Here is a 72,089-nt window from a genome sequence, read left to right as displayed (position 1 = left end):
AGAGTCCATGTCAGAGGGAGTCCCTATTCCCCAAATTGTGGGACCCACAAACAGGCTGTGCTGCCTATCTAGCACATCCCAGCAGAGGGTTTAAGTTGATATCATACACAGTCCTTGGTTGGTGCATCAGTCTCTGTATTGTAGTGTGGTTATCCTGTATTATGTGGCTAATATACGCTTATGAGTGAGTATATGCCATGCATGTCTTTCTTGGTATGGCTTACCACCTCAGGATGAACTTTTCTAGTTCCATCCATTTGCCTGCAAATTTCAAGATTTCCTTGTTTTGATAGCTGAGTAGTATTCCATAGTGTAAATGTACTACAGTTTCTTTATCCGTTCTTCAGCTGAGGGACATCTAGGTTGTTTCCAGAGTCTAGCTATTATAAATAAAGCTGCTATGAATATAGTTGAACAAATGTCCTTTTTGTATGATAGAGCCTCTTTCAGATATATGCCCAGGAGTGTTATGGCTGGGTCTTGAGGAAGAATTATTCCCAATTTTCTGAGAAAGCACCTGATTGATTTCCAAAATGGTTGTACAAGTTTACTCTCCCACCAGCAATGGAGGAGTGTCCCCCTTTCCCTACACCGTCACCAGCGTATGATACCACTTAAGTTTTTGATCTTAGCCATTCTGACAGTTGTAAGATGGAATCTCAGAGTCATTTTGATTTGGATTTCCCTAGTTATCAGGCAAATGTTGAGTATTTTTTAAGTGTTTCTCAGCCATTTAATAGTCCTTTGTTGAAAATTCTGCTTAATTCTATACCCCATTTTTAATTAGATTATTTGGTTTGGTGGCATTTAATTTTGGATATTAGCCCTCAGTCAGATGTCAGATTGGTGAAGATAAAAATCGATTTGAGGACACAAGAGGACTTAGCAAGCTAGGAAAGACATTAAATTAAACCTCTGAAAAATAACTTTTTTAAAAATTAATTTATTCTTGTTACATCTCAATGTTTATCCCATCCCTTGTATCCTCCCATTCCTCCCTCCCCCCCCCCATTTTCCCATTATTCCCCTCCCCTATGACTGTTCCTGAGGGGGATTACCTCCCCCTGTATATTCTCATAGGGTATCAAGTCTCTTCTTGGCTAACTGCTGTCCTTCCTCTGAGTGCCACCAGGTCTCCCCCTCCAAGGGACATGGTCAAATGTGAGGCACCAGAGTACGTGAGAAAGTCATATCACACTCTCCACTCAACTGTGGAGAATATTCTGACCATTGGCTAGATCTGGGAAGGGGTTTAAAGTTTACCTCCTGTAATGTCCTTGGCTGGTGCCTTAGTTTGAGCGGGACCCCTGGGCCCAAATCTGCCTATCATATTGTTCTACTTGTAGATTTCTAGGACCCTCTGTATCCTTTTATTTTGCTATTCTCCCATGCGTCTCTCATTTAGAGTCCCAATAGGATGCCCTCCCCTCTGTCCCAGTTTCCTGGTAAGTGAAGGCTTTCGTGGGACATGCCCCTTGGGCTAGTATGCAGATATAAGTGAGTATATACCATTTGATTCTTTTTGCTTCTGGGTTAACTCACTCATTATGATCATTTCTAGCTCAATCCATTTATCCACAAATTTCGGAAATTTTTTGTTTTTAATAGCTGAGTAGTATTCCACACACATATGGTCACTTGAATTTTGACAAAGAAGCCAAATCCATTCAATGGAAAAAGGATAGCATCTTCAACAAATGGTGCTGGTCTAACTGGAGGTCTATGTGTAAAAAAATGAAACTGGACCCATATTTGTCACCTTGCACAAAACTCAAATCCAAGTGGATTAAAGACCTCAACATAAAACCAGAGACACTAAGCCACTTAGAGGAAAAAGTGGGAAAGAGCCTGGAACATATTGGCACAGGAGACAACTTCCTAAACAGAATACCAACGGCCCAGGCCTTAATGTCAACCATTAATAAATGGGACCTCATGAGGCTGAGAAGCTTCTGTGAGGCAGGAGACACTGTCAAGAGAACAAAGCGACAGCCTACAGACTGGGAAAAAATCTTCACCAACCCTACATCTGACAAAGGTCTAATATCCAAAATATATAAAGAACTCAAGAAATTAAACACCACCAAACCGAATAACCCAATTGAGAAATGGAGCTTGGAACTAAACAAAGAATTCTCAACAGAGGAGTATCAAATGGCTGAGAAACACTTAAAGAAATGCTCAACCTCCTTAGTCATCAGGGAAATGCAAATCAAAACAACTCTGAGATTCCATCTTACACCCATCAGAATGGCTAAGATCAAAAATTCAAGCGACACCCCATGCGGGCGAGGATGTGGAGAGAGAGGAACACTCCTTCATTGCTGGTGGGAATGCAAACTAGTACAGCCACTTTGGAAATCTATCTGGTGCTATCTCAGAAAAATGGGAATAGGGCTTCCTCAAGACCCAGCTATTCCACTCCTTGGAATATACCCAGAAGATGCTCCAGCACACAACAAGAAAATTTGCTCAACCATGTTCATAGCAGCCTTATTCATAATAGCCAGAACATGGAAACAGCCTAAGTGTCCCTCAGTAGAAGAGTGGATAAAGAAACTGTGGTACATATACACTATGGAAAAATAACTTTTAAAAAGACACCTAAAATTGACTAACATTCAATTTTAGGAAATTTAGGTAAATTATGTAAAACATGAAGTTAAAAATTAAAAAACAAAACTTAGAAAACACTCAAGCCTGTCCATGTTGGCATATGTCTTTAATCCCACCACTCAGGAGGGAGAGGCAGAGGCAGACCAATCTCTGAGTTTGAGGCAAGCCTAATTTACAGAGTGAGTTCCAGGGCAGCCAAAGATATATAGAGAAAGCTTGGCTCAAAAAAAAATTCAATGAAAGTGACTTTACACATAAAAAATGGTTCAAAATCATGTAGATATAATAAATACATTCATTATTGGTCCAGGAATCTATGTCTAGACAGGTCATAAGCCAGAGGGAGGACCTACTACTGGTATTCTACTGATGACCATAGTATTAAATTGACTTCTAGTTGCTCATCATTGTCTCCGATGGATAATAGATCAATATATTTCTCATTGCTCATCTGAGAAATTTCTCTTTGCAGTGTATATGGTGATTAACACAGAGACCCACAATTGGCCAAGGTGCAGAGAATAAGAGACTGGAGGATGCTCAGACTTAAATGCAATAAACATATTGCATATATTTGCTATATATATATATTGCAATATATAATATGTATATATGTATGTGTTTGTGTGTGCGTGTACATGTGTGTGTGATATATATAATTTACATACCACATTTATATCATATATGTCACATATGACATATCATATTATTTTGGAAAAGGGATCAAAAAGTTTAAGAGCCAGATGACTACAAACAGGCAGTGCATTTGGAAACAGCAGAGCAGTACTTATAGGAACTCAGCAGTTGTATACATCAAGGTCAGCCAGGACTACATAGTGAGACTATCTCAAGCAAAGTGAAAATAAATATGAAACTCTCAAAGAACTGATGAAATATTTTATAAAGATAAACATTCAGTTACATTGCGGTTTAACTTTTAATCTGTCACTATTTTAATCTAACAATAATCCAAGCTTGAGAAACTGTAAAAATTGAATTTAAATCAAAATAAATGTTAAAGATTTTGGAAGAGTGACTTCAAGAGGGACACAGAAATATACTATAATGGAGTTACAAAAGTTATAGCACCATAGTTATAGCACAGAAGGCAGCATGTCACTGACACCAAGGGCAGCTCAGGCTCCATTACAAAAGACAGAAAAAGAAATCTGAGCCCAAGTAGCAGAAGTGGAGGCCTCTCTTTTCTTGCCTCATCCTGAGGATGAAGGGAAGCTTCACTTTAAAAGCCTACAGCTAGGCTCTTGTATATTTCAGGCAAGAGACAAAAAACAAACAAACAAAAAGCCCACAGCAACAACAAAAAGACAAATGACAAAACAAAACAAAACAAACAAAAAACCCCAAGATGTGTGGCGGCAACTCACTTTGCCAGGTTAGCTAGGGACTCACAGACAATATCTTAGTGTGGTACTTGTCAGTACCTGAGAGAGAAAAGACTGTTTCAAATATTGAACAGCAGCTGGATTCTAGCATCACAGTCTTACAAAATGAACATTAATGTATATAATATTTTGAACATAGCCAACTAGAGCAAAGACTTGTTTCAAGTGACATCAGCACATATATTTTAACTCTAGATCTTTATTGAAATGTACAAATGAATACCAGATTTAATTCTACAGTCTAATTTTAAGTATGCATATTATTATATTTTAAATTTTTTATGTTATAGAACAATGTTATAAATGATTGGGTTGCCACTGTTAGTTACCAAAATTCTCTATTTGACAAAAGTCATATAAACATAAAATCAGAACTTGGACACTAAAAACATAAATCATCCAACTAAATGAACAGAGAGAGAAGGAGAAGTAGAGGGTGTCATGTGGCAGCATAGTATCAGGGCATCAGTTTTTCATTCTGGAAATTAAAAAGGAAAGAATAAAGCACTTTCAAGGTACTAAAATGGAAAATAATTATTTACAGCTAATAAAACAAATAGTGATAGACTACACAAATGACCACTGTGCTAATTAAATAATTGAGTCATGCATAAATTGTCAAAGGATAACATCACTGGGCCAAAGTGGGGGATTACAATGGAGGTATTAGGCTGTCAGCATTGAATGCTTTTATCAATCTTAGCACCACTAAAATTAGAAATCAGGCATTAAATGTCTTCTGGGGTATAATCCAACATGAAGCACACAGCACCATGATCTATTTTTGCCAAACCAAACAAAAACAAAATGAACTTGGACTTGATCTAACCAAGCCTCTACAGAAACACAAAGGAAAGTGAAGGAAGTTAAAATAAGTCACAAGGAAGCAAAGAAACAAATCACAGTGTATACAGTGTTCTGTAAAACAGCAGGTCTGGTGCACAGAACAGTGTCAGGGAGAACAAGGGAACCCACAGGAGGTGACCACGCAGACAGTTTATAGGCAATTGAAGTCATTATTCCAGCTGGCTGGGACTACACTCAGGTTTTGGCAACACAAGTGTAGCTCCAAAAGTTTGGGTAAGGGATTTTGTTTTGTTTTGCTTTTTCAAGACAGGGTTTCTCTGTTTAGCCTTGGCTGTCCTGGACTCTCTTTGTAGACCAGGCTGGCCTCGAACTCACAGCGATCCGCCTGCCTCTGCCTCCTGAGTGCTGGGATTAAAGGCGTGCGCCACCACGCCCAGCAGGGATTTTTTTTTAAGGCGAAACAAAATCAAATAAAAAACAAACAGCAAACCAAAGCCCACATCCTTGTATCTCACTCAGCTGCTGCAGAGGGAGATTTTGCAAAAGCAAACAGTTTAACATAAGCTAGGATAAACCGTTAGCTAGAGGAGGAAGTTTGCACAAGCAGGCAGTTTAACAGAAGCTAGTAAAAGTTGGCTGGAGTAGAGTCTGGTAATTTTCCACAAGATTCTTCATTAAGGAGATCAAATCCCAGTTAAATCTAAACGGCCTCTGCACTGCCTCGCCTGTCACAGCGCTGGGAGGAGATTTGTATTGATTAATACAGATGGCCACAATAACTGAATAGATTGAACAAACCTTAATCTAAATTTTATTACAGTTAAAAATTTTTATTTATTGGCAAGGAATATCTTATCAGACAGTATGAACAAATTTTAAATTAAAAAAGCGAACAGTGACTGCCACCTTGTTTAAAAAAAAAAAAGATAGGAAGCCGGGCGTGGTGGCGCACACCTTTAATCCCAACACTCAGGAGGCAGAGGTAGGGGGATCTCTGTGAGTTTGAGGCCAGCCTGGTGTACAAAGTGAGTCTAGGACAGCCAAATCTACACAGAGAAACCCTGTCTCCAAAACAGAACAAGATAGGGTTTCGAGAGTATGGTTCAGTTAGTCAGGTGCTTGTTCAGTGTGCACCATGTCCTCAGTTTAGTCCTCAGCATCATGTAAGACTAGGTTAGTAGAATATGCCTATCATCACAGCATCTCAGGAAGTGTAGGCAGGAAGGTCAGAAAATGAAGGTTATCTTCCGGCCACCTAGCAAATATGAAGCCAGGCTGGACTACAAGAGGCTCTGCCTCAAAATATATATACATAAACAATACTCATGAATATAAAAACTGTAAGTTGCCCATGTGGATATGATTGGGTCAACAAGAAAGACTGACCATAGTATTATTGTAGGTTTAGATTTTTTCAAACCTACTTTATTTAGAATTCTTTTTTTTTTTTTTTTTTACATTCCTACACAAAACTTTAATGTTCACAATAGTATTCCTAAGAGCTCTGGAATAGAAACAGCACAGATTCCCACTGAACAATGAATGGATAAACAAAATGTGGAATGCCCATATAATGGAATATTATTTGGCAATTTACAGAAATGTAACACTGATGCATGCTGCAGTGTAGTTAAACCTTGGAAACATTAGGCTAAAGTAAAGGAAAAAGTTTCAATGTACTGAAAATTATGAAGTTTATTTGAAGTTTCCAGCTAAAGAAATTTATAAATGCAGTAAGTATAATAATAATAATTTCCTGGAGTTGGTGGAGGGGCTTGTGACTTCAACCTTACTTCTAACCCACCAACAAGAGGAAGGGGAGAAAGAATGTTGTTGGGAGAAGGGGTGGTGGACCTGTTTAGATGTAGTTCCTTGGGCCAACTCCACTCTGAATTGTCAGGATCCCAGCAGACCAGTCCAGTAGTGAACACCAAACAGCCCATGAATTCATAGAGGTGGCCTCGTGCAGCAGAAAGTGCAAGGCCCTGCAAATCAGCCAGAGTTTGTGGAAATGGCCAGAATCAGCAGCAGTACCACAAGAAGTTCTCTGGAACATTTCCCCCTGAGAAGCGAAGACCAGCAACAACCAATAAAGACCAGGGAAGTGTTGCAGAGCAATGTTGCCCAGCTATCCAAATTTGAATAAATAAGCTGCACAGATATTTTTGTGATAATTGGAATAATTCTATCATAGTCTGGGCATAATAGTTTGACATCTGTTAGGTATGATAATCAAAGTGATTAATATTCTTGTATTTTGTAGAAGTGTTCTCACACTTTAAGAACAGGAGCATGCAAGAGAAAAAGTCTATAATTTTCCTAAATATCTCTTGTGCATATGTGTGTGCATGTGTGTGTGTATCCGTGTGTGTGTTTCCTCACATAGGACACAGAAGGACATTTTCTTCTATTACTCTTGATCTTATTGTTTTACTAAACTGGAAGTTCACCATTTCTTCTGGGCTGCCTGGACAACAAGCTTTCTGAATTCTCCTGTCTCTGCCCTTCACCCGGTACCAAGTGTGAGCAGCCATACACACTTTTCATCTGTGAGCTAGAGATTCATACACAGGCCCTCATGCCTACAGAGCAAGTCTTGTGCTCCCTGAGTGGTCACCCCAGCCCTCCTAAAAGCACTGTAACAAAAGCAAAGAAAGAGAATACAGAAATAAATGTGCAGGAAACTTGGTCACTTTGTTATCCGAGAGAATGGCGTGTTGGGTGACAGCCTCATGTCATAAGCACCTGAGTCAGGCTGTGCTGAACAACAGCACCTAGCCATAAGGAATTTTTTGGCACCAATCTGATCCTTCCAGCTCCACTTGCAATATCAATATTCCCAGGTATGAGAAACAACCCATCTTGCTCCCAGTAAAACCACAAAAAGGTGTAATTTTTTGTAGCTACTTATGTCCCTCAGCCCCTCTAAATTCCCCCAACCTCTACTCTACAGAAATATTAGGGCCCCCCACTATTCGCATCAAGCAGTTTCAACCTGTTGAGATCAAATCTGTTTGGTTCTACGCCTCATTTTTCTTACACAGGCCTCATTTTTATTTTTAATCTTGTGCTTGTTTAAAATATTTTATAATAAGCTAAGGTGGCTTAAAGCCTGTATATATTAATAAAATACAAATTACAAACTATTGAAATGAGTAGTAAAGGAAATGAATATATAAATATAGGGAATTCTGAAAAATATCCCCAAGAAAATCTGTAGACTTGAAGGTATATATCTGAAAAAACTAAATACTCAAATACAAAGAATTCATCAGTGCTGAATAGACACACATATTTAACCTGATTTCAACATTATGCATTGTATATATTTATTGAATGGTACCCCACAAATAAATCTATTTTCTTTTTTTATGTAACAGTTAAAATAATATTTGCCACACAAATTTAGGCTACTTTGGTAAATTTATTTTCAACAAAATTAAATACTTGTCTGCTTAGCATATCAGTAAGAAAATGAGTCAAGATGGGGATTTAAATCAGTGGTGGAATGCCCTTGTGAGGATTGCTGTTGGCTGTGACCATGACAGGTGTAAAATCCCTCTTCTGGTATAACTATCAGGGACTGCATAGATTGGGTTACCCTCTGGGCATGTGTTCTTATTTCATTCCACTGCTGGGACAAATACCATGACCTAAAGCAACAAAGAAAGAAAAAGTTACATCTTACAGGTTACAGCCAACACTGAGATATCAAGCAAGAACCATAGAGTAATGATGCTTGTTGGCTTCATTTGAAGATTCATGCTTACCTAGCTTTCTTCCAGGGTTCAGAACCACCTGCTGACAGTGCTGCACACCATGAGCTGGCCACTACTACCTCGATTAACTATCAAAATGGTCCCCCACAAAACAAGCCAATGTGATCTGGGCAGTCCTTCAGTTGATATTTCCTTCTCAAGTGACTCTACACTATATCAAGTTGGTACTCTTAAAGCTAACTAGGGCAGCATACCTGTGAGGGATTGTCTTATTTAGGTTAACTGAGGAGGGAATACCCACCCTACTGTGTAATATCATTCCCAGGGTTTGAATCCTGAACTACACAAAAAACGGGCATTTCTAATACCTATCACTCTCTTCTGGAGTTAGTTGCCTCAAGATCCACGTAGATGGCAAATCTGGGTCCCCAAATGTGAGCCAAACAAATCTTTACTAGTTTTTGTCAGTGTATTTTCCCATATTGACAAGAAAAGTAAAACTGTCTGAGTAGTATTCCCAAGGCCTTGGGACCAATCTGCAGACCTACATTAAATAAAATAAAATTTAACTTAGTTTTAAAAACATTTACAGTGTTAGTCACTTCTGCTCCATTTGTGAGCTATTCATTTATCAATGTGAATATGACTACTTTACAACCCTTTGCTGTTGCTTCTGATTGATTTCATGCAGAAGTTTATTGAAGTTGCCTCAAAGGACCAGGTAAATAGAAAGGAATTTTTCTTTCTCTAAATAATTCTTTCACTGTTTATTAATGGGGAATGCATGACTTTGTTTCTGCAAGATGGTGATGAGACTCCTTGTGTTAACTGTCTTTGGATACCACAGCCTAGTAGAGAGGAGAGATGTGCTGTTCATCTCTCAATGGTAGTTGAGAAGTTAGTGCTTTGTTCATACGTCTAGTGATGGGCATAGTAGTCAGTAGGGAAAGAAATGGGTGTGGAGTAGGGCATCTACTGCCCAGAAGTGTCCCATTCTGCTCAGCTCCCCTTTTCTGGCCCTATGCCGAGAAAGAACAGTCTTTTCTAAAGGATTTCTTACTTTTGTTTTTATGGCTATTTCTTGATTCTGGGATTTTTATGGCTATTTCTTGATTCTGGGATTCTGGGCTATGAACATGCATAGCCACATGAACCATATATGAATGAGGAAGAAATGTGACAAAATATGATTACTCTATCTTATCTGGAACTAAAATTCACAAACCATAGATTTTCGTCATTAAAGATTAGAAAGATGAGGTTATCATCAACCTCAATGGCCCGCAAGGACAGTGGACAAATATTCATTGGTTAAGCATTTGTGAGTGTAAAATACTCAAAGAAGTATCAATATTGACTAGGTAATTATAAAAGGTTAACATTTAGGAAAGATATTTGAACTGGTGATGTTTGAGTACAGAATGTCATTGCAGCTGTGATATTGAGAGGATAAATGTTGATGGGAGAAATAAAAGAACAAAGGAAGTTGAGAAGCAGAAAGCAGTAGGATGGGAGTGAAGCTGAAAGTCTATAATGTCACAAAAAAGCAAAGAAATTGGTTTCAAGCAAAAAGAAGCTATTATCTGTGTGTTATAGTGCTAACCAATGATGATATTTGTTAGCTGAATATAGAATAAAATTTCAAAATGTAGAATGAGAAAAACCTAAGGACAAAATATTTCAGCTGAGACTTTCAGAGGTGCCTGTTCATGAGAGAACATGTCAGAGTGAAGCAGTTCACTGCTACAGCTGTCAGCAAGCAGAAAGGCTGTGTACAGGAAGGGATCAGAGCAAGATCCAGCTCCCAAACACCTGCTTTCATGCCTTTTTCCAACAAGGACCCCCCCTCCCATAGGTCCCAACATTTCTGTTTTTCTTCTAGTCTCTCATAGAGCACATCCCAACTGCTGTTTCTCCTCTCTCCACTCCTCCCAGTGCTCCCCTCTGCCCCAGATCCACTTCTCCTCCATTTCCCTTCAAAAAAGAGCAGGCCTCTCACGGATATCAACCTAATAGGGCATAACAAGATGCAATAAGACTAAGCACAAACCCTCGTATTGAGGCTGGGCAAAGCACCTCAGTGTGAGGAAAAGAGTCCCAAGAGCAAGTGAAAAGAGTCAAAGACACCCCTCTTCCATTAGGAGTCCACAAAAATATCAAGCTAACAACCATAACGTATGTAGAGGACCTAGTGCAGACCTTTTAAGGCTCACAGAGACTGCCACTTCAATCTCTGTGATCCCATCCCCTATGAGCCCTGCTGAGTTGATTTCACTGGCCATGCTCTCCAGGTACCCTTGATCCCTCTGACTTCCACGATTCCTTTTTTCTCTCTCCCACAGGGCTCCCAAGCTCCAAGAGGCAGGTCCCACTATTTCCGGCTTTTCACAACCTCCAATGACAAGATTTAAGGATCCACTAAGGGATTAACCTATGGATTAGGTCAATAGACTTTTGTTGCCAAGAGGAGAGAATAAATATGGAAGTAGTTGGCAGAAGAAAGGTGAAGTTGCTTTTATTTAGTTAGATTTAGATGAAGGAAATGACAACACACATGATCCGAGAAATGATTTGATAATAGATTTTTAAATGATGGTGCTGTGAAGAGTAAAGAGAAATCTCACGTGATTCCTAGAGTAGATGATTGCTATGGATTGAGTGTCAATGTCTCTAGGATGTTTGTTGTGGAGTTTAAGACCAATCCACTAGTATTGAGAGGAGGATTCTTAAGAAGGTGAAACGTGTTGAGATGGGGTGCTCATGAATGGATTATAGCCTTTATTAAATTGACTGAGGTAGCTTGTTAGCCTCAATATATGTCCTATAAGGAAACAGAAAGAAGGCACCACGTGTGAGGAACAGGCAGTCATCCCACAGTAAACTTGCAAGTGCCTTGATCTTGGATTTCACAGCCTCCAAAGCTGGAGAAAATAAGTTGACTAAGTCAAGGTACTGTACTATCACAGCCTCAAGGGACTAACTACAAAAGATGGAGATGCTTGTGATGTGGTAGTTAGTCCATTCATTCTCTTCACTCCTTTATTAAATACAAGGCAGGTTGTCTTTGTGTATGGTGTTCAAAGATTGAGACAGAAAATGAAGGTTGAAGATGGTTAGGAGAACTGGACAGGGAATAGATTGTGCTTATGCATTAAGGCCAAAGAGAGTCTGTCGTATGAAAAATAATTCCAATTAAGCAAGTTGTATGTACTAGGGTAATATGTTGGCAAAAAGCAGTGAATCCAGCTCAAATCTCTAATTGCTTTCAAGTTTCTCTTTGATCTAGTTTTATACTACCTTTCATTTTTCTATTGTTCTAGAAGATATGTTTAAACAAAAGAACAGAAAGTGGGGTAAGGAAGGAGACACAAGACTGAGGTTGAAAGCATGTACACTATGAGAAGCAAACAGTTCCATCTGCTGGACATTACATGGATTGTTCCCTTGGAAACCTTTCCATTTGCAACCAAATACTGGTACATTTTAACCTTTGCTGAACACTGAAGAAGAATCAGTCCATCTTTGTTAATAAGAAAATTAAGTTCAAAAACTTTAACCTACTTCCTAGAAATAGTATTCATAGCTGACATTAGCAGATGCTGTCAGAGGGTTAACTTTATATTTACTATAATTCAATAGTATCATAATCGATGCTCTGTTATTTCTACATTTGGCTACACTCTGATGGCATTCTGTTATCTCTGGTTGCACTTTAGAAGACCCTAACTACCACCTCACTTACCTTACTTGGGACCAGTCAGCTTAAAGGTTAACTGATAATACTTTGTCTAGTTAGCCAAAAATATAATATTGCTTTGATAGTTAGCCAAACTGTTACTGCCATGCCTGTGCCTTTTACATTTGATTTTTCTATATAAAAAAAAGTTGCTCTAAAAGCAGGTTGATGTCACAGTTTGGCTCCAGAGTGCACTGTGTTGCAGACCATGGCCAGTGTTGGGGTGTTGTGTTCAGAAAACAATCCATATCTAACTGGACTCTGAGTGGTTTCTGTGACTATTCTTGGACTACAAGATTTGGAGATTCCACAGAGACAGTCTTATCATAGATACCAGTGTGTTGAAATAAAGCTAGGTTTAATGTATGCCTGTGTCCATCTCCCAGTATATGTGTGTGTGTGTGTGTGTGTGTGTGTGTGTGTGTGTGTCTGTATTTCTGTCTCCTCCCCCGCTTCTCATGTGTATGTGTGTTGTAGGACACTATCCCCTTCGCCAAACTGTCATTCTTTTTATGGACTCAATGGTGCCTACTGTCAAGAGTCCATCAGGCCTGTGTACTGTTGACTTTTCATAGGGAGGGCATTAAACTATTAGTAAACTGGCACCTCTCAGACTTCTGTATGAATTCTATGGTAATTAAATGTGCCCCTCAGAGTCTCATAAAGGTGTAAGAGTACATAGACTTAGGGATGACTTGGGAAAGAGGGCTCCATCTATGTGGCTATGGGGTAATAGGTGAAGATTTTCTAGTGTGAGTCCAGGGATTAAGGGGCTATCTATGTATTTATGTGACTGACATTTATTTCCTATACAATTAGGCCTCCTTGGTGTAATAATAGATTCCAGAGATTCATCTGCTTACCGTGAACACATCCCTGTGCAGACACCAGCATCAAGTACAGAATGTAAGTCACAATGTGAAAACCCCCTATGGTTAGTGGAACTGAGGGAACTTGAGTGATGGAGAGCAAACAAGTGGGAAAGCTGTATTGGAAGTGGGCTGTGGATGAGGCCTTCACACATTAAATGTGTGAATTATAAACTGAGAAACACAAAAGTATATAAGCTAATCAGACCACTTGAATGAATATATATTTACTATAACTAATGGTATAGAGGTGTCTTAGTTTCCTTTCCTGTTGTGTTGACAACAGCAATTTAAGGAAAGGGGGATTTGTCTCACAATTCCAGGTGATAGTCCAGTGCTGTTAGGAAATCAAGTTGGCAGAAATTTGAAGCTTCTGATCATATCACATCCACAGTCAAGACAGAGGAACACATGCATGATCATGCCCCTCTTTTTATTCAGTCTAGGACCTAGCCCTATGGAATGGCGCCACCCAGTGTGAGCTGAGTTTTCCATATCAATTAATGTGATCAAGACAGTCCCATAGGCCAACCTCATTTAGAAAATTCCCCACTGATATATTTCACCTGGTGATTCTAGACTGTGTAATGATGATAAGGTCACCAGAATTTTCTTTTATAGAGTACAAACGTGTCCGTAGAACAAATAACAAAGGTATCTGTGGGTAACATTACCTTCTACATATATTCTAATTTATTGGCTTGAACCTTATCACATCTAATTCTGGAAGTCTTCAGAGTTAGCAAAAGTGCCAGAATTTTCTAAATTGTCAAGGACAGCAACAAAAACAGGAACAAATAACTTTTGTGTTTCAACACAGTCCAAGAACAGAGTTGTGTGGGAAGATTTCTGAGTGCTTAGGGGAAAACTAAAAGAAAACAAAAGACTTGGAACCTCGGTTCTTTCAAAACACTGGATTGTTCTTGGATCATGCTTTTGTCCCCTTCCCAGGTGTAGTTGATAAGGGTGAGTTTACTGCAGATTGCTTGTTACAACGAACTATTGTTATTTATTTATATGCCTCTATATATTCATTATGTGCCCCTTGTCTGCCAGCTGTGGCTTGTGATTGTACACTTTACTCATGTGCTTCTTAACCCTTAGGGTACAATTGTCCGATGGTCTGAATAAAGTTGGCTATTGGTGGGGGGGTGGCTTTCAATGCGTCAGTGACTAGGGATTACCATATCTGAGTTGCAAAGAAGGTCAGAGACTACCGATCTGGTGAGTAACCTAGTGGCTGACTCCAAAACACCTACGTAGGTGTATCCCAGACCCAGGCACACATGGTATATAGTCACTTAGAAATGGATTTTAGTTACATAGTACAGGATAAGCACACTATAGTGCACAGACCCAAAGAAGATAACAAGGAGAATACAGAGGACGGTACTTAAATCTCACTCAGAAGAGGAAACAGAATAGACAGAGGTAGTGGTTGCAGAGAGGGAACAAAGTAGAAGAGGGAGCACTAAGAAAGATGAGGGTATGGATCAGACCTGGGGAGAGTGGCAGCAAAAGGACAGAAGGCCTTTAGAAAAACATGAAACTGTGAGTGGGGCATCTCTGTAACAAGCTGAGACCTAAGTCAGGGTAGGCTCTTGGGAGGATGTGAGGGAGACTCTAGCAGAGACTCCTAGTAGTAGGGGCCCATAAAGACTGAAGAGAACTCCCCTAACTAGAGAAGACTCCTAGTACAGAGAGAGAAACACCAACCAACCCACAAAAACTTGGACACAAAATTTACCCTGCCTGTAAGATGTGCAGGAAAAAAGATAGAGCAGACAAAGCAGAGATTAAGGAAATGTCCAACCAAAGTGTACACTAACTCAAGACCTGCCCCTATGAGAAAAAGCCAATCCCTTACACAATTAACAAAGATATGCTATGCTTACAGACAAAAGCCTAGCGGAGCTGTCCTCTGAGAGGCTTCACCCAATAGTGCATTGAAGCAGATGATGAGACTCAGCCAAACAAGGACCATGCATTGACTGGACCTAGACTTCCTACCCAGATGTAGCTGGTGGGCAGTTCAGGCTTCATGTAGGTCCTCTAGTAATGAGAGCAGGGCCTGTCTCTGTTTCTAATGCCAGCTTTTTTTTTTTTTTTTTTTTTAAATCACTTCCCCGTGGTGGGACTGTCTTGCTACGCCACAGGGGAAGACAACACACTCAGTCCTTATGTGACTTGAACTGGGCTGGATGGGTAGTGGTGTATCCCCTTTTCTGAGAAATTGGGGAGGAGTAGAGGAAAGAAAGGGAGGGTGGGGCTTGTAGGAGAGGGAGGATGGGGCTACTATCAGGATGTAAAGTGATTAAACAAAGAAAAAAATTTTAAAGAAAAGGAATTAGCAAAAAGTTGGCTACTGTGTAAGACTTTAGTCCTCACTTATTGGCTCAACTTTTCATGAACTACTTAAGATACTACTATGAACTTTTTTTCTTCAATAAGCTTCATAAAATTGGAATGTGAATATTTTGTATTTTGTATCTAATTTTGCTTTTAATTTTTTATAGTTTTTTTTTTTACATAGTTCTGCATCATGCATGAATGTACTAGTCAGGCTTCTCTAAATAAACAGAATAAATCAATCTATCTATCTATCTATCTATCTATCTATCTATCTATCTATCTATGTATTACCTATCTTTATTTAGAAAAGGGATTTACTAGAATGGCTAATAGGCTCGTGGCCACACTAGTCCATCATTGCCTGTCTACCAACAGAGATCCAAGAATCCTGTAGTTGTTTGGGCCATGAGGCTGGATTTCTCAGCTGCTCTTCAGTATACTATGGAAACCCAGATAAGTAGGCTCTAGTGGCAATGAAGAAATGGACTTGCCAGCATTAGCAAGCAGGCAAAGCAAGCTTTCTTCCTCCATATCCCTTACATAGGCTGCCAATAGAGAGAAGCTCAGATTAAAGGTGTATCTTCCCACCTCAAAAAAACTTAAATTTAAATTGGATCTTTCCATTTTATATGTTTAATTAAGAAAAAGTGCCTCCTAGGTGTGCCTAAGCATTTAGGTTTTAGTTAGTTCCAAATGTAGTCAAGGTGTCAACCAAGAACAGCCACTGTAATGCACCTAATCACTCAATTCTTTCTCCTCTATCATTTATGACCAGAAATTTAAGGCAAGATTACAGCTCTTATTTGTGTCATTACTGTAATCTAGTTGGATTTTAGGAAATCATTTATAGTATTTTTAGATGTGACAGTGATATTGTCATCTTAAAAGCCCTTATGCAGATACATAATAAAAATATTTATGGACAAAAATTTGATATAGCTAGGATTTTTTCAAAATTCTAATGTCAGAGAAGTGGGATGAGATATGGACGGGAAGGATTTGACTAAAGTCTGTTGGTCTGGAATGTGGTTAATGGTCTTGTGTTTGAGTGTTCAGAGATCTCTATTGTAAAAATCATTAAGGTATTCAGCCTGGCTGTCAAAGTCAACGGTCCAACCTCACATACTTGATGTGAATTTTGTGCTGTTTGACAGTGTGGATCTCCTAATACTATCTCAAACAGCTTCTCAGCTGCCTATTCTGTATCTTGTCCACAATTGAATATTCCTCCCACTCACCTTTCAGCCATGAGTGGGTGGGAAAAGGGCTTCTGGTGTGTGAACCTCTCTCCCTAGGACTATGAGGAAGCAGCATCAACTGAAGGAAGAGCTCTTTTTTTTTTTTTTTAAGAAAGAGCTCTTACCTGGCAGGATAAAACAGAGCTATGCCCTGCTCCTAGCCTCCAAGAACAACTGCATGTATCTACCAAGACATAAAACACGTGAGCCGAGTAAGGACATACCATTGCTCAAGAAAACATGGATGGTCTACTATTTTATTTTCATAGAATATCACAGTAGCAGCAGTTTTTCAATTCAGGAGAATCCATGTGCAGTTGATATCAACCATATCAGATTTTACTAAAGGCTGCAAGTGATCCCAAAACCTTGTTGAATGAATTCCATAGATTCCAAGAATTTGAAATCTTTGCCACTTGAGGAATTTTGAACTTTCTCTTCTGTAAGATTTTTTTGGGAATAACCCAGCGAATGGTTTGGGGGATAATATCCATTGAATCTGCTGGTACACAGGCATAAAAAAAAGGCTGGTTTTCCCTTCTTTCTGAATAGAATTTGATATTCTGCCAATGAGCATTTGGCTCTTGTGAGTTTGGCTCTTTTGATTTATAATGATATAGTCTCTTCTTCCATGATCGTTTCTCCTCACCATGTGAGTGATTGCCATCTGAATCCCAGTGGACACTGGACTTTCTCCATAAATAAGATTTAGCCTCCCTTCTTTCTGTGGGTTGTGGGTACATGTGAGACTTGTCATGTTTTTTTGTGAGATTCAATTTAGTATTGGATTCTGTTGTTGAGGTTAAAGAGTAGCTTGTTCTGCTCCACCTGGCCATAGTCCAATGCTTCTCTTCATGGAACGTTTTGGAAGATGATGTAGACTCAATTTCAATACTATTGGACGAACTGTGAGACCATGAGTCAGAAGGTTGCATTTTGGAGTTTGACCTACATTTCCTCCTATTTTGAAACTGATAGCAATGGGGTGTATGTTTTCTATAGATTCTAGTATGATTGTCACTTGGATACTTATGGTAAAATGGTTTCAAATATCTTGCTTCATTGACTTTGTGGATATATGCCAATGGAACATCTTTGGGTTCCTCAAACGCAAACTCCTGTGTTAAATGAAAATTGCTTTGTATAAGCACACAATGGTCGCTGCCAGTTTCTTCAGGAGCTGGACATTCCGCTTCAGTTGAAGTCTCAGTGTCTAGAGGGACATCAGTCCACTCATCCGACGATGAATGTGAATCAGCTAAATCAGCAGTATTTTGCTGAGTCCCTGAAACAGAATGTTTGTATGAATTGGTTTCGTGTAACCATACATAACTTTGCTTATCATTTCCTGGTGTTATCTGTACATTTAAATCCGAAAGAATTCTATCATTCTGTTCTGTACCTTGTAGACCAGAGTAAAAGGCATGTACGTTAGTAGGCTCCTGGAATTTTCTGGAGAGTAATGAGCTTTCTTGTGTATTTTCCTTTGGGAAAGAAACAAGTTCTTTGTCAAAGGAAAGAGTAGTACTTTCCTTACTAGCTTCAACTTTTATACATTTTGAGCTGGAATCAGTGCTTAACTCGGAAGTGTGTTTGGTAAGTGCATTTGGCTTAGGGACCACAGTGAAAGAAGGTTTAGGGAGTGAGTGGAGGTATTTGTATTGCAAATCACAGTCAATGTCAGAAAAAGATTTTTCATCAAAGAGTACTAAAACTCTGTTTGTTCGTTTTGGTCCTTGTGGGGCAGAATGGATACACTTAAATACGGGTTTTGATTTTTCCTGGGCATAGGCCCTTGAATAAGATTGTTCTGCAATTCTGGGAAGGCCCATTGTTTGTATCTCCAGTCTTTTTGTACAAAGGTGCACAAGAAGGTCATCCTTTTCTTTCTCTGACAACTTGTGAAGAATGTGCTTCAACGGAAGATTATTCAAAGTTGCTAATGAAGTTATGGTTTCTTGCTTTTTGATGCCCCTTGGTTCTGTCATGACCATCTTGCTGCTACTTGACACATTAGTTGTTGATGTCTTCACCAAGCTGAGAAGAGGAAAATCTCTTTGGTAACTGTTTTTTAACTCAGTATGTATGGTATCAACTTTTGGAGAACTAAAATCTATTTTTGTATCTTTTAGAAAAAGCCTGCAATTGGAATCTTCCGAAATAGCCCTTTGACCGTGAGAGTTATAGTTCTGTAAGGATGTGCTCACTATCTCTGGTTTCTGGTTCGGTTTTATGTCAAGTGCTTTAGAAATTAAATGCGTAGAGAGCTTATTTTTTAATTCTGGAGTTAGCTGTTTTAAAAGAGGCGTGTGTAGCAATGTGGCATGTATTTTTGATGATGTGTTTGGACTCTGCAGCAAAGGAGATACCTTTGCATCATCAGACTTGTAGGTTTCTACTTGCTTCAGTATTTCAGAAAGAACTTGGTTTGGGATCTTATTTTCAACAGGATCTTCAAAAATACATTTAAGTGCTTTATAAATGGGAAACAATGTTTCTGCAAGTGATGTGTTTTCATTGTCTTTATCTTGAAGTGTTGTGGGCACAGTTCCTGAAGCAGCTTCCTCTGTCTTGGAAAGCAAGGGACACTCTCCCACATTATCAAATAGTGCGGTCCCAGACAGTGGCTGTAGACTTGGAGATGAAACACTTGTACTCACAGCTCTTCTCAAATGAGTTTCTATAGTGTCCTTTACATCTTCACATTTACATAGGTACTCAGGGGGCATTAGAGTGTCTTTTTGTATTTCTTCTTTCTCAGTGGTATTCATGTCAAGTTCATATATGACCTTTAAGTCGTCGTTCCCTGAATCAACCCCTTCTCTTGTTTGTATACATAAGTTCTTTTCTATTTCACATTCAAGGTTTACTTCTGGCTCCCCATTAGGAAGTTTCTGCATTTCTGGATCATTCACCACAAAGGGCTGAGATTCTTGCAGCAATGGGATTGGAAAATTCAGTTCTTTTACAATTGTTATGATGTCCTTAGTTTTTCTAGCATCTGGTGACTTCTCTTGGAATTCAGAATGACAGATTCCCTTTTCCCTACTTGGGTTTGTTTTTGATTTAACTGTTCCTTCATTGTGAGGTGGGCTTATCGTAGAAACACAAATATTTCTGATAATGACTTCTGGGGAGACATCTTTACTACTTGGAGCCATGGTTTTTGGTTTGCTGAAGCCATGTTCTGATTTGTTCTCACTGCTTGAACCACCACATCCTACGACACTAAGTATCTTTGTAATGGGGTGCTCTGAGATTCTCATAGTTGATTGTTTGGGTTTCAGGTTTGTTACTATGAATCCACTTTCCTGACTTTTAGGATAAATAGGAATATACGCATACAATGAGTCAAGAATGTTTGTTTGAAGCGATTTTTCTTTTTGAAAGTTATGCTTTGTAGTAGATAACTCTAGTTTCTTTTTAAGCTTTTCCTGGGCGAGGTAATTGTTCCCTGTGGGAATGACTATCTGAGTCTTGGTCTGAGATTCCTCTGTTGTTGGAGGAAGAACATGGCTTGTAGTGCTGCTGATATTCTCCCTGGATTTATTTTTCAGATTGACAGTATAGCTCTTCTGCACTTCTCTTTTGTCATCTTCTAGGTCTATACCTCTGCTTCTATCTGTTTTTAAATTCCCTTCTCTCTGACTCACAGTACTATTGTTCATTATTTGTTTTTTATGTTTCAATTTTACATGGGAGATTATGTTAGTTTCATTCTTTTCTTCCAGATGTCTAGATTTCAGTAGACTGTCATGCGACTTTTGAGACAATGCTAGATCATGCTGTTTTTGTTCTGGAGCAAATGGTGAAAGGCCTTTCCTTCCTGTGGCATTTAACTCCGTAGTACTCATGTGTACCCCTGACTCTATTTGTGAACTGATATTGACTACAGGTTTCTTGTCCACATCTGTTTGTAAAGGTGTCCTCTGATTTGTGCTGTTAACTAGAACATTAAGTAAAGGAAAGGATTTTGGCTTTATCTGCTGTCTACTTTCACATGGAAACATGACTTGCTCTTTCATGATCACATTTTGTTCTTTCTTATCTTGAGACTTGCTCAAATGTACAATGCTTAGTTTGTCAAGTGATATATTTTCTAAAGTTAGCATTTTGCTTATCATAGCATTACTCTGTCCATCTTTCTTTGGCTTATCAGACTTACCTGAACCAGTTTCCTGTTCTCTCTCTGTCACAGATCTTTCTGAATATATAAGGGTGTCATGTGTGATCAGTGTTTTCTTGAGTGATTTCTTTGGTAGAGAAACTGAAAACTTGGGTCTTGCTTTATTATTTAAATTATCTTTGATTTCACTTTCCTTCTTCCAATCTCCAATTTTTGCTAAAGGTTCTTTCTCAAAATTTTCTGGCTGAACTTTTTGCCCTTTGATGGACATGTCCAACATTTTTTCCCTTTTTATGGTACCTAATCTTGTGAGATCAATTTTATGATTTGGGAAAGCTGACTCACACTCTGATTCTACTTGTGGATGTCCACTTATTTGTTGGGCAGTGGTCACGTACTTTGACTTCTGTGGCTTGGCTTGTTTCAGTAACACATCGTGTTCTGTTGCTTTAACAATACAGTTGCTATCAACCTCAGCAGGCTCTCTGGTTGCTGTTTCTTGAGCATATGCTGGTTCCTGGAAATTTTCTTGTGAAAAAGAAAATTCAGTACATTCTGCTGTGCCTTTCTGTGTTTTTTCCTGTGAATATCTAGAAGCTGTTGATGGTATGGACATGAAAGTCTGTGTTGTGGCCACAACCAGTTCACTTTTATATTTGTATCCTTTTTCCTCCAGAACCTTCATATTCAGGTCAAGTTCCTTTATATTAAGAGGATGTAAATTTTGTGAGGCCTTTGCCTCTTTGCAATGCACCTCAGTTGTCAAGTCTACTGTTTTTCCTACCTGTTCTGTATATTGTTTTCCTTTTCTGACATGACCACACATGTCGTCTTTGTCTGTCATTTTTTCTGCATCTGATAATGCTGGAACCATTTGTGGGAGTAGGGAAGATCGTTTACTCTCTAGTCTTTCTTCATCTACTTGTGCATATTTACACAAGGTAACATTGTTTGGAGAAGGCTGAGGAGTATACATATTTGTTAAAATTTCAGGCTTACTTTTGTTGTCATCATGTTTTTTTGGTTTGGGTGCTTTAATATGTATATATAGTTCTGTTCTGTGGAGCTTCTGGGACAGAGGTGATTTTCGTGATTTCAAAGTTACATCTGTGCCTCTCCTATCTATTATCTCTTTTCTATATGACTTGTCTCTCTGAGACGTATGTTGTTTTATAACATCTTTCACGGTATCACCAACAATGGCCTCTTTAGGTACAGTTTCTTCTTCAGTTGGTATTCTCTGCAAAGCATCATTTCTCCATCTTCGTTCTGTGAATTCTATTTTCTCATACAATTTGGGATGAGTCAGATCTGGTAATGAAAGAGATTTAGTCAAAACCAAGCATTGTTCATCTTTAAGTTTCTGCACCTTTGTTTCTTGATACTTGTGAGTTGTTAGAATTTTTGTTATTTGTGTTCCAGCTTCTTTTTCTTCTGACATATGTTGTTTTTCATTTTGCAGATTAACTGAAGTATCTCTGGTAACTGACTGTATGTAAATACCTCCTTCAGAATCAGTTGACTTCTGTAAGTGTCCCATGGAAGCAGAGGATCCTGTTAACATTGGCGCACACACTTCTTCGATTCCGGTATTCACAGTAAGGATAGGTTGGGAAGACATAGCAGTGATTATCTTAGTTAATTTCTTAGTTAATGCTACACCCAGCTCGCTTCCATCTTCTTTCACCTTCCCCCCTTGCTCTCTAGTTTTCCGCTGAAGGGCACTTAAATTCTTCATAGATAAAGCAGACGATTTTTTTGTGGTCAAATACATATTCTCGGGTTGCACTATACGGTTTACATCCACATGCTTTTCTTTACCTAAGTTTTCTTTCTGTGGCACATGTTCTTTCAGTAATTTTTTCTCACTGCAAACTTCTTTATCAGCCATCTGTGCACCTGGAAATTTCTTGGGTTGCAATTGTGATACAGACAATTCTATAATTGTATTTGTCAGACCCATAAGTTTTTCTTCCTGGGCTTTCCTCTGCAGCTCTTTGATAGTGAGCATATTTGATTGTGGTAATGTCTTTACCTTTTCATCTACTGATTTGGACATCATTTTGTCTCTCATTTCTCCTAGTATATCTTTCTCTTTACTCACTCCAGTGTCTGACTTCAGGAAAGATGGAGAAGGCAAGAAAGTAGTTTCCTTTAGAACCACCATTTGTTCACTTTTGCCTTGCTCAACATCTTTTCTTTGCTCTTTAATATTAAAAGTTGTTATCATGCCATCATTCAAATGTACAGGTTTGGATATTCTTGCTCTCAAAGTTATTCTGTCTTTGCCACCTGTTACACTGCCCTTTGCCTCTTTATATAACTCTTGTTGGTTGGCTTCAATTACATTAGGTAGCATAATGCCTTCATTTGAACCTGCACGTATGAGCTCTCCTGTACATGTTGTCATAAAAAACTCATCCTGTAGAGGAGACAATCCATTGTGAGCTATAGAACGCATGCAAGTATCATTCTTTGTTGCAAACATTTTAGACTGTCTTGCCTTTTTCTGTTTCTGTCCTATCTTTTCTTCATTGTTCCTCTGGGGAGTCTTCCTCTTCCTTGAAATATTGTGCTCATTGACACTAAACACATGAGAAGGTCTAGATATCTTTGCTCTTGAAACTATGTCACTGGAGTATGTCGAACCATCTATGGCTGAGGTTTCTGCGTCTTCTTGCACTGGATATTGTTTTCTCTTTTTTGCACATTTAGCAATTAGCTTTGTGGATGCTACTTGCCCTAAAGGTGCAGAAACATCACTTTTTGTTGCAATCACATTATGGTGTCTTGCCCTTTTCTGTTTATGTCTTGTTTTTTCATGATGACTCCACCTATGAGTCTTTTTCTTGCTCAGGGCACTGTATTCACTGACACTGGACATATGAGGAGGTGCAGATATCTTTGTCTTGAAAATTGGGCCACTCAAGTGTGTCAAACTCTCAATGGCTGAAGTTTGTACTTCCTCTTCTTCCCATGTTGGATGTAGTTTTCTTTTTTTTGAATGGTTATCAATGGCCTTTGTTGATCCTACTTGCCCTATAGGCAATGTTTTTTGTAGCACAGTGTATGGCACATGCCTTTGCATTATTTCTGTTTCAACTTCCTTTGTTATGCCTAATTTAGAGATATCTGAAGATATGACGACAGGATATGTTTCTCTCCGAAGCATCACTTTTTCCTTACCGCCTTCTTGATTCACTTTATTTTGCACTTCGAGATTCACTTTAAATCTCTTTATTTTGGGTATACATGAAAGGGATGATTTCTTTATGTTCACATGTTTGGCTTTGGGTTTTTTTTTGATTCTCTCAAATGTATTCACTCCATATTCTTTATGTAACATGCATCTAGATTTTTTCGAATCACTTATGATATAATTAAAAGAAAATGATGCACAATTTAAATTTTCTACATCTGAAGATTCCATACTCTGTGAGTACGGAGAGAAGGATCCTGTTTCTATCCATGTTGCTTCCTTGGCTTTGATTTTTGTGTCTAGCTTACTGTAAAGTAAAGATGCAATGGTCAAACTTTCACCTAGTTTGCGTTTTCTTTCCTGTACATGTCTCAAGTTTTCATGTACATTTGTCTGTTCATCTGTTGTGTTTGGGCCACAATGCTCGGTGATACTGCATACATGTGAAAGTGGTAACTGATTTTTGTTGGAAACTGTGTCTTTGGGATGCATTATATCTTTTGTATCCATAATTTTTTTTCTACCCATCCATGTCTGTGACTCACACTGTTTTCCTGTTTTTACATTTGACTTATCATCATCCTCAGTTGACTTTGTAAGTCCAAACTTTCCTGTTTCAAGCAACTTCTCGATTTGTTGTTTTTGTGAATGTGCTAACTGTATGATTTCTTTAGTGCCTTCTTCTCTTTCTATTCGGATGTCTAATTCATGGGAAGACTTTGAAGGAAGATCTTCAGGAGCTACTTTCTCTTTGCTTTTCCCTTCTTGGTCTGCTTTCCTTGGCTCTATACTGTTGTGATTCATGTTCCCTTCAGTGTCAGATTTATGGTTCCATTTATTTTTTACTCCATCTTCTGGATATCTTTTCTCTTGCCCTTGACCATCTCTTCCTCCTTCTCCCTGCTCCATCTCCAGATCCAAGTTCTTTTTATCGTTATTACCTTGACAGAATTTCCCTCGTTTTGATTTTTCTTTTATATGTATGTATTTTTCTGTTTTTGTACTCTCCTCTTCTTTCTGGACTGAATATTCTATGGAATGTTTTACACTGTTCAAGACAGGTTCAAAGGTAGACTTTTTATAAATTATTTCTTGGAGCTTTGAGTGATGACTAAAAGATTGGGTTCTTATTTGCATAGTTTCCTCTCCATTTATTCTTTTGTTCATTTCAGAGTAAGAAGGACAATATATGGAAGGTTTGTTCCAGTTTTTAATTTGTTTATCTCCCTGTATCTTTTTTACCTTTTCTTCAACATTAAATAGTAACTCCTGTGATGCTGAAGACTCTTTCTGTCTCAAAGAGAGTCTCCTGGAATCCATCACTTCCTTGGAAGCTATCTGCAATCTGTCTTTCAGTGGTATATGTGTTGCTTTTCCAATACTGCTTAAAATACCATCAGTTGCTTCCTGGTACATTCCTATTGTATGTGAGAATTCTAACATTGCTGGAGAGCTAAGGCAGAACTTGGTTATTCCTTGTAAGTATGCCTCCATCATTTTAGGATCCCATTCCTGATAAGATGAGGAAGGAACTGAATCCCGAGGTTTATTCTGAACTACATTTAGATTAGTTTTGTTGCCCTGAATATTTTTTTGTATTTTATTGTTCCACCATGGTTCTTTTCCATGTAACATGTATTTAAAAGATGGTCTCTTTCTCTTTTGAGTGATATGTATGAGGCCTATTATATCTTTCAAATCTAGCATATTGTTCCTATAGTCTTTCCTTTGTGGAAAACATTTTAATTCTATTAAATTGCCTAAATTTTCCCTATTAAAGGCCCCTGAAAATGGTACTTTTCTGCCTTTCAGTGATACTAGGGGATTTAGTGGTGGAAGGCAGCTCTTTAGTGGTCTTGACTTATCATTTCCTACTTTTAATTTTGAATTTAAACCAGTATGCGATATAGAAGGTAATGAAATAAAAGATTTTGTTGGTTTCATGTCTGATTTACTTAGGTCTTCTTGTGCCCTGCCTTGTTGTTTTGTAGTGTCACACAGTGAAGTTAATCTCTTTCCATGGGGTGGATAAGGCAATGATGATTCCTCTATCTTTAAGGTAATATTAGAGTCTATTATTCTCTTCATCTTCATTCCTTTTATACCATTTTTCTCTTTGCTTGATTTATCTTTCTCTTGCTTTACATTACTTGAGCTAAGCACATCAATTTTTTCTTTATCCAGTTTAAAGTGAGGCAAAGGGATGGGGTCACATGCTTTTATTGCAACTGAACCTGGTTTATCCTTTCTATCTTTCATACATACCATTTTCTCTTTTTTGTAATACTGTGGTTTTACTTTATTGCTTGGGTTACAGTAAGTGGAACTACTAAGTGGAAGTTCCAACTTCTTCAAGTTTAGGCATTGTCTTTTTGGGTATATTGTGTCTTTCATACCTCTATGTTCTGTGTTATTGGTCTGGTTTTCATTTTTGTGCAAATATTGCATGTATAATGAAGGGCACTGTAAGAACATCTTAAGTAGAAACATCACCTCTTGCTTCTTTTCACTTGGTTTGTTTGACAGTTCCTTTTTCAGAGCTCTTAGCATAGAGGAACTATCATTTGACACTGGCTTACTTATCTGTACTCCATCAGATGACTGCTTTATTTTAGACAACAAAAGGTGTGGGCATTTTATAGTTTTATTGCTTGACTCTGAAGGCAACACAGTATCTTGTTCTTTTGTTTGCTCTGGACTAACTGAGGGGAAAATCCACCTTCCTCTACCTTCATACCCAATACTTTGTTGCTCTTTAGATGACAAGTCTATTCCCTTTGTCATGTTTGACACATTGCCTATCTCTGACAATGCTTCCTTTGTCTGAGGCTCTAATTGTCGCTGGACACAAGAATAGTTTTGGAAGCATAATAAACGGTTCTCCAAATTCTTAGGGGAAAATGGCAGGTGGTGCTGGTTTTGTTCTTTTATCCTTTTTTCCCATTCTCCATTTTCTGTATTTAAAGTGTGATTATCTACTGCTTTTAAAGCTTTCTTTACCTGCAGTGATGTAATCCTATGTGTATCCACCAAAGGGTGAGGGTTAGACACTGGGAAAGCCTCCCGTGCACTCTCTTGGCAATCTGTTCCTCCTTTAGCATGCAGGTTAACTCCTTCTGAATGTGGAGATTGATTTCTTAGAATGTTAACTTCACTTGAAGCTTTTCCTATCTCTGTGTTAATTACTTTTGCATTTAGAGATGCTTTGGCAGAGATCTGTTTCTGCGTATTTTCAGCCTGAAGTTGTTGTAATACACAAAATAAAAAAAAATCCAGAATTTTTTCTTTATTCTGAGTGAAAATGGCCACTTGTTTTGCCCTCAAGTTTTTGGAAATGTCCACTTTCTTTTTATTTAATTTTAATTTACTATCAGATGGCTTTGCCTCTTTTTCTCCCTTGAGATCCATTTTGGCACCTACATCATTGTAACCACTGTCTTTTCTCACTGTCCTCAAGCCTGGTGTGAAGTGGAGAGGAGCCCTCTTGTGGCAAAGTACAGAATTCAGACCAATTCTAGCCCTGTGACCTGACTTTGTATAGTCTTTCTGAGCTGTACCTATCTTGTGGAGGTCATGTAGATCTGTGCAAAGAAATGCCTGTGCTTTGGAACCTAGTTCTGTGTCAGTTTTCCTTAATCTTTCTCTTCCAGACAGATGGGATATATTTTTTATGCTATGATACATTCCCACTTCCTTAGGTACCTTAGTATTTTCCAAGTCAAAGGACTCCCTGACTGGGCAAGCAACGGATCCCAAGCTTACCCTGGAAGTACCTTCTTGTTTAAGAAGTTCTTGCATCTTGAATGTCTTTTTCTGGAAAGTATCCAGCTCCATGAAGTATATACCATGTCCTTTGGAACTCGAAGTATTCATCTTCATGGGTCCTCCTCTTCTAAGCGGAACTGAAAATGCATGTTTGATGGAGTCTTTAACTACTCCTTGCTTTATTCTTTGTGCAGTGGAGAATTCAAATTCTGTACCTGCTCTGTGCCTTTGGGCCTCAATCCTACTGTAATCAGTTTCTCCAGTGTCTGGAAACATGGCACAGTATGCTTCTTTTTCCAAATGGCCATGGACATTGATATATCTCAGATCCTCCACCCGCTGGCCAGTCATTAACTGATCTTTATTTTGTGAGATAATATCTAGTAAAACAATTTGATGTTCTTTTTGCTTTATAGTATGTTGTGTTGATTTTCTGATAGTGCTTGATATTGTATTATCAAGAGGTGGCACAGATAACATTTTAGTTTCATTCATTTTCTTCATATTTATCTGTGGAGGAATATATGGTCTTTGTGGTGTGTCTTTCTTCTCGTTTACTTCCATAAGCTTTTTTACTTTAGATGCAATATAGCTAGAAGCACAAAAACCCTTCCAAAGTAAATTTTCCACAGTTTTCCCTTGGAGCAGCTCCTTCTGTGTCTTAATGCTATATCTTAGCTCCTTTCTGTAGCTATGGGTTATATACGCAGTAATGTTAAGCATCCTTCCAGAAGTTGTCTTCCTCACCTTCATTTTCATTCTTTTGTGATACAGGACACTTTGTGTGAAAGATGTTCTTTTGTTTATAAGCTTATATGTATAAACGTAGTCTAGACTGATCCCTTGTACACACTTTTGCTGTCTCCACAATGTGGCCATACTTTTTGGCTCTGTGCCATATCTTTGCCTGAACATACCATTCTTTATTGTGTTGCTAAATTGTGCTCTCATTTTTATGTCTTCTGTTATTTCAATTTTTTTACCCCCTCCACTTTTTTTTCTTCTCTTTTCCTGTTCCTTAATAAGCAAGAGTAGTTTTTCAATACTTGTTGGCATGTAACCTATTTCTGAAATATATTCTTTATTTGAGAGTTTCTTCAGCTGTTGAGTTGAATTCTTTAAGTTTTTCTCACATGTTTTCATGTCTTCTTTTGGATCTTCAGTATGGGACTGATGTGTTGCAGGAGAGGAAATAGATCCTAGGGGAGAATCTGTGAAAAGACTTTGTTGCTGTACTGTAAGCCTGGGAATAAGCAATGATTCCTTTGAACCTAATGGCTTATCCATTACTTGCAGTCCCTTTATCTTCTGTGGACCTAATGGTTTGATGTCTTGTTTTGTTATGAGTTCATTTGTCATTCTGAAATGAGATTTTTTTTTCATAGGCTGGAGAACCATTCCTGGTGGCCACATCCCTTGCTTCAGGGGAAGTTCCTCTTGTAGACTGTCTTGTGGGTCATGGTAGACATTTGCTCCTCCTTTAGTTCTTGAGGTATCTAGTCCAAGGTCATCAGTTTCATCTTTCTGGGATGTTAACTCAGAGTACATCTTTCTTTGTAAATCTTCTAGCTTACAAGTGTGCTTTGACTTAACCCGAAATTGTTGCATACATTGCTGGTGAAGGTCCTTGAGAGTGCAGTGGTCATGTGCTCCTTTAACATTTCCTTCTAGCTCTCTAGGTACATCATTGCATCCTGACCATGCAGCTTGCTTTTGGCTGGATGGCTTCTCCAGAACTGTCTGGGGAAGAGTGTTTTCTTTCTCTTTCATCTTGCCTCTCTCCAGTTTTACTCTGGTAAGCTTTTGAACTGGGGATGTAAAGCACCCTAAGTCAAAATTAGCTTCTATCACTAGGTTTTGTACATTTCTTCTCAGCTCCAATTTGTTCTGGTGCTGCAGACTGTGTCTCTGTTTTCTCTCATTGCTTCTGTCCCCATGTCCAAGATGTAGAGAAACTGGTATGGAGCCAGTCTGAGATTCCTCTGTATTTAGAAGTGGAGACATTACACCTACCTTGCTGCTTTGAAGGTTATTCATATTGACTAGCTGTGCTTGCTCATGATATAGAGGTCTCTCTAATTCTGGACGTGTTGCTGAATTAGTCAGTTGTAAAACAGGTTGCACAGAATTAGGCCTTGCTTTGTTCTGGGAACTAAAACTGAAATATTGGGAAGTCAATGAGTCCTCTTCATCCCCTTGACCTTTTACATGTTTGGTGCCATTTGACGCAGTGTCCTTGTTGGCGTAGTGTGTACTGCAAGCTCTTTCTTCATGTACTGACTGGCCATAAAGCTCACTACTAAATCCCATTGTGCACACTGTATCTTTATCTTTTATTCCATTACTTGTGTTAACATCAAGAGACACGGGCATATGAGAAAAGAAGGTGGCATTTAAGGATGAACCTGACAAGGCTTTACTTTGCTTTGGTGTTCCAAATCTTGAGGTAATAAGTGTCTGACAGATTGCTGACTTACTTGCTTTAACAGTAAGACAGTTAGTACTCATTTCACCTCCATTTTCCATGAGTTTTAAATTCTCTCTCTCTTTAGATATAGATGTGGAGAAAGCCAAAGACATTGGTGCTTCCAGTTCCTGGGTTAACAATCTTTTGTTTTTCTCTGCTGTTGGGTCTTTCAATTTGATTCCATTAAGATTATCAGGTAAGACACAAGAATGTACTAATAATTCAGAAATCTGTGATTTCAAGGTTTTTAGAAGCAGGTTTTTTCTATGACTACCTTGTGCAATAGTCAATACCTTTGAAACAGAAGCTTTTCTTCCTTTCATAGTTACACAAGTTGAACACATTTTACCTTGTAAAGCTTTGTTTACAGACACCGTGTCCTGCCTTTTAGATCTTGGTACACTAGGGGTTGAGATAGTCAAAGACTCTGGGATGGTTACTTGTAGATCATTTTTGAGCCTTTCTTTTTCCAATCTATCCCAACTACTCAGTTCCTGTGCATGAATCTCATCAGCTGGGCTGTCATACTTTGTTCTGTCAGTGTTAGTGTTATCTATTTGTGGTTCTTCTGATTTTAGGGGAACAAGCTTTGAACCTGATGTATACATGTCACACTCTCTTTGAGTTGTATCTGCTGAATGATCCTGCTGTGTCAGATCTTGTTTCTCACTGAACAGAAAGTTCCTCCTTCTTTGTTTTGCTAATTTTTGAGATGTTGGATCTCTGCTTTGATGTGAACAAAATATAAAATGCTGGCTATTCTGTGGGGGTGACTTTAATAGTGTGTCATTATCATTATTCTCCTTTTCTTCTTTATCCTGAATATAAATTTCTTTGAAGGCATCTGAAGCAGCCATCTCTTCATGGTACACTATCTCTGGCTTCATTTGTGTAGAATGGGGTGTTTTTTCCTTTGGTGAGTGTTTTCCTGTTGCTATTTTGCAGTTCATCTTAACATCCAGTGCAACATTTGACAAAGAGAAAGTTTCATTTGCAACTTTTTTCTCCTGATTCATGCCTTTCATTTTAATCAAGTCACATTTAATTTCCCCACAATGATTTGGATTAGAGTATGAGACTAATAGTTCCTTTTCTTCCTTTTCACTGTCTTCAGCCTGTTTCTTGTGTATTCTTTCATTAGATAGATCACATTTTCTTCCAGATAAAGCATTGTCCTTGACTTCCCCAAACTTTAGAGGGAACATGCTGAAACAGCCCTCTAGAATTTCTGATTGAAATTCACCTGGGATAGGACCTGTCGTGGAACATGAAATCGTTTCTGTAGGTGTTTGTGGTTGTAGGTGAGTGGTTGTTATCCCTAGTGGGTTCAGTTGTTTACCCGATCTAACAAGGTCATGGTCTTTTTCTTGATACATATCAAATATATGGCCAGGGCCATTTTCTGGTTTCTCTTTTCTTCCCTTTTTATACTTCTTCATTCTAGAGAAGCTACTTGCATCAGCAGAACCTGGACAGTGCATATTTCTTCCATTTGATGAATTATCTTGCATTAGTTGCATATAACCAAGTCTTCTTAGTCTCTGTTTATCTGTCCATGGTTTTGAATTTCTAATGTGTTTTGGACAGATACCTGCTATGTTACCCTTTGCTGTGAATCTTTCACTTCTTTGTTGTATCTTAAGTTGCATCACTGTCTGTGATGGTATTTCCCTCATTGCTCTTTGTCTCTGACTCACTGGTGTCTGCTTCTTTGATCTTGGTGCTGTTTTCTTCCTTTTCAGTCTAGAAACAAAGGATTTTGTAACAGAATCAGAAGACTGCAGGAATGTCACCTGCAGATTTGTTGATGTCTCTGAGTCTTTTTCTACAGGATATGAATCTAGTTCTCTTTCAGAGTTTTCATCAAATTCTAAGTCATCATCTGTCACGTTTGTAAATTCACCAGGTGAAGAGTTCCCTGTTTTGGGAGATAAAATTTTAGGAACCACAGGGAAGTTTATGTCATTTTCTGTTTTGGTAGCTTTATGTAATCCTTTAGATATTATGGGATCCATTTGTAGGCTGGCCTCCAAAGTGCTTTGCAGAGAATCTTTTTTGCACTTTACACTCTGACTGTTAACAGGTTGTTCTTGATGTAAGGACACAGGTGATGGGTCTGGCTCATTGCAGATAACTTTCTTGCTTTGATCTGCATCAGCCCACAGGTATTGGCCATGCTGAAGTGCTACCTGTACCAAAGGGATTTGTTTCTCTTCTTGAAGGTTTTTCTCTCTATCATAGAAAGCATTACTTTCAGCAACATAATCAACACATGTTTTCTTTGCTAGTTCTCCTTGCTTTAGTTGAGCATGACAGACTATTTCCTGCAATCTGCTATGAATAGAAGAGCAAACAGTGTTTTGACCGTCAGATAAAAATGCTTTAGCTTGATTTGTCTTTTTAAATTTGGCCTTGATGGCCAATTTTGTCTTCTTTTTATTGCCTGTGATACTGAATGTTTTTGAACGTGGTGGTTTCACCTTATTCATATTGAGCTTCACTGTTCTTATATTTATGAATTTTCTTTTGCTTTTCTTTTTTTTAGAATAAGTCAAAACAGGCATGCAGTAATTTAAAGACCACAAGAAAGGTTTCTGGGTAAAACCACAACGAGTTTCCCTTGTATCTTTCCTACTATTTGGGACATTACTCTTTCCTGATTGGCTCAGAAAGTATCCCACTGTTAACTTTTCTGATGTTGGAGGACACCACTCTAACCCTACAGAACTTTGGAGCTCTGTTTCTGTAGAGGTACTGCTCTTCACATTTGCACCTGAAAATGAATCCAGTCTCAGTGAGTCAACTGACTCTTTAACTGCTTCTCTGAAAGGTTCTGCTTGAAGCATTTCTTTCTCTATTTTAATCTCCTCCAGTGGATTTTTTGTTCCTGATGTTTTTTTCCTGACTTTGAAAGGTCTTGTGGCAACTGCACATAAGTCCTTTTTCAAGTCTTCTCTGTCTTCTGTACTGTGACCATCCAATGTCTTTGTGGGCTTTCCACTAAATGGGACCCCACATTCTGTCGTTTTAATTAAATACTCACCAATGGGCAAGTTCTCTTGCACTGAAAGTGGGTATATGGGACTGGCAATCTCTTCTCTGTCTGTAGGTTTGTCTGTACTTTGCTTTAATTTCTCATCCTGCAGTGGACCTATCAGAGGACATGATCTAGTTTTCCATACCTTCTGTGTAGAAATAGTCTGTGACTGTACTTCTTTTTCTTTGCTTTGAATTCTTCTATTTTCCAAATGGATCTGTCTCATTTCAAATTGAGCACTTTTTTCCTTTTGCTTCACACATATAATTGCTCTAAAATCTTCTGCCAGCGGTGGGGCTGTTTCTCTTTTTTCCTTCTCTCTGTCACACTCTTGTGGCTTTCTACCTATGGAGTTATCAGTATGCTTTACTTCCTTTGTTTCCTTTTCCCCTAGTAGTTTCTCTTGCTTTAGTGCAGGGTGACTACAATTTATTATTGTTGTGTCTGCCTTGGATTCTAATCTGCTACATAGTTCTGTATCAAAGGGTTCCCAAATGGTAGCCTGCATGGTCTTTTGAGAGGTATCTGACATCCTTTCATGTTGATGTCTATTTTTTTCATTGCTTCTAGTGTCACATTCTAGCTTTTCACTGTCACTTGGCTTATTGGTCATTAATGGTTTGTGTTCCTGCAGATTTGTGCTTCTTGTAACCACTTGAACATTTATGTCTTTCAGCTCATTTTTCTCATGCGTTGGGGATTCCAGGGAAATAAGTAAATTGCTATCTGAAAAGTTGAAAAGGATTTCCATTGAATTTTTGGCTTTCTGCATTTTTTCTTTTGAAAAGCACCTTTGTGTGTTTGTTGTTCTGTCTTTTAGCTCATCTACATTCTCTATATGCTGTATTCTCTTCTGTACTTTCATTCTTCTGTTCAGTTCTATTTTGGGAAATGAAACCTCTTTCTGCATCGATTCTGAAAGCCCCTCATGCTTTGGAAGGTTCAGGTCAAATGTCTGCTGACCTGAGTCCTCACCAGACTCTTTAATCTCTCCATTTGTTTCAGGTAATGAACAAGGAGCTTCTAGTTCATCAGTGTTGACCATGAATGAGTGTTCTAAGTTTTCAATAACACCCAAGCTTACTCTATTAGTAGAACTTGAATAACTGATTTTCTTTGCATCTGGTGACCTATTTTGCTCCTGTAGAAAACGTTCATATTTTATTAAGTCTGGAGTGACCTTCAGTAGATGGCTTAAGAAATACTTCTTAGCATGGGGAGTGATAAGCTTAGATACAGAAATAAGATGCAAAGCTATATCTGATATTATTTTCCTTTGATGTATTATTTTCTTTTTCTTGCATCTTAATTCAATCTTATTTTCTAAAGTGTGACATACTATGATTGGAAATACCTGTGAATACGATATTTTCTTTGCTTTCAGAGATGGAACTTTAAGATTTAGTTTTCTTTCATTGTCTGGTGTCTTTCTATTTCTCTGCATTTTAATGGTTGTTGAAAGAGACATTGAATTGTATGCTTTAGCAAATGCATTTGGACTTAAAGATAGAAAGTCAGCACTCTGGAAAACACTATTTTGCCCCTTGACTAAATGGTTATTCTTGTTTGGGTCGTTAAAATAAAGGGAATATTGGGTATCATTGAAATGTCCATCAGACTCGATGTCCTTGGTTAAGTCTTGTGTTTCAACAATACATGGCATGTGAATGAAATGTTGGCTCTTTTCTTTATGATGTATATCTTGGGTCTGGAAGGAGTCTTGTGGGCTGTTAGAAAATGGCACTCTCGTAAAATCTAGAGACTGAGCAAATCCAAGCTGGTTGCTGGCTGACTCTTGGTGGATGTGAATAAATTGTTGGGTGTGGTTAGTAAACTGTGGTTCAGGAATCATTTCATTCTGAATAACATTTTTGTTTAGGAAGGTATCTTGTGCTTCAGCAGGAGTAACCATTTCTTTAGGATGTTGATTATGAATCAATGGCTCCTGAGATCTGTGGTGCAGATAATCACCTTTCCTTACTAGCATAACTCTGGGGTTCACAGGAGTTTTTCTTCTTATGTTTTCTTCCACATGTTTGATTTGGTTGCTAGAAAGAAGTAAATGCACAGAAGGGCATGGTGTCACATCGAGATCCTTATCTCTTGTAAATGTAAAAGAGTTTTCAAAACTAAGGTCATCAGGAAGTGTGGGTTTTGTACTGTTTGTTTTCATTATTGAAAATAAATGTTTGGTGGAAAATTGTACTTCTTGATATTCTCTTTCCGATTCTATTCTGTGGCTTATGAAATTTTTCTTTACATTCCTGTGAAACAGTGACAAAGATTCCCTGGTCCCACCTGAATATGAGTAACTTTCACAAAAACGGCTCCCTTGAAATGCAAAGTCACTGGATGACTGAGTGGTTGTTATTCTTCCTGAAAAGGTTTTAACTCTGGAAATAAGAAAACAGTACATGTGAGTTGTAACTTAAAATAAAGCTGTTATAGGGTATCTCTCTAGACTTAAGGCAAATCTATCATAGATGAAGGCAAGATTGTTTATAAACACAAAGGTAAAGGTGAAACTACCATCCATATTGTCAAGGGACTTTAGTTCTTTTAGTACTAGTCATTTCCTTTAGTAGACCAACCAGTTACTAATATGCAGAAAAACATTTACTTAAACCCAGAACTAAAGAGGCAGAGGAAGGTGAATCTCTGAGTTTGAGGCCAGCCTGGTCTTCAAAGTGAGTCCAGGACAATCAAGACCATATCTGTTGTGAAAAAAACAAACAAACAAAACCAACCAACCAAACAAACAAAAGAGAGTAAGTGTTTTTCACCGAGGTGCAGTAGCACAAGCCTATAATCTCAACACTCAGGGATGCAGAGGCAGGGGGATTGCTATTAGTTTGAGGCCAGCCTGGTCTACAAAGCAAGTCCAGGACTGCCAGGGCTACACAGAGAAACTCTGTCTCAGAAAACAAAAGCAAACAATAACAACAACAAAAAGAAAAAAAGAGAGAGAATCTCTAAGTGTTTTTAATCGCAAAAGCCAAGGGGTGTAGATTATATGTTTTTATAAAGAATATGTTTCTATTCTTTGCATATTTTTTATAGGGAACAATCTTATGGAATTTAGTAGGTAGAACAATGGAATACTGCATAATATCAAGTGCCATTTTCTACAGATAATTAATCTTGTCAGCTATTGTGAGGAAGAGAAAAACCTACATTCTGTGAAAATGATTCTTAGTAGACTTCTGCGTCAGAGTAATGATTTATAGTAATGAAAAGATAGCAAAGATGTTATAATTTTATTCTATTGTTGAAGGAGAGATAAACCTGTTTTTTATGATCCCAAATGTGGGATTGGAATGGTCTTGTGAGAGAACAAGTGAGGTTAATCCACTAGAAGATCAACCACCTCATGTGGGAGCTTAAAAGATGCCAACTGAAAAGGTCCCGTGAACAGACTCTGGGAGGAGATATATAAATGAGCCAAGTGGGAGGAGATATATAAATGAGCCAAAAACTGGAAGTGGGGCAGTTGGAGAATTCAGATAGTTTTGGCTGTTCACCACTCCACTTAGAGACACTCCTAGAGAGAACCACTTGAGGGAAGGCTTTAGAGCTCTGGCTCTTGCTGAGGTTCCGGGTTCTGGTTACTGCAGGTTCTAGCAGAAGAAATCCTAGAGATTACGCCAGGAGAATTGTTCCTTGGAACTGATATCCTCACAGTTTTGTTATTGTGTTTGTTAATCCTCTTTTCCTCTTGTTTTGGTTAGTCGGGTTATAAGTGACATATGCTTAGTTAATAAGTTGTAATAAAAAATACTGGTTAAAAAGATGAGCTTACATATTGTAGATGACTACTCTGTCTAACAAGTACTCAGACCAGCAACATTAGCATTAGCTTTGTATGATGGTTATTTATATGTCATCTTAGCTGAGCTGTGGAGCCCAGATACATGATCCAATGTTACCATAGATATTTCTGAGAGGGTATTTTAGAGATGAGATTAACATTTGAACTAGTAAATTATAAGGGAACCTGTTCTCCCTAATGTGGGAGAAGTCATCCAAACAGCCTTAGGCATAAATAGAGCAATAGAGTAACTTGTTCACAGCAAGAAGAAAATTTGTCAAGGTAATATTTAGACTTACACAGATTTTAGGCTTGTCAGTAAGCATAACTGCATAGAACAATGTCTTAAAGCAAATTGTCTGTGGAACAGCAGGCCAAATAACAAAACAAGACCTTACCAAGGTAGAGTAGCCTATACCTCAGGAAGGTGAGACAGGAAATCCTGAGTTCAAGGCCAGTCTAGGCTACATAGCAAAACCTTGTCTCAAAAACAAAATAAACAAGACAAAACAAAAACCCTCAAACCAAACATAATCACCTTTGAAACCACAAATGATGGTTTCACCCCAGTATATGCTCACTGGAGAATGTCCTCATTAAGTCTGCTGCTCCAAAACTACTTCCTTACCACCCTTCTCAGTTACTGCTTCCCTTCTCAGTGGTCCATTCCCAGTCTCCAACAATGCTTGAATCTGTAAATGTCACCAAACACTGGATACACTATGCTTTTTCTTATTATTCACAATATTGTTTCATTTTAAATTGTAAACTAATTTTTGCAGTGATAGGTATTAAACCCAAGGCCCAGAACATATGAGATAAGCATTCCACTACTGAGTCCCCTGAAGTTTGATTTTTGTTAGGTAGTGGTTTAAAAACAACAAATAACATAATATTGTAATGCACCATAATGAAAGTTACATAATCTTTCTTTGTCTCAAAAAGTCCTATCTTATTTTCACTTTTCACATAAAGCTCGTTGCAGCTTCTCTTTTGATGTCTGAATTTCCAGCACCAATATCATCATGCTTTGGAGCCATGGTTAGAGGTTATATAAATACAAGTACAGTAATATGAAACAGTCAATCTGAAACAAAGATGGCCACTCAGTTATGTAGGATAATACAGCATGGATACACTGAGGAAGAGACCTAGCAGAAAGGCATCTGTTTTAGTTACCGTTCTAGTGCTGTAAGGGAGATACCATAACCAAGGCAACTTACAAGAGATCATCAAATTGGGGGCTTGCTTAAGTTTCAGAAGGTTAGTCCATGATCATCATGGTTGGGAACACAGCACCAGGCAGGCAGGCACAGCAATAGCTGAGAGCTTTTATATTTGAACCACAAGTTTTTGAGAGAGAGAGGGAGAGAGAGAGAGAGAGAGAGAGAGAGAGAGAGAGAGAGAGAGAGAGAGAGAGAGAGAGAGAGAGAGACGGTGACTGGGGCTGGTATGGGCTTTTTAAACCTCAAAGCCCATCCACAGTGACATACCTCTTTCAACAAGGACACCTCCTGATCCATCCTAAGCATTCTATCAACTGGGAACCAAACATTCAAATCTCTGAGCCTGGGGGGGCCATTCTTATTCAAACTACCATAATATATTTCATCCTGTTCCTCAGGATGGCATGCAATTTCAAAGCCATAATTCCTGGGACCTAGTGGGACAACAAAGCAACTAGACTTTAAAATTTAGTAGATTTGAAATATGAAAGAAATTAGACTATCAATCTCCAGATTTATTCTGCTCAATCAATCAATCAATCAATCAGTCAATCAATAAGTCAACTCATGGAAAAACAGAAGAGTCCTCAAGGCCAGTCATGGTAGCGTATACCTTTAATGCCGATATCTGGGAGGCCGAGGCACCACCAACCAAGCAAACTAGCATCAATACATAAATGTAATTTTAAAATTTGAAATCCCAAGCTGGGTATGGTGGAATATACCTGTAATGCCAGCACTCAGGAAAGCAGAGGCAGGCAGGATTTCTGTGAGTTTGAGGCAAGCCTAGTCTACAAAACAAGTCCAGGACAGCCAATGCTAAACACAGAGAAACCCTGTCTCATAAAACCAAACAAAAACAAACAAACCAAAAGTTGAAACTCTAGCTCTAATGTCTCCATCATTAAATAGTCTTAAAGTCTTAGGTTGGTTTAGACATATTCTAAATACTTGTATGCTGAGCAGCAACTATCTTGTAACTACATGTCTTTTTGAGATCAGAATGTTTGTATCCTTTCACCACGTAGAGCCCATTGCATTAATATTTGATAATCATGGGATGAATTTTAGTTAAAACTAAGATAGCAACAAAGATAACAGTAATGTTGGTGTTTAGACCATGGCAGTGAGGTAGTTGGGAGCTGACAAATTCTGAATTACATTGTGAGGCACTTGTAGCAAGCAATAGATTCCACACTTAACATTCTGAATTTCAGAAACCCTGTCAGTTTTACAGCACCTGGTTCGCTGTGGGCTCTTTCCACAGTAGATTTTTTTTCAAACATAATTATAAGAAATCATGGTTATCTCTCTCCTCCGGCCCAGCAAGATGCCCAAAGGAAAGAAGGCTTAGCGGAAGAAGGTGGCTCCGGGCCCCCGATGTCGTGAAGAAACAGGAGACCAAAAGGTGGTCAATCCTTTGTTTGAGAAGAGGCCCAAGAACTTTAGCATCAGGCAGGATATCCAGCCCAAAAGAGATCTCACTTACTTCATTAAATGGCCCTGCTACAAAATCAATAAATAGAACCTAATGAGGCTGAGAAACTTCTGTAAGGCAGAAGACACTGTCAACAGAATCAAGTGACAGCCCACAGAATGGGAAAAGATCTTCACCAACCTTACATCTGACAAAGGTCTAATATTCAAAATATACAGAGAAATCAAGAAATTAAACACCACCAAACTCAATAACCCAATTAAGAAATGGGGCTCAGAACTAAGCAGAGAATTCTCAACTGAGGACTATCAAATGGCTGAGAAACACTTAAAGAAATGCTCAATGTCTTTAGTCATCAGAGAAATGCAAATCAAAACGACTCTGAGATTCCATCTTACACCCATCAGTATGGCTAAGATCAAAAACTCAAGTGACAGCACATGTGGTCGAGGATGTGGAGAAAGGAGAACATTGCTGGTAGGAATGTAAACTTGTACAACCACTTTGGAAAGCTATCTGGCACTATCTCAGAAAACTGGGAATAAGGCTTCCTCAAGACCCAGCATTTCCACTCCTTGGAATATACCCAGAAGATGCTCCACCACACAACAGGGACATATGTTCAACCATGTTCTTAACGGCCTTATTCATAATAGCCAGAACCTGGAAGCAACATAAATGTCCCTCAGTCGAAGAATGGATAAAGAAACTGTGGTACATTTACACTATGGAATACTACTCAGCTAAAAAAAAACAAGGAAATCCCAGAATTTGTGGGCAACTAGATGGAACTAGAAATGATCATACTGAGTGAGTTAACCCAGAAGCAGAAAGACTCACATGGTATATACTCACTTATAACTGAACACTAGCCCAAGAGGCATGTCACATTAAAGTCTTCACTTACCAGGAGAATGTGATAGTTTTGAGGACATCCTATTGGGACTCTAGGTGAGAGAAGTATGGGAGAATGGGGAAATAGAAGGATCCAGAGGGTCCTAGAAACCTATAAGAAGAACATCATGACAGGCAGATCTGTGCCCAGGGGTTCTGCTCAAACTACTGCACCAACCAAGAACAATACTTGCAGTGAGCATCGAACCTCTTCTCAGATCTAGCCAAAGGACAAGACATTCTCCACAGTTGAGTGGAGAGCAGGGACGGACTCGGACTTGAACTCTGGTGCCCCATATTTGACCACTTCCTGGTGGTGGGTAGGCTACCGAGATGAGACTTGATAGCCTATGACCGTATACTGGGGGAGGCGGTCCCTCTCAGTCACAGACATCAGGGAGGGAAATAGGGTAAAAGCGGGAGAGAGGGAGGAACAGGAGGATACAAGGATTGCGATAACAATGGAGATGTAATCTGAATAAATAAATTAATTAAAAAAATTTTAAAAATGGCCCCACTACATCAGGCTGCAGCGGTAAGGGGTATCCTCTGTAAGTGGCTCAAAATACTTGCTGCTGTTAATCACTGCACCCAGGCCCTGGACCAGCAAACAGCTACCCAGTTGCTTACTTAACCTTGTCCACAAGAACAGGCCAGAGACAAAGCAGAAGAAGCAGAGGTTACTGGTGTGTGCTGAGAAGAAAGCTGCTTGGGGATGTTCCAACTAAGAGGCCATCTGTCCCTCGATCAGGGGTCAATACAGTCATCACCTTGGTGGAGAACAGGAAGCTGACTGGTGGTGATTGCCAGTGACATAGACTTCATTGAGCTGCTCTGTGTTGAAAGATGCACCATTAAAGGGAAGGCCAGGCTGGGGCAGCTGGTCCACAGGAAGACCGGCACCACTGCTGCCTTCACACAGGTTAACTTGGAAGACAAGGGTGCTCTGGCTAAACTGATGGAAGCTATTAGGACCGATTACAATGACAAATACAATGAGATCCATCGCCACTGGGGAGGCAATGTCCTGCATCCTAAATCTGTGGCTCACATGCCAAGCTGGAAAAGAGAAAGGCTAAAGAACTCACCACCAAACTGGGTTAAATATACACTGCTAAATTTTCTGTACATGAATACAATTACAAAATTTTAAAAATAAAAGAAAATCATGGTTACAACTTTTTCGTGAGTAGTGAAGACATTTTATCTTAACCTTGAGTCAGTTAACCTCTGTAAACTTCATCTACATTAAAGGACAATTTTACCAATATATAAAAAGCATCTAACACAGCTTGGAGCAAGGCACCCATGTAAAAACAATATTTGAATGAATAATAGTTTACAGTACCTTTGGGAAGATTCTCCTTTGGGGCTCAGAAATAAATACAGGCCTGAATTGACTGTAAAAAAGTTGTGTTGTTTTATCTCACTTACCTTTCTTCTGTAGATGTGTGGGTAATTGACCAGCTCTCTATAGACACATGGGAACAAAAAGTTACAGTGTCAGAAAAGACATTCAGGCTAAATAAGTTTAATATTAAAAGATAAAATTGTAAATTGGGCTGTGGTGGATCATGCCTTTAATCCCAGTACTTGTGAGGGAGGCAGAGACCTATGAGTTCGAGGCCAACTCGGTCTACAGAGTGAGTTCCAGGACAGCAAAACTACATAGAGAAACTCTGTCTGCAAAACCAACCAACCAACCAAACAAACAAACAAAAAAGACGAAATTGTGTGATACTTACCAAATGTCATGCCTTTTGGGAAACTATCTTCATTCTGCTTCAAGGGAGAAAATAAACATGTTAGAGAAATAACCCACCTATTTGAAGTGTTTTCTTTTTATCAATTATTCTTATCTGTGTTTTTGAAAAATAGTAGAGTGGTCAATCATTTCTTACCTGCTGAGAACCCAAACTACGATTTTCCCATAGCTCAAACTTCTTCTTAATGAATTCACAAGTTCTTATAAGGATTAACTCAAAAACAACTCCTAGAAAAATTGTAAATAGGATTGGTATCCAAGCATTGTTAAAAATCCAGTAGTCTAGAAAGTCCCATAAAAAATGCATTTTCATCTAATATAGACTTCAATTTGTTTTTAAAGAAGTGATATGTTTTTGCCATAATGGGTTGGAGCCTCGTTCAGAAGGCATTAACTTCAGAAGCCTTTTAAATACATCTATCTCATAAACACAGGCAAAACTCTGCCAGAAAAAAAAAAAACACTTCTACTGTCATTCAGTGCCTGTATCCAATGGTGCAGTGCTTGCTTCAGGCCTGAGTAAAGTAAGGTGCGTGTCATAGTGGCTGTGTAACTGAGCTCACAGCAACTCCTGCTGTAACAAAAGGTCACAGGTAAAACTTGTGCAGCCCATGCCTGGTACTAGTGTTGGAAGTATGCAGGACATTTATTTATCTTTTTGGCAAGGCCTTGCAGTATATGGCGGCACTGGCCTGGAACCCTTATGTAATCCAGGCTTCCAGGCTTCCAGGCTGCCCTTCAACCAGAGATCCTCCTGCTTCAGCACAAGTGTGCACCACCTCAGTTGGCATAATTATGTAGTTAGTCTTCCTTTTACTTTTTCTTGAGACACAAGGTCTTCTTCTGTGACACAGGGTAGCCTGGAACTCTTTATATAGCTTAATTTGGCATGGAACTCTCGGAAATTCTTTACCTTGGCCTTTCAAGTATTTTATGCTTCCTTGTAGTCAAGAAAAAAAGTCTTTTCCTGGAATAAATGTTAACTGACAGGTACAACAAATAAAAATACTGGATACTACAGTTGGACATGGTGTCACATGTCTTTAATTCCAGCACTCAAGAGACAGAGGCAGGCAAATCTGTTAGTTCTAGACCACCCTGGACTACATAGCAAGTTTCAAGACACCTAGGGCTAATAGTAAGGCCCCGTATAAAAAAACAAAACAATAAAAATAAAACTGGTTCCCTTAGTTAGTTGGAATTTGACATATACCAAATAGCTTTTTAGTTTAAGTATATACTGTTGCCACTGTGTTGAGCATATAATAAACTGTCTCAGTTGAGTTTGCATGGCTTCTTAGAACACTTTACACTTCTTTTCAATAGAAGGTTCTTTCAAGTTCACTACTAACAGTCTTTTCATACATTCAAAATCAAACTTTTGAATGGCTTATTGGTGAATTTTCTTTTGATGTCCCAGGATCAGAAATAAGCATGGATCACAGGCATATTTAGACTACTTAGTCCCTAATCTAAGTGGGTAGGCCTGGAGGCTCACTAAGCAAACACAGATTTAGCCATAGCATAGTGTGAACAACACTATTTTCAATGTATGGCATTTTTATTTTGATGATGTAATTAACACTTCTTGCACTTCATTTATTCAAGGTGAGTTGAGAAAAGAGGTCTATATTCTGCTGAAGTAAACTGTTCAGTCCTCCTCTGAGTGCATCAGAATTGCTGAGCTCTTATTTCCCGCAGAACTGGGGCTCAGGAGAGAAACAGCACATTCTAAACAGAACTGATAGTCTCCTGGCTACTGAGTAGACTAAAGGTACTTGTGTTTACCTTGTGTTCTTTCTGATCTTCTATTCTGACCTTACAAAGACAGTTCTCCAGAGTGTTTGACAGAGATTCTATAGCTCTAAGAACCTTTGTAATCACTCTGTTCTTCAAGTATGCCTTCACTTCTGTACCTCTACACATGCACAGTGGCCATGGTATCATTTCCTCTAGATTTTTAAGTCTTTTAGGTTTTTTGGGGGGATGGTGGTGGATTTTCTGATAACATGTGAAGGAGCTGAGTGGGTATCTTGATTTTTCTTACATGATGACATATTTTCTCAAATTCTCTTAATGTTAAGTAACTCAAAGGGGATTCATTTTAGTATTTCATGCTGAAAGATCTCTAGGGCTCAAATCAGAATCTCCTAAGGCAATGGAAATTGAGGATTTGAATGAAGAACTGGTGTGTCCAAATAGCAACAAAGAAATGATGACATCAGAAAAATTACAAGCAGAGAATTACTTCTCTAGATTCATACACAGCCCTTCAAACCCATTTATTACAAACTCTGTCAAATCGACAGAATTTGGGCACCTTCAGGAATCTGGGATGTCAAAAGTATCAAGAACTTTGCCTATGAAAAAAAACCTTGGGGTTGGTAGTTTACAGCCTGCAGAGCCCTATAAAGACTCTTTCATTTTTAAGTTATCAGCTCTTCTCTCAGCTTTCCATAATCAACCCCATGAAAAAGCAGAGAACACCGTGGGACCCCCATATCCTGAGATCTGGGAGAGGGACCTCATATCTAAGGAAGGAGCTGAAAAGAAGCACATGGAGGAATTTGGGGGTTCACTCCAGAGCGCTTCTCCATATCCACTGAGAATACTACCAGACGAGTGTCAGGCAGGGTTAGGGACTTGAAGAAGCCCTTTCCCTTCTTTCCTGGGCAGACGACAGAATGTCTGGGAAAGCCATGTCTGCAGGAGGAAATATCTCTCCAGTATGCTGATGCTGGGGAGTATTCTGGGAAGCACGATGGAAAGGAAGCTTTGCTGTCAGCCACTTTTAACAGAAGGGTCCACTATGGCGATCTGTCGATCTATCCAGAATTTATTTGGGGTTCCAGATGAACTGATGGAATTTTCCCAGAGCCTGCTAGAGAAGGGTCCAAGAACTGTTTCACAGAATTCAGTTAAAAACTATATTCAGAGACATATTTGTTGTCACAAGAAGAGAATACCTTTGAAAATGTGGACACGCGGCTCCACCTCTTCCATAATACGGCAATACTCTGGCACTAGATTGGGAATAAAGAAGACAGACTCAAAGCTCAGTCATATATTCCAGGAAGTCACTCAGCAGGAGCCTGTCTCGTGCACAGGGCCCCAGTTCCCTGCAATAGTGAACCCAGCACCTACTCCTGGGATACTTTATAATATGGACGATCATCCTCTTTCCAGGAAGCAAAGTAAAACCTCACAGAATGATTCACAGGCAAGGACTTGTGAGTCCCTCACAGCAAACTCTCTCCCCCTGGCCAACACTGATATCTCAGAACAGCTCAATATGCTAAGAGAATTGAAGCTAAAAGTAGCAGCGAAACTCCTAAGGAGTAAAATACCCAACAACGTCCCTCCGCCTCTATCGTCAGGTCTTGTCCTAAAATATCCTATTTGCCGAGAGTGTGGCCGATGGTCAGGGATTAACTCCTGTCATAAGTTCCAGTCTGCTTTTGGGCCCTATCTTCTTATCTATCCAAAGCTCCACCTTTTAAGGACACCCCCCGCTCCCCCCCCCCACCTGGAGGCCATGGTGAGATTCAATGTCATCTTTCTTTTAGAGTGGAAAATGGGAAAAGACCTCAAGTCTCAAAGTACCGATGAAGAAACGGAGTGGATCCATGGAAGGGCAGTACATCGCCACCAGGACAGAAAACATAAAACCTCTAAGGTGGCTTCTAGAAGTCCTGCTCTTAAAAGAGATTTCCAGTCTAGTTCATCCCCATCTGCTGCTTCTGTCCAAGGCCACATTAGACAAATGCAATGGGGCAGCAGAGCTGTGGGAGAAAAGACAGAGGCCAAAGACTATAAAATTTGTCAGGATGGAACACGAGCCAAATCAAGGCTCAGAAAGAGCTCTTCCTTAAAATACCCAAAGAAGACAACCACTAAAGGACCTAAAACAAAACACAAACCTCTACAAAAAACAGTGAATGACAGAAGAGAATCCGTCTGGAACACTGACTGATCTGTCAAAAAACAAGAGTATTGCACCCTTTCAAGCAAACACCATTTCTTCAAAGAGACAGCCTGAGAAATCCTCCAAGCCCAAGTTCATCCAACTGCCTTTTCAGGGCCTAAGGCATAAGATACTCCAAAAATCACTTATAATTTCGTGTATTTTTAGACAGAAGTTTGAGGGCAGGACAAGGCCAGACAATTTGTGCTCAAGCAAAAATATGCACCCCAAAACAAAAAGCCAAGGATTCTTGCCCAACACGGGCCAGCACGCCAGCTGTCAAGCACAGGGCAACAGATTCGATCCCTAAGCAAGAGGATAAATTGCAGGAGACAAGTGACCAACACACACAAGCTCAACAGTCAAAATAAGTGAACGCTCTCCAACCCAGACATCTGCAATTGCAGAAGACCATGGTCTCTGAAAGAGACGTCTCCATCCAGGCTGAAGTCAGCAGTCAAGCAAAGAAAAACTACAGTGATGACATCCCCAGCTCAGAGCCTAAGTGGAATGTAGGAGCCAAATTTTGAGCCCAAGAAAGAGCAGTACCTGACTCCCCCTTGAAGAGAACCCTGCAGAGTCATTTAAAGAGAAGCACACAGGAGGAACATCATGGCTTCTTCAGGGAGAGAGACCTCTGTAATAAATCTGAAAGCCCCATCGCAGCCTCTCTGAGAGAACACATCGAAATGTCTCTGAGAGGAGACATTACAATCATTACGGTCCTTCTCAGAGAAAGCACAGCAGTCCCTCTGACAGAACCCTCAGAAGTCTGTCTGACAGGAGTCACCTCAGACCCTCCCATCAAAATCTCTTCAAGGAAAGAGGTCACAGTCAATCAGAGAGGAGACATCCTAGTCCTTCTCAGAGAAGCCCTTGGAGTCTCTCAAGGAGAAGCCGTCAGAGTCCCTCGGGGAGAAGCCCTCAGATTCTCTCAAGGAGATGCTCTCAGAGTCCCTCAGGGAGGAGCCTTTGTGGTCCTCCAGAGAGAAGAGGACACAGTCCCTCTGCAAAGAGTCTACACAGTCTTTCTGGGAGGAGCCAACAGAGTTCCTCTCCTCAGAGGTGTCCCAGTCCCTCAAAAAGCTTCTATGTTAATCTTACCCAGAGGACAGGAGGCAGTTCTTTGGAAAGGATCCATGGTCGTCTCTCTGAAAAAAACCTCTTCCAGTCCCTCTGGAGGGAAAAGTCATACTTCTTCTGAAAGAACACCCTACATTATTTGCAGTAACATGGTACACAGGCCTTCTTCCAGACTCATGTGCAGTCCTGAATAGACTCACTTCAGTCCTTCTGAGCGCTTCAGCAGTCACTCTGAAAGGAGCCAAAGCAGTCGCACTGACTTAGATACATGCTGGCTTTGGAACAACTTGGATGCACAAGCTGGCCATGAAGCAGGGATTGGCGGTAGCAGGTGCCATCTGGCCACCCCATGGGATTATGTCTGTTCCCAGCATCCTCTAATGAACACCATGTAACATAGCAGTGCAGCAGTGTCTTTTTTTTACCATGCTAGGCTTAGCTCCCAGACCACTCCCCTGCGCAGGCAGTAGGGATGGGAAGCCCAGTGCCTGAGTGCTCTTGGGGCCAAGGTTAGGCTCCTGAGGGTTGGTGAACCTAGACAAAGAGCATCCATTTACCTCATTGGCAGTCTTGAAAGGCTGATCAGGAAGAGTTCTCCACAGCTGGCCTGGAACAAGCGAGGTTAGCTTAGTCTGCATTCTGCCCTGGGTCTTGGGAAAAAGAGAAGCAGTAGAAATTTATCTCACCTTAGAATTGTGGTCTGAAGGGAAGGCAGACAGGGGTTAAGAGGGGAATGAATGGAGATTTAGAATGAAATTTGGAGGAATAGAGTTCGCTATAAAGGATTCCAGACTTGTTAGTGATGGAAGAGCCTTTTTCATACAGGGCCACCAATTTTATAATTAATAATAAAGATATAAGGCAATAAGATAAGGTACCAGATATTATGTTACAGAGGAGTTTATTAAATGAGCATGGGGGGAGGAAGAAAGGGGGAAGGAGCACCCCAGAGAGAGAGGGAAAGAGACACAGATAGAGACAGGAAGAGTGAGAAGGGGAGAGAGAGAAAGGGGGGAGGGAGGGAGAGAGGGATGGAGGGAAGGAGGGAGAGGGAGGAGGGAGGAGTGAGGAGAGAGGGCTGTCTTTTTATATAGCCTTGGGCAGGGCCACGCCCCTGTGGCAGGTAGGCAGTGACATCACAGGTAGGCCAACTGAAGCAGAATCCTAACAACCACACCAAACATTTCAAAAGCTGGGCAAGTTTACAGGCATGAAGTTAGTGGATAGAAGAGATGTACACCTAGTAAGTACATCCTAGCTGCCCCTTCCTGCTCAGCCACTGCTACAGTGAAAGAGCAATTGAGAGAAGGGGGTGAGAATGGGTCTGTAATTTGAGATCAATAAGGGGCCAGTACTTGAACTCCATTTGCATCTGTAAGACCACTTGTGGGATGGCTGGGACTAGGTGTGCAAATGACAGGAAACTCAAGGTTGGGGTTCAGGAGGACCACTTAAAATTTCAGACTTCTTCTATTGGCTCCAACTCTTCCCCCCCTCACACACACAATGGCCTCCCTAGTCTGCTGTGGAGATGGGAGGGCAGGGTCTCAATAGAAGAGGAAGCACAGTTATCATGTGATTCCTTCCCTGCTTCAGCCCCCTCCAAAGAAGCAAGGCAGAAGTAGATGTTCAGGACAGGGCTAGACCACACCCTGTAGAGGGGAGGAGAGCAGAAGTGGTGTTGGTCTGGCAGGAGCCCTTGGGTGAAATTGTTAGGTGTGGAGGGGGAGTGATATCGTCCAGACTCAGTGCAGTCACCGCTGTGATTTTCTTGGTGTGAGCATTATACTTTAGAGATAAAACTGTGCAGCTGAGAACACACAGTCCCTTGCTTTTGTCTTGTACTCAGAGTTGGATTTTTCAGAGCCCATTGTAAGCCCCACATAAGATGCAGTTTGCCACTCACCCTTCTGAGCAGGGGCTGGAATGGGGCTTATCGAAATGATGGCAGGAAGTCAAGCTCTACTCACATTCTCATTTTCAAAGAAATATTTCTCATTGCTACCAGATCCTTGCCAGGCTATATGCAAAGTAAGGAGAAAACAACAGAGACAATTACCCAAGACAAGGCTGGAATGATGTCTGTAGGGAGGAAGAGCGATGGCATTCAGGGAGGTCTGGCATCACACAAAAGATGCCCTGCATCAGATTCTTGCCCTGATCTCTACACTTCTGAGAGATACAGTCTGACTAGGGAAATCCATACTCCAGGATTCCAGACCTCTCTCTCCTTGAAACAGCATCAAAATGGCAGGGCCTCCTTTGGGGTCTTGCTTCCTGAGGTCCTAGGTCCCCAGAAAGCAAGCCAAGAAGTCCCATTACCCATCGGTCCATTCTCGGTTCCCAACTGACTGAGGTGGTTAGTGTTCAAGTCTCCCAGCAGCAGCGTATCTGACGTGTGGGCCACCAAGTAATGCTCCTTCCCCAGGATCATCACCTCTTCTACCTCATAGCCACAGTGTGAATTGAGCACCACCCTGGTTCCCGAAGATAGGTTCTTCACAATCACCTGTAAGGGACAGGTCCAAGCCCTTCAGGCTTTCCCAGCACAAGAGTTGCAAAGGTGCCATGTCCTTCACACACCTCCATGATGCTGAGCTCAGCTAATACCTTCTGTCTGCACCTGGCTGAGGATGGTGTTTATAGTGACAGTACCTTACACTCACACAGGGATTCGCTACCTAGAAACGCTTTCACATATCTCTCTTTTGCTGTTCATGGTACACGTAATTCTGAAAGTTCTACTGAATAACACCAATCATTCACTTTGTTCCCACAGCTCTTAGTACAAATATACCTATTAAGACAGAAGGCTGTATAGTAGTGGTATTAATAATAATAACTGGAGGTCCCTTGGGGCCTCCAATAAGTGTATGTTTTCCTTTCTTGCCTCTAGCAGCAGACTTTTAGGTTGAATTCACAAGGCTATTTGGGCCTCTCTAGTGCCACAGCAGAGTGCCGTGGCCTAGGGAGTATTTTAGTCTAGGTTGGAGGCAACCACCAGTACAGACAGGGGCCACTGATAACACACTGCACAGAGTCGTGTGCCATCCTGCTTCCAGGCCAAGGCAGTGACAGTGTATACCTTGGCAATCTCCTTGGGCTTAGCCTCTTCCCAGATGCTTCTTCGAGGACTCAAGTTGAACACCCAAAGTCTAGAGAGGTATGTGGCTTCTAGAAAAGATAGAGGCTGAGCAAAAGAGTCAAAATAAGCTAGTACCTAAAAGAAATCAGTTTTATTCTGTCTGAAAGGGAAGCAGATACAAAACAACAGACCACTGAGACAGACTAGCTGGAGAGGATAAAAAAGATGCCAAAGGAAATAGTGAGATGATGGATGCCAGCGTGATGCTGCACACCTGTAATCTACCTACTGCGTTCCAGGCTAGTCAGGGCTACAGAGTGAGATCCTATATCGACAGTCAAAAACAACACAAAAGGATGGAAGTAGAGAAAGGAGGACAAATGAGAGAAATGAACTGCCAGGAATACAGGAAAAGTAAAGAAGAAAATACAGGACTCAGAGAAGAAAGGAACATCAGGAGACACACAAGACTGAAAGACACAAAGGACTAACAGAGAGGACCTGGAACTAGGTGCAGTGTAGGCACTGGAGATGAAAAGCCTTCTTCTCAAGGACCCCTCAAAACAGAAGCAATAACTAGGGTGCGGCAGGATGATCTCAAAGTCTCAAGCAGGCAGCAGGAACATAGAGAAGGTGATGAATTCTGCTGTGGGGTTCCAGGCTGAGCACTACACTGCATTGTGAAGCTGCCAGCGTGCCAACAGGCAACAATATGAGAATCCCTTTCAACAGACTCCCGCTGCAGTTTGGAACAACCTGGCCAGTGCAGAGTTCACAGAAGGAGAAGAGAGATGATGCAGCGTGTGGGGGACCTACCTGTCATAACTTCCCAGCACCACAGATTGGCCTCTAGGACTCACTGCAGCTGTGTTGAATTCCCACTCCTGAGGGTCTCTGCTATGGTTGAATGTCTTTAGCACATGGCCTTCCTTCCAATAGGCCACAATCCTCTGGTCACAGCCAGCAGCCACAATGCTGTTGGTTGCACAGGCCAAGGCATAGGGTGGGCATGGATGGTTAACCAACTTCTCTTACACCCCAGAAACTCCTCACTCCTAGCAGCTGATCCATGCATTCTTGACCATGCTACCCTGCAGAAAACAAATCTTCCTGCCAATATTTTCTTACATCAACATACCTTAATCTTAAAGACTTCACAAATTATCCTTCCTATCGTGAACACACACATACCATATTCACGCATGTTCTGACTTTGTACTCTAAGGATATGGCAAGAGTGGTGTGTTGGGGATCTTTGGTATATACTAGTAAAGCCACCCAAAGGGAGACAGCACACAGTAACCAACACTGTCTAGGCCCAAGAGAGCATGTGGCTTCTTTTTCAAAGAGACTACATTTTACATAGGTAACTCACAATGTAAATGATTTATACAGTACCTAATTATACAGAGTAAAACAGCAAAGTTTCGCTTTTTGTTTTGCTATCTTTTTTCCAAGAATATAGTTGACTTTTCAACATTTTATTTGTACATGTTTGGTATATGCATGTGCATGACACTGTGCGTGTGTGTGTGTGTCTGTGTGGTGTGTACATTTGTGTGTGTGTACACAGGGGTGAAGGACAAAGAATGACTTGCAGAAGGCATTTCTTTCATTGCACCACATGGGTTCTATCATATTGGGCACTAGGTACATTTACCTGCTGAGCTATCTTGCTGATATGTTTTCCCCTATGAATTTGTATGTCTATGTGTTACATAAACATGTGTATATGGTATATATGTATATCTTTACATAAATGTAAATAATTTCCCCCTTTGGATTCTTTACTTCCTCCTCTCAAGATCCCTCCCATCTACTCCTCCCTATCAATAGTAACCTCTAGCCTCCTAAACATAGTATTCTCTATGGCAGCATCTAAATGCCTCCCTCCAAGACCCCACTCTTCCAGCTTCCTCCTCTAGTAGCTCAGTCATGGTGCTCACACATGCAGCTCCCCTGGGGTGCTCCTGGAATGTGTACCCCACCCCACAGTACACTTTATTCATACCTGTGACTCTCCAGAGCCCTCATCATCAAAGAAATATCCGACAGTGGTGCCATCTGTGTGACCTGAGAGGATCCCTTTCCCAGAGCAGCTGAAGAGGAAAGGCAGAAAGGCAAACTTAGAGCCAGAGACTGACCTTGCTCAAAGGCCCCTTTCTGTCAAATGCAACTCATTCCTGACATTTCCAAGTCTTCCTTTTGGTACTCACTTGGTTGTCAATGCCAGCACATAAGAATGTGTCCCATAGGTGGTAGATTGACCTGACCCGCGAGTCCAGTTATTCGGGGGACGAGGAGGGTCGCCGCCTGTGAATAAAGAACGGGCGAGAGAGAAGACAGGACTCAAGAAAACATTGCTTGTCAAGAGCCGTTTATTGTAAGGGGGTGTTCAAATTTAAAGTAAGCCTCAGGGAGGGCGGGGGCAGGAAGGAATGCAGTGGAAAGTTACAGAATCTTCTGGGCCAGGCCCCAAGGGCAACAAATGGAGAAGGGGCGATTACTCAGAAGTCGCGATACACCGAATGTTCTCTTTCTCAAGGCCAGGCTGGATCTTCTGTGGTTGCCAGGCAGAATGTTTATCTCAAGCGTGCAGACAGCTGTGGCTTTCAGCCAGCAGGGCCTCTCAGCCAGCTGGGGCAGGTCAGGCAGGGTCCTATGGCTCCTAACAGTAGATGACCTTTTACTTTTAGTGTTTGCTAATCAAACCTTAAAAATCAAAGAGCACACACATGTCTGGCTAGACTACTTTCAATTTCACCCAGGCCCTGAGACAAAGACAAAAACCCGAAGGGTACAAAACTGGTCCCTGTGCATTCTTCTGAAGTACACACTTAGGCTCCAGGGGAAAGAATGAACTGTGTTGCCCCCACTCCCCACTCAGGACCATTATCCCCACCTAGCACCTACTGCCTGTTTCCTTTCGTCTCCTTTACCTTGCCTTCAGCCAGTCCAAAGACGATGATGTACTCTGCAGGCCACTACATACAAGTGACAGTGCTCTGTATGCAAAAGGATGAAGGGATGACCCCACCTGTGTCAATCCGAACCTTTATAACAACCTGACATCCACTGCATCCATCACCCTAGTCTTCTATGGGGAAAGAGTGCAAGGAGCAGACACAACTAGGTTCTTAGTAGGATACAAGGAGCACGTAGGCAGCACTGTCCTTCAGTAGCTCACATCAGCTTTAGACATTAGAAAGGACAACTAAAGGCATGTCTCACAAAAGTCTTCACTTACCAGGAGAGTGGCATAGATGTGAGGACATCCTACTGAGACTAGTTAAGAGAAATATAGAAGATGGGGAAATAGAAGGACCCAGACAGTACTAGAAACCTACAAGAAAAGCATCTTGACAGGTGGATCGGGACCCAAGGGAGGTCTGCTCAAACTATTGCACTAACCAAGGACAATACAAGTAGTAAACTTCGAACCCCTACTCTGATCTACCCAATGGACAGCACATTCTCCACAGTTATGTGGAGAGCAGGGACTGACTCTGACATGAACTTTGGTGCCCCAGATTTGACCACCTCCCCTTGGTGGGGAGGCCTGATGGCAGTCAAAGAAACACTAAGCAGGATACCAACATGAGACTTGATAGCCTATGACCATATAGCGGGGGAGGAGATGGTTGTTTGTAAGCCACTTAACGTGGTTGCTGGAAATTAAACTTGGGTCCTAGGCAAGAGCAGTATGTACTCTTTGCTGCTGGGTCTTCTTTCCAGCCTCAGTTTTATTATTATTATTATTAATTTCAAGTAATCCATCGTTACTGCCTCACTTATTCCAGTACCTACTTAAAGTGTTTTGAGAATTAAGCAATCATTTTCTGATTTGCTAAGGATCAAAGTAGCATGTTTGCGCCTTTGGTCTGAAGCCGCCCCTTTTCACTGGCAGCATGTAAGAAGACATCCTAGGTGTTAGCTGACACCACAGTCAATTGTTATGGAAATGTGTATCAAACTTGTCTTGGAGCAGGTGTTTGGGGGTGCAGAGAGGCTGAAAGGGAGACAGTAAATAAAATGTATCCTAGAAATAGTGAAGTGCCCCTGGAGTCCAGAGCTCAGTGATCTCATCGTGCCTTGAAGCTTTAAGCATTATTTATACAGCAATGGCACATGATAGATTTGTATCTATCATTTAAATGTTAGAGATGCCAGGGGGTGGTGGTGGCACACACCTTTAATCCCAGCACTCAAGAGGCAGAGGCAGGAAGCTCTCTGTAAGTTCAAGTCCAGCTTGTTCTACAGAATGAGCTCTAGGACAGCATGGGGAACTTGGTGAGAATCTGTCTCAAAATCTAGATTATGAGTGTAGGTAAAGGGCTCACTTGGCATGCAAGACACCGAGTTCAACTTTCAGCATCTCACACAAAATTATGTAAAGTTTAACTATTTGTAGTTTTGTTATTACTGCACTTTTACCAAATGATTTTTTTTAGTCCTTAACTCTATGTATGTAGTGAAGCACTGCTCAGTCCTCCCTAGCGACACGGGAGTTCCACACCTTAAGGCCGAAACATCTGGCTGGCCCTGGTTCCTCTAGGACCGGTGTTCCTGCCCCACCACACAGTACAGGGACCAGCTGCCACGTTGAGCATCCCCATTGCTGGCCAAGGTAGAGGCAGGAGCTCCTGGAAACCTTCAGGTGCTGCTGCCCTGGGCGCCTACCCCAGCTTCTGGCTAGACTCCCCGTGGGGACATGTGCCTGTGGCCACCTCCGGAGGAGGCGGGACTTCCAGGGCAGTGCACAGGCTTCAGGCCTGCAGTTGGGGCACAGGTTGGTGCATCCAATGGGGGGCTTACTACAGTAACCTGTTGTACCTTGTCTAGTCACCAGTTACTGGTCAGACTAAGTTCCAGGTACCTGGACCCGGCTTGGTCCGGGGAGGTTGGATCTCAGTCAAATGGTGGCACAGAGAGCCATGCTTAAGTATGGCCAGAGAGCTAGCCTCTTCAAGAGAATGCCCGCATCTCTTTGGTGCTGCTAATATCCAGAGCATTTAGTTTTAAGGAACTCAGGATCATTAACATTTTTCATTTTTGAAGAAGACAGAGGAGAGAAAGAATATACATAGAGAAAGAGGGGAGAGGTAGAGTTTTAAGACATTCTAGTCTAGGTTGGGCTGTGGTGGCACACACCTTTAATCCCAGACTCAGGGAGGCAGAGGCAGGTGGTTCTCTGTGAGTTTGAGGCCAGCCTGCTCTACAAAGTGAATCTAGAACACCCAGGACTTGTTATATAGAGAAACCCTGTCTCGAAAAATAAAAGAGTACTGACTGCTTATGGCTGGGAGGTGGTAGAGCTTGCTAGTAGGCAGAGGCAGGGGGGTCTCTGAGTTAGAGGCCAACCTTGTCTACAGAGTTCTAGGACAGCCAAGGCTACACAGGAAAACCTTATCTCTAAAAAATAAAGAAAGAAAAAGAAATTATAATAAACAATAAATTCTGGTCTATTCAATAGCCATACATCCTTTCTAAAATTTTTTAAAAATTTGTTTTCCCTGATATTTATATACAAATTAGTTTTTTCCATATAGAATGTAGAACAAGATACAGACATAGATCTCCCTCCATATGGATAATTGATTGTGCCAGCATCATTCTTTGCTCATCTTCCTGCAGTGCCGTTTCAAGTGGATCTCAAGTGTCATTTATGTCACACATGGTCTTGTTTTTAGGCTTTTTCATTTGCTTTGCCAACCTCACTGTCTTTGTGTCATTTGATGCTGCCATATCTATTAAAAATGCTTTGCCAGTAGAGCACATTCTCCCCATCTACCCTGTCCTATGCTTAAAGATCACTTTGTTGAATATTGCATTCTTTTTTAAATTTATTTTTATTTAATCAATTTATTCCGATTACATCACAATTGTTATGCCGTCACTTGTATCCTCCCATTCCCCCCTCCCTCCCGCTTTCACCGTATTCTCCTCCCCCAGGTTTGTGATCAAAGGGGACCTCCTCCCCCATGATACTGTCACAGGCCATCAAGTCTCATCTTGGTAGCCTGCTTATTCTTCTTCTGAGTGCCACCAGGCCTCCCCACAGGGGAACTGGTCAAATATGAGGCACCAGAGTTCATGTCAGAGTCAGAGCCTGCTCTTCACACAACTGTGGAGAACGTTCTGTCCAGTGGCTAGATCTCAGCAGGGGCTCAATGTTTACTGCGTGTATTGTCCTAGGTTGGTGCAGTAGTTTGAGGACACCCCCTTGGGTCCAGATCCACCCATCATGATGTTCTTCTTGTAGGTTTCTAGGACCCTCTGGATCCTTCTATTTCCCCATTCTCCCATACTTCTTTCACCTAGAGTCCCAATAAGAAGTCCTCACATCTCTCCCAACCTCCTGGTAAGTGAAGACTTTCATGGCACATCCCTTTTGGGCTAGTGTCCAATTATAAGTGAGTATATGCCATGTGAGTCTTTCTGCATCTGAGTTAACTAACTCAGTATGATCATTTCTAGTTCTATCCATTTGCCTGCAAATTTCAGGACTTGCTTGTTTTTAATAGCTGATTAGTATTCCATAGTGTAAACGCACCACCGTTTCTTTATCCATTCTTCAACTGAGGGACATTTAGGTTGCTTCCAGGTTCTGGCTATTATGAATGAGGCCTCTAATGAACATGGTTGAGCATATGACCTTGTTGTGTGGTGGAGTATCTTCTGAGTATATTCCAAGGAGTTGAATAGCTGGGTCTTGAGGTAGACCTATTACCAGTATTCTGAGAAAGCACCAGATAGATTTCCAAAGTGGTTGTAGAAGTTTGCATTCCCACCAGCAATGAATGAGTGTTCCCCTTTCTCCACACCACATCTCCCCCAGCATGTACTGTCATTTGAATTTTTGATCTTAGCCATTCTGTTGGGTGTAAGATGGAATCTCACAGTCGTTATGATTTGCATTCCTCTGAGACTATGGACATGGAACATTTCTTTAAGTGTTTCTTAGCCATTCATTATTCCTCTGTTGAGGATTCTCTGTTTATTTCTCAGCCCAATTTCTTCATTGGGTTATTCTTTTGGTAGTGTTTGATGTCTTGAGCTCTTTATATATTTTGGATATTAGATTCTTGTCAGATGTAGGGTTGCTGAAGATCTATTCCTAGTCTGTAGGCTGTCACTTTGTTCTGCTAACAGTGTCTTCTGCCTTACAGAAGCTTCTCAGCCTCCTGAGGTCCCATTAGTTGCTGACCTTAAGGCCTGGGCATTGGTGTTCTGTTCAGAAAGTTGTCTCCTGTGCCAATGTGTCCCAGGCTCTTCCTCACTTTTTCTTCTAACAGATTCAGTGTCTCTGGTTTTAAGGTGAGGTCTTTAATCTACTTTGACTTGAGTTTTGTGCATGGTGATAAATATATGACTCATGGATTCTACTACCTATTATTTAGCAGTAGGCTGTCCATCAGGTAAACTTTATAATGCAGTTAACACAACTCCCTCTTTTTAATTCACCAAGAGAAAGAAATAAAAGAAGAGTGACTTGGCAGGGGATTGGTTGAGAATTGATGTTCAGGAAAACTCTGAGATGACATTTAACGTGAGTCATGAGCCACATGAATAATTTAGTGTAAAAGTTAAGGAATATGATGTTAAAAGGTAAACACGTGCAAAGGCAGGAAGAAGCTTTGCATGTCCTGGGTCCTGAAGGACCACTGTGGTTGGGACAGAGATGGAAGACAGAGAACAGAGATTCTGGAAGTGGTTGAGGGTCAGGTTAAGTAGAGGCTGAGGGAGCAGTTTAGGAGCTGTGCTTTATTCTAAATGAGGAGCTACTAAAGGTTTTTAAGTAGTGTGAGTGATCTTACTATGTTTAACAATAAAAGAACTGCTTTGAAGGAACCTCTTGCTCACAGTGTAGTACACGAGTTAACCGTCCATACAATAGACTAGGCGAGAGATGGTGGAACTTAGAATGTGGTGCTGGCAATGAAGACAGAAAGAGATGAGGTTAATAAGCTCTCTAGAAGGGAAAATAATGAAGACATTGAAGGTAGGTTTTGAGGGGGAATCAAAGGTGTCTACTTCGTTTTAGTCTTTGGAGGCCACTGTGTTCACTGCTTTCTTTTATTCTGTCTAAAGGTTTTCTCTGTGTCTGTAAGCCTTCGTTTCTAGGTAAAGCATTGGCCATGTTGGATGGCTATAATAATGGCCCCTAAACATCCTGCCTTCCTTTATCCATTGCCACTGTCCTTGGAATGTGACCTTGCCTTGTCTGTGGTCGAGAGGTACTCTGTTTCCTTACTTCTTTTGACTTTTTTTGTTTTTTGTTTTTTGTTTTTTGTTTTTTCAAAAGAAGGTTTCTCTGATGCTCTGGCTGTACTAGCCTCACTTTGTAGACGAGGCTGGCCTCATACTAAGAGACCCACCTGCCTCTGCCTCACAAGTGCTGTGCCACCACAGCCCAGGGTTGTTTTTGTTTTTGTTTGGTTTTGACAATTTTTAAGAAAATATTTTATGTGTTTGTGTGTGGGTCTGAGTGAGTGTATGCATGTGCATTGCGTGTGTTCAGACAGAGGCCAGAAGAGGGTGTCAGATCCCCTGGAACTGGAGTTACAGGTTGTTGTGAGCAGTCTGTTATATACACGTGTTAGAACCTGAACCCCAAGTCATCTGCGAGAGCAACATGCATTCTTCACTGCTGAGCCGTCTCTCCAGCCGCTTCCTTAACTCTTTAGTATGGGATTCTTTGTGACTTGAGTTTTACAAATAAAATATGCAAAGTGGTACTTGGCCTTGGAGTCTTGGCCTTAAAAGCCTTGCAGTTCTATTTCTAGCCTTTCGGTATACCATTATTGACATACCCACATGAGGGCTCCTTGAGAGAGGATAGCCCATGAATTCTAGCTGTAGTTAGCTCCATACTCACCTTCAGCCAAGGCCTCTTTAGATAGTGTGTAGATTGGAGGAGGGAGTTTTACCAAGAACGGCAGACATAAGTGGGAGGATGGTACTGTGAGCACTGGGTGTGGTCATAGACACTACAGAGGAGGAGTTCCTACAGAGTTCACGGTGCTAGCTGGGTTCCACAGACAGCTGGACACTCAAGACTGTAGTATTGCTATTATTCTCAGTTCCCTTTAGGAGGATACTCTTTGGGTGTTTTTACTCAGAGTAAATATGGCCTCTGTATGTTTCATGCTTTTTTTCTTCCCTTAGATCTTTATTCCCAGTAGCTCTCTGTCTAGTTCCCTTCTGATTATAGTCACATGATAGACAAATACATGCAATGTGAATTAAGCCATTTACGGAGCTGTTAACACTTAAACGTGCTGCCATAGCCATGATAATGTAATTTTGTAAATTCAGGTCTAAGTGGGGCAGGAGGATCTCAAGGCCACTTCAAGGCCCTGCTTGGCATGGAGATTGTGCAGGCTCAGGGTGGGCAGTTTAGTAGGATCACAAGATTAAGAAGTAGGCAGAGGGCTGTGAGATAGTTCAGTGGTCAGATACAGCCAAGTAGAATGCCAGATAAAGCAAGCCTTTCCTACCATGTGTGACCTTTAATTTATATTTTGTACTTAGAATTATAAGTGGTAGTTATTGGCCTTGAGGTAGTAGACCCTGACATCACTCACTTGGAAACTGTTGGAATTCCAGAATCTGGAGCAGTCAACCCTTGATAGACATGGGCTGTCTATCACACATGTAGTGTGAACCTCAGGCTTCTCATGTCCTGCAATGACTTCATTTTAGGGTGATTTAAAAAATATTTTGTATACAGGTTGAGGTGGGGAAAGGAATTGAAGGGAAGTAACTATTTTTATGTGGAAAGAAAAGAGTGCAGGAGAGTCTAGTCAAGGCCTGACTCAACTTCACATTGTTTAAGGGAACAACCAATGTGTTCCACTATTGCCTTTTGTACTTTCTATTTTGTACAGTTTAAAGCTATTTTTATTTTATGTATTTGACTGCATGTGAGGAAAGTGCACCATGTGTGTGCCTGGTGCCCATGGAGCCCAGAAGATGTCAGATCTCCTGGTACTGGAATTACGGATGTGGCAGCTGGGAACCGAACCTGGATCTCCTGTAAGAATAGCAAGTGCTCTTAATCATTGGGGCATCACTGCGGCATGAGCATGCACACACACACACACACACACACACACACACACACACACACACACAGAGCAAAGCAAAACAAAACACCCAAAATTAGTTATTGGTTATGTGTCTGCCTGAGTGTCTGCACGCGCGTACACACACACACACACACACACACACACACACACACACACACACACACAAACCATACAAAGCAAAACAAAACACCCAAAATTAGTTATTGGTTATGTGTCTGCCTGAGTGTCTGCACGCGCGTACACACACACACACACACACACACACACACACACACACACACCAAACAAAGCAAAACAAAACACCCAAAATTAGTTATTAGTTATGTGTCTGTCTGAGTGTCTGTGTGGGGTTATAAGCACATGAATGCAATTGCCCTTGGAGGCTACAGGAGGGCATCTGATCTCCTGGAGCTGGAGTAACAGATGGCTGTGAGGTAATAGAGGTGAGGGCCAGGATCCAAACATGGGTCCCCTCTAAGAGCTATATGTGCTCCTAACCACTGAGCCATCTCTTCAGCCCCTCTTCTATACAATTTTAAGACAGCTTTTTGTTTCGCTCTGCATTTAGAAGATAAATGAGAGCTTTTTGGTTGGTTCATGTTTATATCAGTACACCTATGTTTTAAAACTCCAAATTAGTAATTCTATGCTGTGTTAAAAGGGTCTTATACTTGTGAGGAAAGGGGAATAACTTATTTATTTATTTTGAGTGTATGCATATTGGGGTCAAAGGACCACTTGCAGGATTCTCCTTCCACCATGTGGGCCATGGATTTTGAACTTATGTTGTCAGGCTTGGTGGCAAGTGCTGTTGCCCGCTGCTGGGCCATCTTGCTGGCCCTAGATTAGCATGTTGCTCTGATAATTTTGATTGTTGTGCCACGCTGCTTGAGAAATGGTTTTATAACCTTCCCTGTCAGGGACACATTTCCTGAGTTATTTCGTTATCTTTCTCATGGCACATCATGACGGTGAAAATTATCCCACTGACCTTGTTGTGCTTGACCTTTTGTTTTCAGAAAAGGTTTTCATTTCAACTTTTGTTCATAATTTTATGCACAGCAAGTCTTGAATCAGATTGGCATTTTGGAGGACATTTTCATCTTCTTTTAAGTCCTCTATGATTTTTTTTTCTAGCATCAAGTGGAAGGTGCTCCTCAGCCTCCCCCTCTAGATGTTTAAAAGTATTATTTTCAGTGGTTCAATTTTGATCATCTTTGCACATACTTTTCAATGTGATAAGTATATTTAGCATAAAATTTATCATTTCATAATGTACAGTTCTGTGGCATGAAGGCTACCCAAATGTGAGGCCTATGGAGACGTAGTACATGTGGCCAATCCTTTTTCAGTCTTGCAAACTCAGTTGTCCCAGTGAAACAGTAACTTCCTAGTCTTCTTTTCTTCACTCAGCCCGTGGCCACTGCCATTTACTTTGTCTCCATGAAATAGTAAGTGGAATCATGGAGTATTTATCCTTTTGTGAATAGCTTATTTCACTTTGCATAGTATATTCAAGGTTAATCCATATTGTAGAGTGTATCAGAATTTTCTTTCCTTTTAATACTAAGTAATATATTCTCTCTCTCTCTCAATCTCTCTCTCTCTCTCTCTCTCTCTCTCTCTCTCTCTCTCTCTCTCTCTCTCTCTTTCTCTCTGCCTGTCTGTCTCATATAGCAATTCTATGGTAAGTTTTGATGACTCACCATATTGTTTTCTATAATAGGAGTGGTAGAAAAGCATATTGTTTACTTTGTTAAGTTGACCTTTGAGAGATTGAAATCACTCCTTTAGTCTCCTTTACCAGTAGTCCTTTCTTTGTTTTTCTTTAAACACTAGAAAGGGGCTGGGAAAATGGCTCACTTGGTAAAGTGTTTGCCACACAAGCATTCAAATGCAAGCATAGATTCCCAGGCATTCACACAAAACTCAGGTACAGGGGCACACATCTGTAACCCCAGAGCTAGTGGGAAGCGTTAGGGCAGCAGAAATAGATAAATATCTGGAGTTTACTGGCAAGTCGGCCTAGCCAAATCGTTGAGCTTCAGGTTCTATACGGAAGCCTGTCTCAGAAAACAAGGCGGAGAGCCACCAAGGATGGTAAGTGACATTGATCTTTGCCCTTCATGGGTGCACATGTACATATAAACTTGCAAATGTACACCCACACATGCACAAACCTACTTGAATTCACACCACAGCACACACACACACACACACACACACACACACACACACACACACACCACTAGAAAGAGCTATATTGAAATTGGGCTAGGCTTTTATATTACTGACGTTTTTTTCTAAGACAGAGGAAAACCTCACCAGTACACATGCTCCCTCCAGAGCAGAGATCTTTTCATGGAGGGTTGTTCTGTTAGTGATCAGAGTGTTATGGTTATGGAGTTGTGTGTAGGTCATGCCAAATAATGGGTTAACTGGAGCAACATCAGGTCTACAGGAAGGACATCGTGTAGTAGCTGCCGTGAGTAATGCTGCCTTTGCAATATGAGGGCTATGATGGCTCTATTGTAATCTTTACATAGCACTCTTTCGTTATCTTCAGTTTCTCTTTCTCTAGTTTCAGTTATTTTGCAGCCACGCACAATCCAACAACACTAATATTCCTTGGAAATCTAAAGAGAAAGCAGCCTTGTCCACATGGTCTTTATGATTGTATGTAGTTACAGTTGTTCCATCTCATTCTTGGTCATGGTTAGTCTCTTACAATGCCTTTATTATAAACCAAACTTTATTATAGCTATGTACCCATGGGATTTAAGAGTGTTGGGTTATTGCTGAAGGTAGCATATACTTCAGTTTCAAAATAGAGAACTTGAGTTATTACTTACCGGGGAAGTTTGCTCCCGGCTGGCTTAGCTTTTATGGGACTACCAGGTGCTCTGTAGGCTGCTTGGGGGCAGGAGTAGTCATCAGCAGTCTTTTCAGCCTTGAATACTCTAAGGTACAATAATGCCTAGAGTGACAAGATGCCTGTGGGTATAGTAGTGGCATGAATATTATAGGACTATGCTTTGTGTTTGAATTTAAGCCCTGCTCCACATGATAAAATGCATGCCTGGTGGTGTAAATCTCACTAATAACCTATGGCTTAGGACCACACGTTTCCCAGGGATGGGCCTATTACAATTATTCTGCTAAATGGACATGGTATTAAACTCCCCTCTGAATTCCCATCTTCCCACCCCGTAGATTAGTACAGCTGTCAGTCCTCATCAGAGTAGCTTCTTTGTAGTGGGTGGGGGTTAATGCAGAAACTTACAACCAAAGTGCAGAGAGTGTTAGTGGAGGATCAGGCACAGATGGAGTATCTGTGTTTCCTTCCTCCTGCAGGGCTTAGGATGCATCATAAAAGAGAGGTAGAAAAATGCTCAGAGCAGGAGGTGAGGGAGACACAGAGCAAAGCGGTGTTTTCTGGACATGGGAAGACCTCTGGACTCAGGAACTTACAGCAGCTGTTGTCCTTGTGCAAGCCAGTAAGCATGCTAGCACCAAGTGGAAGGTGCTTCTCCGCCTCCCTTCCTTAACCTAGGAACTGTTGACAGCTGATGGCTTCTGAGGGTGAGACAGTCAGGCTTCTGTAAGAGTGTGGCCCTTGATAGGCCAAGCATGCTTCAGTGGATGGCCCCACACCCATGAGTACACAGGCAGCATAAATTAAATTCAGTGGGTTTAAACAAAGATGACAGGAACTTAGAAGTAGCGTCAAGAGGTGGGGAGGGGTTGATCTGGGAAGAGCTAGGTGACAGAGTGGAGAGTGACCATGATCAAAAGACAATGTGTGGCATTCTCAAAGAATTAATAAAAGTATCATATTAAAGACTTAAGTAACAATAACACTTATGTCCAGGGTTTCAGGCATCCACTGAAATGTGCATGTCTTGGACTGTATCCTCAGGATCAGCCATATTTACACAATTTCTTTCATTTCCTCACCTTACTTATTGCCTTCTTGTGGGGATGTGGGAAGCATTGCATTTTGTAGCTCATGTTGGTTTCAGACTCACACAGATCATGTTGTTTTAGTCTCCTGGGAGCCATCTGACCTGTTGTTAGATATTTTTTTAAATTTTCATTGAAGAATTTTAATTCCCTGAGAATGTTGCCTGTTTTTTTCCACACTGCACACCCTATACATGGTACACAGTCGTTACTCAGTAAATAGTTGTGGATACTCTAGGGAACTGTTCTGACTGGAATGAGTTCATTCCTACCACCTGTATATACTGTCTGGGTTTCCAAAGAGGCAAGGTAAAGTAATGTTGATTGTGTCTGAATGATAAGAGGCAGGACCAGGTTATAGAATAATAGATATAGAATAATTATACATCTGTAGAAATGTCCTCTCATATTTGTGCATGGGAACATATGTACATATGTATGGGAGAGTGCATGGAGAAAGGTTTAGACAGATACTTATTAATTTCAACCAGTGGTTAAGTCAGCGGAGGAAGAAATTATGAACATTTCAGGGGTAATAGGAAGTTTCATTTCTATGATACGAACATGACATTTTAGTTGTGTATTTGTGGGAAAAGTGAGTATGCTTAAAGCAAGTGGATTCTGCTATAAGAATCCAAAGACAGTAGAAAAAGATGTTTGTGTTGGTATCAGGAAGGTGCACAGACTTTTGGATAGAAGAGATAGACTGGAGGAGGACTGAAGCTCCAGGAAAGCATCTTTGGCACTGGACACTGGGAATCCATGCAGGAGGACACGATTTATGTTAAAGAGATGATGACACTTAAGGAACATCCTTGGCAAGAACGTTGATCTTACTGTGAATTGGCAGTGGAAAATGACCAAGGCTGTCAGTGGGCAGAGCACTCAGTGGACTTAAAGTCTATTGTTTGTGCATGTATTTTTCCATAAAGAGAATTCAGTGCTACAAGTAGCATAAATCTCTTTTCCTTAGGATTATTTTACTACCCATAAATCTCTGTAGAATCTAATCCCCCTCTTTAAAAAATTTGAACACAGGAGGACATTAGTCTCCAAGAAGTTATGAAACTTGTTGAAGGTTACTTAGCTGATAAGTGGTGGAGGCCTACACTAGAGCCCAGGTCTTCTCTACCAAATGCTATGTCCTTTTAATTTCTTTCTTTCTTTCTTTCTTTCTTTCTTTCTTTCTTTCTTTCTATTTCCAGGAAAATATTGGCCAAGAAATCACTCAGTGTGATTCACTGTCTAGTGGGTTCTAGGCACCTTCATTTATGAAGCATATTTTGGTATGGACACTTAAAGAAAACATAGTAACTGGTTAAAGTGCAAATAGAAAATTGTTCGGTGATTTAGACTAAAAGATCAAGTATTAGAAATGAACTCAGGACAGGCTGGGGAGACGGCTCAGTGGGTTAAGATACTGGCCATGAAGCCAGAGGACCTGAGTTTAGTTCCCAGGACCTACCTGATGGAAGGAGAGCACTGACCCATCAAGTGGTTCTCTGGTCTCTACACGTACACTGTGGCATGCGCACCCCCTAAAATAAAATAAATGTAAGAAAGGAATACCTCAGAGGAAGTGGCTGGCTAAATTATTATTATTACTATGATGATGGTGGTGATGATGATGATGATGATGCGATAGTTTATTGCATTTGTGCTAAATCTCAGCAATAGGAAGTTTGACAAGAATTTGTAGATGTCTAAAAGTTAAGCAGTATTGGGGAAGGAATTTAATATTATTGTTGAAACTAAGGCAGAAATCAAATAAATTTATGTTATGTCTGCTATTGTTTTACTTTTTAAAATCCCAATTATCTTTTTTCATTGTACCACTTATTAGTTACAAGAAGAAACATTATTGCAGCTCTTAACTAGAAGTAGGATGTAGTTATCAGCATTGTAGAACTATTTCTTACAATAGCACTATGTTAGCTGGCTGGTCAAGGGTTATTAGTACAGTGATGTCAGAACATAGCACCACATCTTTTATCTTTACTTAGTATTCATTATAATTTTCTGAAATATAAATATCTTTGGAATTATCATTGTCAAGTTTTTAATGGATATACTTATTATGTATGTTTTTGTGCATACTTGTATGACAAACTAAAGGAATTTATAAATCAGGAAAGTTGTATAGTTCAAATGGAAAATTAAAAGTATAGCTAGATTATCAGAATTGATGAGATAACAGGTCTTTGGTCATAAGTTCAGGATGTCACAGGCCATTACTTTATGATTGTTGTTATTTTTTATTTTGTGGCTGTTCTCAAGCCTGACCAAACCCTAGCATGGAGAGGGGAGGTGGGCCCAAAGTCATCCTCCCAGCTGAGGAGCTACTGACAATAAGCAGCTGCTGGGTGGGATCAGTGGTTTTGAAGAGTGTAGCCCCTGGAAAGTTCACCATGCTCCAGTGAAGTCAACACATTCAAGAACATGTGGGCAGCCCAGGCTGAACATGATGGGTGCACAAACAACAGAAAGAAAGGACAGGGGTGTGGGGGTAGGCAAGGGCAGGTGGACCAGGACTGTTCAGTGAGTAGGTGAGGATGATCAAGCTACAGTGTACAGACTTCTCAAAGGACTAATAACACTTTAAGAAAGACGTAGAGGCACTGAGTTTAAACTGTCCATACTGGTCTACATGATTCTAGGCCAGCTTTAGCATTTTTGATGACATATTCCCATGAATGATGCCAGCATACATACTTTAGGGTCTGGTGACTCCTCCAATAGGGTCACCAGTGAGTGGTTGTCATCTCAGTGGAGCCAGGGTGTTGGATGTGCTGAGAGGGAGACTGCATTTGGGTCTGTCAGTCAGAGAATATGGTGGTAATTCCTGTGGACTGTGCTGATATCGCTGCCAGCTTAGCAGAGCCCAGAGAACACGGGGCAATAAAGGAATTGTGTTTGTGACTCTTGAGAGAGAGAGCCAGATGAATAGAGATGGGAGATGTTAAAAAAAACAAAAAAACAAAAAAAGCAAGTCATACCCTGCCGCCTTAGGCATTGAAGAATGGTCAGTAAATGTTTCTCAGAGGTTCCTTGAGGAAAGAACAGAGTTGAAAATAAATAATTATCCAGCTTCTTACTGGTACTTTTGTAGTATATATCATAAAAATGAATCACAAGAAAAATAAAATGAAAGAAACCCCATCAGCCACCAGGTTTGTCTTTACTTTTTTTCTTTATTGGATTCATGAGACTTACCATTGTTTTTACACATTGCTTTGGTGTTTTATCACTCTTACATGAGTTTCTGTGTTTACTAACAGTTCACACACCAGAGCTGCTCTGTGGACTCTAACTAGAACAGTACTGTGTGAGAAAGACTTTGCCGTTCTGACAGTCTAGAAGTTGGCCGTTTTAGGATTTTGTCTTAGAGACAGAACTAGATAATGCAATTATTAGAATAGAGACAAAACTGGATAATCAATGAATCTTAAACAGGCATGGTAGATGATTGTAAGTAGGAAGCCTTCTCAGAAGTTTGGTTAGTTGGCTAAGTGAAAACCTAGAACAGCATCATTACTTTGTGCACTTGGATTATACTAAGTAACATGGCTTTTGTTGTTGTTTTGTTTGTTTGTGTGCAGATCGTGTCTTACTGCAGCACAGCTTGGTCTCAAATTTGCTATGTGTTAGAGATGACCTTTGAACTCTTTTTTTTTAAATTATATTTACTTTAATTTATGTGTCTGGGTGTTTTGTCTGCATGACTGTCTGTGTGCCATGTGTGTGCCTGCTGCCTGAGGAGGGCATCGGATTCCTTGGAGCTGAAGTTACAGACAGTTGTGAGCCACCATGTGGGTGCTGGAAGTCAAATGCCTGTCTTCTGCAAAAGCAGCCAGTTCTCTTAAACACTGAGTTCTCTCTCTAGCCATTGACCTAGAACTCTTGATTCTCTGCTCATATTTCCCCAGTGCTGGGTTTTCCACGAGTGCAAGCACGCATGCTTTTGAGTAAAGAGAATATTTTCAATTCAGTCTTTCATAAACACTGTACTGAACTGTCTGTATTCAGTCAGTTGGTGGTGGCACATGCCTTTAATGCCAGCACTTGGGAGGCAGAGGCAGGTGGATCTTTGTGAATTCAAAACCAGCCTGGTCTACAGAGCTAGTTCCAGGACAGTCAGGGCTACATAGAGAAACTCTGTCTCAGGGGAAATACCTGAAGTGGGGGCTGGAGAGATGTCTCAGGTTAGTTAAGAGCAGGCTGAGTCCTGACACCCACATGATAGCTCATGATCATCTGTAAACTCCAGCTCTGAGGGACCAGTTCTCTTCTTGCCTCTGCACACGGTGTACACACACACACAGGCAAAACATTTACACATATAAAAGTTTTACATTTAAAAAGTACCAAAGGCCTTTCAAACAGAGCAAAGTGTATGAGCAACCGTCACAGAGACATGAAAATTTGAGGTACTAGAATGTGGTTCTAGTGCCTGCAGCGTCTTTGATGTGCGGAAGAGAATTGGTAAAGTCTGGGGCAAGGTTCACAGAATCCTGGATGCCATGCTAAGAAGCCTGAGCCTGAGATTTGGGCCCAGGGGTCCCGCTCAAACTATGGCACCAGCCAAGGACAATACAGGCCGTAAACTTCAAACCCCTACCCAGATCTAGCCAATGGACAGGACATTCTCCACAGTTGGGTGGAGAGTGGGGGTCTGACTTTCACATGAACTCTGGTGCCCCATATTTGACCATGTCCCCTGGATGGGGAGGCCTGGTGGCACTCAGAGGAAGGATAGCAGGCTACCAAGAAGAGACTTGATACCCTATGAGCATATAAAGGGGGAGGAGGTCCTCCTCAGTCACAGTCATAGGGGAGGGGAGTAAGGGGAAAATGGGAGGGAGGGAGGAATGGGAGGATACAAGGGATGGGATAACCATTGAGATGTAACAAGAATAAATTAATAAAATGTATTTTTAAAAATTCTTAAAGAAGAGACAAACAAAAGGGAATTTAAAATCTTGGAACTATGATAGGATCGTATAGTGGAAAGTTTTACCATAATTAGATTAATGAATTAGAGCTCCATTGATCAGTGTCAAACCTCTGAACCGTTAATACAACAATAGCATAGCAACAGGAAGAAATAAAGCATCTTTTAGACATGTTGACCTCCATAACACATTTACCAACTTAAAACACATTTGTAGACCTTCTAACATTCATAAAATGCCTTTCTGGAAACTTTAAAACATAGGAATGGGACGGTGGTTAGTGACAAAACTCATTCTCAGTATGCGACTCCTTGATTCAATACTCATTCACACAAGTAAAAATCTAGTAATATTCTTAATGAAATAAGGCAAAAGAAACTCCCTCATGTTACAGCAGTTCTGATGCTGTTCATCTCATTTCTTTTGGAAACAGTCATTTGCAGGGATCTTCAGGATTTCCTCCCAGATACAGTTTTCAAGACAAGGTAGAAAGATGCTGGGATGACAGGTGCAGGAAGCACAAGCCCCTGACTGTGTTCTTCCCATTGCTGACAGAAGCTACTAAGAGCCAGTGGACTAGGACAGTGTGTTTATTGTTCTGTATTACAGGGTGATGTCATGTCAATTTTCCTCGTGCTGTGGGAAACTGCTATGGAAACCCTGTTTTGGAGCTTGCAAACCATGGGTCAATACATTCCATATTGTAAATGTAGAATAGGGAAATGAGGTTCTAGAGGTATAGATAATATGGAGAATGCTTTTCTAGACAGCTCCCCAAGCCCTGTGTCCAGTCCGTAGTACTGCCAAAAGTGAAAGAAAGAGGAAGATAAAATGGAAAGATAGTCTTTAACCATTTCATAGTTTATTATAATGTGCTCTGTAAAAATAGTCACCGTTAAGTGGAGACACTTAAAGATAACAGTGAGAGATTGTGGAAAAGCTGTCTAAATAGATGTTTTAGAAGGATAATAATTTAATTTTATTTTGGGCAAGAAATTAGTGAAAATGATTGAATATTGTATATTAGTTTGTGACATAACCACATTTTAATCAAGTTAAATTATGTAATAATACATAGATACAAAATGTAATATATTAATTATAGAAATGGAAAGAAGAAAGAATACATAACAAGTCCAAATTGCTGTAATGTATATATACAGAATACATACAATATACTATAGCACTCTGTTTTTCTTTGTATTAAGAGATATTTCATATCCAGGACCCAACGTTAACTAAACTCGTCTTCTTTGGGCAATACGGTTTGACATATGAACTTTCTTAAGAAATAATCTCTGAATTTATATTTGATGCCTTTACTTCTTTCTGGGGCACACACAGTTTTTACTCTTTTTATTGTGATATATTTATTTATGGGAGACCAGGTAGAGCAGTAGTTCTCAACCATCCTAAAGCTTTAATACAGTTTCACACATTGGGATGACTCTCAAGCATAAAACTATTTTCTCTACTAGTTCTTTGTTGTAACTTAGCTACTCATAATCTAAATTTCTGATATGCATGAAGGTCTTAGGTGACTCCTTTGATATGGTCATTTGACCATTTAAAAAGGTCATGACCTACAGGTTGATAACTCTAATTTAGAGTTAAACAGTATCAAAAATCTTACCTGTATTGATCTGTGTAGACATATTAAGCATGGATGTTGGCTCTTCCCCACGTGAAACTTCCCTGCGATGAAGTAAGAAAGTGATAATTTTTAAATATGCACATGAAAGATATTTTCCAATTATTTTGGCATCCTACTTTTTTGCATTGTTAATATAACTTATATTAGGTATTTATTTGTAAATAACTTAGTGTCTGCTTTGACACTTAACTATGAGTCCTATGTTTTCCCCAAGGCATGTGCTTGGTGGAATGGGAAATCAATCCTTGCCTTTCAGCATCAATCTGCCACCACTCTCACAAAACATTATATTTATAGCATCATACTGGTGGTGTTGTTTTGTTACTTATTATTTGTTACTAATAAATGCCAAAACATCACCATATGTTGCTGTGTGGTGTGAAGTCACATCCTGTTCCAGAACTCACTGAAGGGGAACACAGGCTCTCCATTTTCACTCTTTCCTGGATATGGCTAAGCTCCAGATTCCAGGGGATGTAGGTGGTGGACTCTGAAGCAATAGCTCTCCTTGCTTCCACATTAGCCTTCACCCCTGCTATGGAAACCTGCTCTACAGAACCATTTCCCAAGGACAGTGCTGATGAGATCCCCAGTTAAGGAACTTGAATCTTAGTTCTTTGTACTCACCATGGAAAATTGTCCCTAATTTCTTAGATGTTTCAGGAGTTTGGGTGCACAGCTGACTAACACAGCATCAAAAAATTCAGAGAGGACAGGAACAAAAAATACCATGGAGTAATAAATAACATATAATTGCCATGATGGATAACATCATAGATAGCAATAATACTTGACTAATCCAAAACCACTTAAAACAATGAATGTTTAAAAA

At 40.3% G+C, this 72,089-nt stretch overlaps 1 protein-coding gene across 1 annotated transcript; it reads right to left on the bottom strand.

Moving 5' to 3' along the window:
- Positions 1 to 17,063: 17,063 nt before the first annotated feature.
- Positions 17,064 to 42,772, bottom strand: LOC127210465 (leucine-rich repeat transmembrane protein CCDC168-like). The gene is given in 9 exon segments (XM_051170137.1): positions 17,064 to 19,306; positions 19,404 to 19,425; positions 19,713 to 20,194; positions 20,591 to 20,723; positions 20,754 to 20,873; positions 21,009 to 35,727; positions 42,135 to 42,171; positions 42,446 to 42,482; positions 42,602 to 42,772. Coding segments are annotated over 9 exon segments (17,964 nt in total).
- Between the last annotated feature and the right edge of the window lie 29,317 nt (positions 42,773 to 72,089).

Source organism: Acomys russatus, chromosome 28 (genome assembly GCF_903995435.1).
Source record: "Acomys russatus chromosome 28, mAcoRus1.1, whole genome shotgun sequence".
Taxonomy (NCBI): domain Eukaryota; kingdom Metazoa; phylum Chordata; class Mammalia; order Rodentia; family Muridae; genus Acomys; species Acomys russatus.
This window is presented reverse-complemented; position numbering and strand designations above follow the sequence as displayed.